The following is a 72089-nucleotide window of genomic DNA, read 5'->3' as shown; positions in this document are numbered from 1 at the left end:
AGAACCAAGAGAGAGCAATGCATATCCCAGAAACTGACACCGTGAACTTGGTTGGGTAAGTCAGCGGGTCTGTCACTGCGATGTACCTGTCAATGGATATACAGCACAGATGAAAAAGAGACGTGAAGCAGAAGGAGGTGTCGAAGCAAGTGTGGAACTTGCAGTAACTCTCCCCAAAGTACCAGCAGCTCTCCACAGACCTCACTGTACTGAAGGGCATCACGGTCACCCCCACCAAGAAGTCAGCACAGGCCAGGGATGCCACCAGAAAGTTCGTAGGTGTGTGTAACTGTTTAAAGTGGAGGATGGCTATCATGACCAGCAAGTTTCCAAACACTGCCAGCACGGCTCCCAAACCAAGGACCAGGTAGAGGATGGCTCGGGGACCCGGGGAGTAGGCACTTTTGATGCAGGATCCGTTCACATTCTCGTAGCAGAGCTCCAAAGATTCCGAAGGGGAGAAGCTGCTTGCCATTGCCTTCAGCCTTGATAGTTTTAAACTTCCTGAACTTCCATTTAGCAACCTAATTCAAAAATGGGGTGACAACGCCAAAGGTTTTGTAAAGAATAAACAAACAAACAACAACAAAAAGCCTCTAGGTAAAATGAAGATAATCTTTATATTCATTCTTTCCATGTGCTGTTTATAGCCATTTAGACTTCCCAAAGTACTCCAAAGTTGCTATTAAATAGGAACTTGATCCAGAAAGCCACTTTAAAAGTCAAATGTATTACTAAATAAATTACTAGCTATTTATTTTATTTTATATTATTTATTTTATATTATTATTTTATTTATTATTTATTATATTATTACTATAATACTATTAATATAGAATCTATTAGTCATTTGAAAAGCCATTTGTGTTTGTGTGTGTGTTATCTTACCCTTTCAAAATCTCGCCTGTGACCCCCTGGATTGAGAAAACAGTTCGGCCACCAACGGTTGAGTTTTATTAACTGCTTAGCTGTCTCCCCAGGGTCACCACCTCAGCAGCCATCAGCAACTCCACTTTGCTTTTTGTTTTTCCTTTTCAAAATGGAAAAACTAAATTACGTAGCCTTCGAATCATAATTTCAAAATCCCCATAGTATAGAGTGTGAAGGCTGGGAGAGCTCACTCACAGTTGCTTTATGCACACTTAAAGAATGTACTTCTCCTGTGACTTATGTTTTCATTTTTTCTTTTTCCTTTTTACCTTGATGGTTTGAGCATCTGGAAGTAACCTGGAAACCTATTACCAAACAGTTAATGGGATAATCAGTATGAAAGTATTTCCCAGGCAAATAGCTTGTTTGAGTTGTCTAAAATCACCAAGAATTTATTAAAATAAGCCCGAACTCCCCTAGCACCTCCTGTTTCAATCAGGAAATAGGAAATTTAGGTCTAAACCCCCCACAAAGGAGTGTTAGTAGCTGAGGTGGGCTGGAGTGTGTTTGTACATTCACTGTGTCCTGTAAGTGTATATACATGCTGCCATCCAAGGCACACATAGTTTCTGTGGGTGTTTGAATTAGTTCTTAGAGTAGGCATATCGTCTACATAGGGTTTTCAAAGTGTACCTGACAAGCAACTGCTTAGTTTCTGCTTTGTGAATAAGAGAAGACTCACATTTGAATATTAATCTCTAAGCTAGAGAACAAGCTGCTCTCATCGCCATTTCTTCCATGACATGCATCTATTGGAAATTTAGGATTATATACAGATGTATGCATTGTTGGCTTTTACTATTTTTAAGTAATGGGTTTCCATGTTCACAAGTTTTAAATGATGTATGTGCTATTTCAAGCTTTACAAATTCATTTTCTTGACTTTGAATTTCTATTTTTTTGTTTTTTATTCTGTTAAAAATTCTTCTTTCATGTATCATGTCACAATCACAGTTTCCCCTCTCTCTCCTACTCCCATTCCCAACTCCACCTCCCTTCTCCCTCAGATCCATCACCAGTCTGTCTCCCCTCAGAAAAGAGCAGGCATCCCAGGGACATCAACCAAACATGGCCTAATATGCTGCAATAGCACATACCATCCAATCAAGACGGGACGAGGTGACCCTGTAGTAGAAAAAGGGTCCCACAAGCAGGCAAAAGAGTCAGAAACAGCCCTGCTCCCACTGTTAGGAATCTCACAAGAACACCAAGCTACTCAGCCATAACATATATGCAGAGGACCTAAGTCAGACCCCTTCAGACTCCCTGAACTCTGTGAGCCTCCACAACCCAGTTGGTTGATTTTGTGGGCTATGTTCTCTTGGTATCGCTGTCCTCTCTGGTTCCTCTGATCCTTCCTCCCCCTTCTCCACAGGGCTCTCTGAGCTCTGCCTGTTTCACTGTGGGACTCTGCATCTGCTCCCATCAGTTGCTGGATGAAGTTTCTGGTCTCTTTGTTGAGGATTCTGATAGGCTCTGATCCCAAAGCACTCTACAGGCAAAACACAATGTAGTTTGAAGGTTTTGTGGCTGGGTTGGTGCCCCATCCCTCCACTTGAGGCCTTGCCTGGTTATAGAAGATGGCCTGTTGAGTCTCTATGTCCCCTGTTAGTAGTAGTCTTTGATAGGGTTACTCTAGTAGATTCTTTGGTGTTTCCGTTGCAAAAATGGATAAGATCAAAAACACAAGTGACAGCTCATGTGGCTGAGGATGTGGAGCAAGGGGAATACTCTTCCACTGCCAATGGGAATGTAAACGTGTACAGCCACTTTGGAAATCAATATGGCAGTTTCTCAGAAAATTGGAAATATATCTACCTCTGGACTCAGCTGTACCACACTTGGGCATATACCCAAAGGATACCCCATCCTATCACAAAGACACTTGGTCAGCTTTGTTCATAGCTCTTTTACTTATAATAGTCAGAAACTGAAAACAACCTAGATGTCCCTCAACTGAAGAATGGATAAAGAAAATATGTTACATTTACACGATGGAGTATTACTCACCTATTAAAACCAATGGCATCATGAAATTTGCAGGCAAATGGATGGAACTTTAAAAAACCATCCTGAGTAAGATAACCCAGTCCTAGAAAGACAAGCATGGTATGTACTCACTTATAAGTGGATGTTAGCTGTGCAGTGAAGGATAACCATGCTATAATCGACAAACCCGGAGAGGCTAAGTAACAAGGAGGCATTAAGGGGGTGTGTGGGGGGGGGGCACGAGGATTTCCTCGGGAAGGGGTAATAGAATAGATTTTGTGGGTGGACTGGGGCAGGTGGGGTTGGGAAAAGGAGGGACCAAGTGGGGGAAGGGATGGAGAAGATACTGGGAGAAACAACTAGAATTGGGGGGCATCTCAGGGGCGAGGTGATGGCCTGTTTACATTTGAGCTCTCCTTGGTTTGGGGTCCCAGAATTAACTACTCTTTTTTGCGCAGTGTCCCTGGTCAGTCTTGGGCTTCCCCAGATGGTAAATCTACACTTTCATAGATCAATGTGACCAATAAAGTTACATTGCTGACATATTCCCTGCTTCTATTCACATTCTTTGAACAACGTCCACATATGTCTTGCTTTACTCTCAAGGTAGCTAAAGGCATTTCACTCCAGGTGGTACCCTGCCCCAGAGTTTAAATGTCTGTGTAAGGAATTCTTGTTTCTCAATCCTTGGCTACTCCCTCCACCTCACTGTGTGCAAGTAATGATGCTATTGTGCAAGAAGGAGTGATTGCCTTTCCCAGTCCTCTAGCCTTGAGCTCTGGAATGGCAGCCAGCAGTGTCAACAATATCTTAATCCTTGCCTTTACCTAGAAGCAAAGACACCAGAGCAACAAGAAACACCTCTAAGATCCACATAGCTGTTTAATGATGCTATTCATCAATAAGACGGATTAGAATTTCTTAAAGAAATGTTTGTCCCAACAGAAAAGAGATGAGATCTTTTCAGGAGCAAATACCTCCCTTCTTCTAAACCATTCTTTGCTAGGATCAGAAAAGTAAAGGCCTACAATGACTCTAAGCTTGCACTCTTCCAGAATTATCCTATGTGGGGCAATGCAAACTTGCATTTAATACTCCATATGGTTAGATGGGGTTAGATGAGTTGAGGCTAAATTATGACTTTGCTCTCTGATTAATACTAACTATGTAAGTGTGTTTTTAAATAAATACAATGAAGAAAACAATGCCTGGTATTTTGAAAGGTATTATGCTGGGGAAAAATCGTATTGTGGATATAAGCAAAAAACAACATAGTTATTAAGAAGTAGTAGGCACTTTTGGTAGCTAGACATGTTATAGTACATGAATGTGCCATTTAAATAAAGTCTTAGGAGTTGTGGAAGTCTGGGGCATATCAAAAAATACCTCTTGCCGCACAGTGGTGGCATGCACCTTTAATCCCAGGACTCAGGAGGCAGAGGCAGGGGGATCTCTGTCCAGCCTGGTCTACAGGGTGAGTTTTAGGACAGCCAGAGCTGTTACACAGAGAAACCCTGTCTTGAAAAATAACAAAAAATAGACAAAGAAAACATACCTCTTAATTCTAAAGGCAAGGTCCTTCAATGTGTGCCTGCCTTCTCTCTCATTGTCTTAGTTAGGGTTGTATCATAGTAAAGAGATATCTTGACCACTGCATCTTTTATAAAGGAAAACATTTAATTGGGGCTGGTTTACAGTTCAGAAATTTAGTTCATTATCATCGTAGTGGGAAGCATGGCAGCATGCAGGCAGACATGGTGCTAGAGGGGTATCTGAGAGTTCTACATCTGGATCCACAGGCAGCAGGAAGTGACTGGCTTGAGCTTCTGAGACCACAAAGCCCATCCCCTAGTGACACATTCCTCTAACAAAGCCACACCTATTACAACAAGGCCACGCCTCCTAATAGTGCCACTCCCTATGGACCAAGTATTCAAACACATGATTCTATGGGGGCCATTCCTATTCAAACCGCCACCCTCATACTTTGGCACTTACTTTGACAACCTTTTTGGATGTCCATAATGACTTGATTTTTAAAAAAAGTAATGAAATCAAGCCTAGTTTTTGTGCACATAAAAATATGCACATACTTCTTATAACACAAAACCTATTACATTATAGTCATACTGGAGATAACCATTATGGATCATGGCTAGGATAAATTCAGTAAACAAAATTTTTGGTACCATGGTACTTTTCAATGCACACTTAATTTAGAACAAGAGATGTCTTTAGATATTGAGTTACATGGATGACCTGTATTGATTTACCTGGATGATCAGAACCTTGGAAGAATCAATATGAAAGGATGGATAGCAAGGAGATTTAAGCAAATGATATAATGAATAGACCTCTTCACAGGGGCTCCAAAAGGAAAGAACTATATTCCATGTGAACACCTATCAAATGGCACACCTAAAGAGAAAACTATTAACAAGTTGGAATGAAGGTGGTCCACTTAGAGATGCTTGCTAATCTCGCTCCTCAACCAAAATGCTGCTTGTTCAATAGCTTTATGAACTAATGGTCATAGCAGCAGAAATAGAGGCTAAGAAGGTTCGTAGCGTGGTGGACATCCCTCCTTACATTTTGTGTGTGTGTGTGTGTGTGTGTGTGTGTGTGTGTGTGTGTGTGTGTGTGTGTGTGTGTGTTTGTCAAGACAGGGTTTCTCTGTGTAGTTTTGGTGCCTGTCCTGGATAACTCACAGACATCTGCCTGACTCTGTCTCCTGGGTGCTGGGATTAAAGGCGTGTGCCACCACCGCCCAGCTCTTCCTTACTTTTCAATAGAAAAGCAGAACAGCCACACACCAGGAAACAAGTTAGAGAGAATGTTATCTATCTTAGGAAAGCCAGAATTTGTCACTGTGGTAAAAATACTTATGTGAACCTAAATCCAGTTTCTCCACTTGCCTTGTTCTGATAACCCCACCACCTCTCTTACCTATGACATATCTCATATATGTTCATCAAGGCAGATTTATGTTGAAAGAAATGAAATAGCACACTGATGTGCTGTAGGATTGTACCTATACATATAGGAACGCAGAAGCAGCTCATCTTCTCAATAGTGTGATAGACTATTAGATTCACAAGTGTTATTTAGTTGTATATTTTAGCCATAGGTTTTTGACTATTCGTAGGGGACTTTAATAGAAATAGGAGAGGAATAGATGCCATCCAGAAGGCATAGACTTGGAATTGGAAGCAGTATCTAGGAGGACTGCTTGTTCCTATAATAAATTTTGGGTTATGTAAGGGGTGATTATATGATGAGGAACTTTTATACGTAAGTTTAGAGGAGGAAAGTATTGAATGTAAGTATATGTGTTATTTGAGTGTGCAATACTCAAATAGTCTACCTTAAAGTGAGGAATAAACAAGAGAGAGGCCATCAGGCTCCATGAAATGCTGCTTGCCCTCCACCTGCATGCTCCTAATGTGCAAAGATACATGTAGATGCATGCTCAGAATCTGCAGGTGTGATACAAGCATAGACTGACGTAGAGCTCTTTACATCTACTGACACAAGTATGTCCCATGCCCACAGTCATAGAACAGACTTCAGGTTGAATGCTATTGCGTGGCTTTCCCAGTAGACTATGCAGTGGTAGAATCATTACTGATTCCTCTCGAAGTTAGGTTCTACTGCCCGGAAATATTTCCTAAGCCTTTCTACCTCAAAACAGCCTTGATGATATGGGTGAGAACTGATAAAATTCCAAGACAATATCTAACATTCTGTCCTAGGTGACCTGCTAGAGGAGTAAGTATGGATAATGAAAAAGGGACAGAAATTCCAGTAGAGACATACTGGATTATTGAATTAAAGATATCCAGCAAAGAAATGAAAAGGTTCATGTTGTACTCCAAAAGACAAAAAAGATTTATTTAGAAGCCATCCTCTTCTCTCTCTCTCTGTCTCTATCTCTCTGTCTCTCTGTCTCTGTCTCTCTGTCTCTGTCTCTATCTCTCTGCCTCTCTCCGTCTGTCTCTCTCCATCTGTCTCTGACTCTGTCTCTCTCCTTCCCTCCCTCTGCCCCTTCTCTCTCTCTCTCTCTCTCTCTCTCTCTCTCTCTCTCTCTCTCTCTCTCTCTCTCTCTTTCTCTTTCTCCCCAAAAAAAGTAGATTTAATTGATATGGTGATGCTTAGAAGAAGCACAAATAAACTGGTAAAATGATCACAAGTTTTTGCTCACAATATAGACATGGGCTTTAGGTTTAAATAGGGGAAAAACTAAAGATATCTCCACTCTAGTTTTTTAAGATGGTTCAAAAAAAAAAAGTCTTTATTGCTGGGAGACACACCAGTTCCCATAAACTAGTGTTTCTACTTAGGCATAATCCCATCATGGGGTGATTTGTCTAGGAAGCTCTGCTGTTCCTGGAATCCAAGGTGACATCAGGTTTAGGATAATAGCTAGAGTATTCTGGAAACCATTTGGGGAGATCTGGACATTTGCATTGCAATGGTTCTCAGTAAAATGTGGCGGCCATCATTTTTGCATGTCATAATTAATCACCCAGCATACTAAGAATGGGAATGGGATGATTCATAATAAATCTTAACTTTCAGGCATCTCCTAAATGTCACTAAGATTATGAAAATGCTTTTCTCAGATCACATGGAAATAGATTAATGACTTTATAGTTCTACACTACGACCTAAGAAAAACATGGCCTGAGATTTTGTACCTATTTTGGCACATGGAACAAGTTAGGTATAGTAATAACACTGAGAAAGATTCAGCTGGTGAGGGTGTCCAGGAACCACGTGGTAAAAGCAGAGACCCAACTCTATTAGAGTGCCTTCTGACTTTTACAACTGTGCCCTGTCATGATAGCCCTTGCACACAAACTAATAGATGCACATTTTTTTTTAAAGAATAAAGTGTTTAGATGCATTTCTTAGAGAAAACATAGAATTGGTGTTTGGTTTTATAATCTAGTCAGTTAATTGGGGTTGTTTTCTGTGGTGAGTTGAGGTCTTTATTAGAGAGGAGTTTGTCATTTCCTACAAATGTGTTAGGTGGTATTCTGATTTTCTGGGTTATTGGTATTTCTTTTCTTTCTCTCATATTGGTTTTTGGTGTTTATTTATTTGCTGTATTAGATGTGGCTGTTTCTTTCTTGAATGTACTCTGTTTCTTTCATGAAGTGTATACTTTCATCTCTTCTCACAGAAGAGGCTCACTTTCTTCTCCCTGGCTGTAGATTATTCCATTAAGAATTTTCTGCAGTAATATCTTGGTTATCATGAATCGCTTTGATTTGTGTTTGTTTTGAAACATCTTTTTTTAATCTATCAAATTTAAAAGACAACTTTGCAAGGACTAGCATTGGGTTTACAGCTATTTATCTTCAAAGCTTGAAATATTTCATTGCATGCTCTTTTGGCTCTTACAGTTGCTGATGAAAAGTCTGGTGTAGATCTTGTATTTCTGCCTTTGTATTTGGGTTGCTATTTTTCTTGTGTTGCCCTTAATATTATTTATTTGCTCATATATTTGATATTCTCACTATGATGTGTTACAGATATTCTCTGGTAATGCTATTAGGAGTTCTATATGAGTTTTATGTTTGCATGTCTAACTCATTCTGTATGTTTGAGTAGTTTTCTGCTATCATTTTGTTAAACAACCTGTCTATTCCATTTGATGTGATCACTGCTCCTTGTACACCATGGATTTACAGGTTTGGCCTTTTGAGTACATCCTAGACTTTTTAGAAATATCATTTATGCTCCTTAAACTTGTCCTCATGTACGCCTGTTTTCATTTTGTCTCTACATGGCCATCCATTCCTAAATTTTTTTTTTTATGTAATCTTGTCTGTTAGCAATACTGTATGGTATGGTTCTTATTTGATCAACCATCTCTTTCATCTTAAGCATTTCTGTTTGCTTCTTTTTCAGTGTTTCAATCTCCTCACTGAATTTTCCCTCCATATTTTGGACTTTCACCTCCAATTTACTGTTTTCTTCACTTTGGAGATTATTGTCTTGTCAAAGTCTTGGATAAATTTCCTCGATTTGTATGTCTGTCTACTTGAATCTTCTATATGATTGTTAACTATTTTTAAAAGGAAGGCTACATTTTTCTCAGACATTTCTCAGCTATGTCTGTAGTTTTTGGATTCTATTATAGGGGAGTTTATTGATTAGGGATCGTTCACAGGTGGGGGTCGTGTCATATTCTTTTTGTTGTTGTATTTTGCACATCTGGGGTGGGTTTGTATTTTAATTGGTGACTCTTCCTAGAGGGTTAGCTGTATGATCTTAGCTTCGGGTATGGATAAAACTTGGTGCTGATTTTTAGGTGGGGTTCTGAGGTGTTCCTGTCTTGGCTGTCTGTCAATGAGACCAATGGTTGAGCCTATCCACAAAGCACCAGATGATGTAACAACCCTGAGCATTCTGTGAACCTGCTGGGGGCAGGATATTAACTATCAAACCCACTAATGTGTGTCTACTATTCGGGGGCTGTACTTAAAACCACAGGTCTGAACTAACCTCTGGACCACAGGAGTATAGACTCCCAGACTTGCACTGACCATGCAGACCCCCAAAATAAAAACTCCAGACCCACACTTTGAGACTGCTGAAGCCAAATTCTTAGACTCTCATGGGATCCTGGGCAACTGGAGCTGAAGCTCATACCTTGCATGGACTTTAGGGTTACTGGGGCTATAGGCATGGCCATATAGAAATCAGAGGTCTAAACACAGTATTGTCTTATCCTGATGGAGCTGAAGGCCTTGGCCTTCAGTGCCTCCTCATCCCACTGAAGCCGAGGTCTGGTCACTCAGTATTCTCTGGTCCAATAGAAACAGGAGGGTTTTCCAAGAATACATTTAGCAAATAATGATTTTCAAAGTTCAGTATCAAAGGATAGAAAACAAACTATCAAGCAAATGGAAACCATAATTAAATAGGCATGAGATTCCTTATATCAGATAAAGTAGACACCAAGCTGAAGCTAATTAGAGGAGATAAAAGGGAATTCATATTATAAATAGAGTAATTAACCAAGATGGTATGAAATTTTAAACACTGATGCACTGAAAACCGGAGTCCCTAATTTCATAAAACAAATACTAAAAGGCCATGTTGATCTTGACACATATTAGAAATGGTATTTCAATACCCCACTCTCATATTTGGATAAGTCTTCCAAACTAAAAATAAACAAAGAAACTTCAGAGCTAAAATACACTATAGATCAACTAGACTTATCAAATATGGATAAATATTCCCAACAGATAGGGAATATACATTTTCTCAGCATCACATGGAACCTTCTCCATAATTGATCATATCATAGATACAAATCAAGTATCAACAAATACAAAAGAAATGGAGAAAAACTTTTGTGTCCTGTCAGATTAAAATGAAATAAAAGTAGAAAATGACAAGAGAAACTGCAAAAAGCTTTGGAGACTAAACAATACATTTTTGAACAAACAGTGGTTCATCCAAAAAAAAAATCATAGAAAAAAAATCTAAAAATTCTTAGCGACAATAAAGATGAGAAGACAATCTACAAGAACTTCTGGGACAAGGCAGTCCTAAGAGGAAAATTTATAGCAATAAGTGCCCCATTCATAAATCTGAGAAATCCTGGATAAATAATCTAATGATGAACCTAAGGCTCCTGAAAAACAATAAGCAGCCATCCACAAACCCAGTAAACAGCAAAGACTAATAAAAACTAAAAAAGAAATGAATGGAATAGAGACTAAAATAATAATATACAAAAAAACCAAAGAATTGCTTCTTTGAAAAAGTTAGTTAGATTGACCAACTTTTCGACAATCTAACAAAAAGAAAGAGAAAAAAACACAAATTAACAAAATTAGAGCTGAAAAAATGGATTATTACAACAAACTACAGTAAAATACCAAATATTGTTAAAGAACACTTTGAAAATTTATACTCCCAAAAGTTGGAAAAAGTAAAGAAGAAATGGATAAATTCTAGATGCATATCATCTAGCAAAATGAAAAGCCAGAGGTCACAGTGAATTAAACAGACCCATTACAAGCAATAAGGTTGGCGCTATAGACAAAAATCTCCCCTCAAAGAAAAGCCCAAGAGCATATGGATTCACTGCTGAATTCTATCAAACTTTCAAGGGAGAACTGGTATCAATTCTCCTTGTTTCTCAAAATAGAAAATTAAGGAACACTATCAAATCCATTATACAAAAGCATATTATTCTGTTACAAAACCCAGGTAAAAACACAGCAGCAACAGCAACAAAGAAAACTGCCGGCCAATTTTCTTGATGTACACAGACATGAAAATTTTCAAAATACTCGAAAATTAAATTTTTTTTTCAGGAACACACATAAAGATCACACATTTTGACCTAGCATACTTCACCCTGGAGAGAAAAATTTGTTTCAAAATACTTAAATCAATAAATGCAACACACTATATAAAGGAAATTAAGGACAGAAACTAAATGACCATTTCTATTGATGCCAAAAGAGCATTTGGTTAAGTTTAACATGCTAAATGTTAAAAGTCCTGGACACACTAAGAATGCGTGGAGAATATCTCACAATAATAAAACCATAGCAGCTGTGTTGGCTTTTAATGACAAACTCCATGGGTTCATGTATTTGAAATCGTGGTCTTCGGTTAGCAGAACTGTTTGAGGATTAGGAGGTGTGGTCTTGTTGGAGTAGGTGTATTCTTTTTGAAAGAGATGTGTCACTGAGTGTGTGCTTTGAGGTTTCAAAAGTCCAGTCTTCCTCTGTCTGCAACTTATTGATTGGGTGTAAGCTCTCACCTACTGCTCCAGCACTATGCCTGCCTGCCTGCCACCATGCTTCCTGTCATGATGTTCATGGACTACCCTCTGAAACTGTAAACACTCCCCCCCACCCCTGTCAAATACATCCTTTTATAAGTTGCCTTGGCCATGGTGTCTCCTCATAGCAACAGAATAATAACTAAGATAGCAATCTTATATGAAACAAAGACAATAAAAAGATGTCCTCTAAGATCTGGAAAGAGACAACAATACCTACTCTCTTTTTTATTGTTCAATATCGTACTGAAAATCTTAGCTATAGCAACCAGACAAGACCAAGACATGAAATAAATAAAAATAGGAAAGTAATATGTCAGATTATTTATATTTGCAGATGTCACAATTCTACACTTAAAAGACCCGATAGAATCTACTAAAAAACTTTCGGATTTGATGAAGACGTAAAGTTGCATAATCCAAAATCAATATAAGAAAAACCAGGAGTCTTTGCATATATACTAACAATGTACCCTCAGAGAAAGATATTAAGAAAAATATTCTATTCAGAGTGTTACAGAAAAATATACACATGTACAACAAAAACTTCAAGGCTTTGGAAAAGGGTGTCAAAGAAGGTAGTGGACAATACAGATAGCTTCCATGCTTCTGGACTGGCAGAATTAATAGTGTGAAAATGGATGTCGTAACAAAGTTAATGCATCAATTTAATGCAACACATATCAACATTTCAATATCATATTCCACAGACTCAGAGAAAAGAACAACCTAAGAACTCATATGTGTTGAAACATGGTCCATGAATGAAGTTAGGTGAGGAGAATTCTGAGAGCTTGTGAGAAAACTCCAAAAAAACAAGTTGAAAATCCTGTGACCCCTGTTCCTCCATAACATGGGTTTGTTCTTGGAATGTGCTTGCGTTTCCCTCCCAGAACTAGTAAATAGGAATGGGTTTTCTTCAGATTACTCAACATCTACTATTATTATTCAGATGATGTTTCCAAGCACGGGTTATCCTTGCATACAGCATTAATTCATATGGCCTTTGCTCATTTGACCTTACTTAACCCTTGGAACATAAATTGTCTGATGCTCTGAATAAAGTTGGCTAATATGTGAGACTTCAATCCCCCTGATTTTTAAGCTTCACTCTCCCAGGTTCATGCTGCCCACTAGGGAGGTAACAATATGTAATCACCAGAGACTGTGAATAACCAAAGTAACCATAAGGAACAAAACCATACCTGGTGGTATCACAACACCTGACCTCAAACTATACTACAGAGCTATAGAGACAAAGGCAAGAACAGACAGGTGTACTCATGGAACAGAATACAAGACCTGGAAATAAACAGACAAAGTTGTGGTCACCTAATTTTTGACAAAAGAGGCAAAAACAGGCACAGGCAGGGGTCAAGGGAGGCCTATTCAATCAACAGTACTTGCAAAATTAGATATCCAGCTATAGAAGAGTGAAATTAGATTAATAACTTTCACTTTGTATGAAGAAATCAGTATGGAATAGACCAAAGCCCTTAATTTAAAACTTGAAGTGACGAAGCTACCAGATAAAAACCTAATGGATACTTTCAAGGTACCTGAGTAGGCAACAACTTTCTGACCGAAGGAGGAACTACTAGCCTTCAGTATCAACAGATGAAAGTAAGAATTTTCTGCCCAGCAAAGGAGACTATCAGCACTGCACACAAACAGCCCATAGGATGGGAGAAAATTTCTGTTATTCCACAGAAGGGACTGTATCTGGACTAATATCCAGAACTTCCAAGAACTGCAGAAATTAAATTCCAAATAAATAAAATTGCTAGTAAACAAATAGGCTAATGAACTGAACAGACAGTTTTCAAAAGAAGAAACACAAAATGGCCAATAATCATTTAAAAAAAATGTTCACCCATCTGTGATGACAGTTAGGGTATTCTGATCAGACCAGTGAATACCCTAACTGTCATCACAGAGCTTTTCTTCCATGGCTGATGGAAGCAGATGCAGAGATCCACAGCCAAACACCAGGCAGAACTCCAGAAGTCCAGTCAAAGAGAGAGAAGAAGGATTCTGTGAGCAAGTACATCAGGATCATGATGGAGAAACTTGCAGAGTTGACCAAACCAAACAAGTGGGAACTCATGAAAGTTGGATCAATGGCTGTGGAGCCTGCATGGGACTGGACTAGGCCTTGCGCATGGCGAGAGAGTTGTGTAGCTTGATCTGCTTGGGGGACCCCTGGCGGTAGGATCAGAATCCATCTCTAGTGCATGAGCAGGCTTTTTGGAGCCCACTACCTATGATGGGACACCTTGTGCACCCTTGAGGCAGGAGGAAGTGCTTGGACTTTCCTCTACTGGATGTGCTTCCCCATGGGAGGCCTTGCCTTCTTGTGGGAGGGAGTGGGAAGTAGGTTGGGAGAGGGAGGCTGGGGGGCGGGAAGAGGGAAGAGGTGGATCTTTGATTGGTGTGTAAAATGAATGAGAAAAAATTCTTAATAGAAAAAAAAAGAAAAAAATGTTTAGTATCCCTAGTCTTAAAGGAAAGCAAATTAAAACTACTTTGAGATACCGCCTCACCCTAACAACTTTTGGATTAGGAGTGTTGTCCTAGAGGAAGTGTGCCACTGGGCACGGACTTTGAGGTTTCAAAAGCCCAAGCCAGGCCCCATGGTTCTCTTTCTTCCTGATGCCTGCTGATCCAGATGTTAATTCTCAGCTACATGTCTGAGATGGCCTGCATGCCAACCTGCTTCTTCCATGATAAACTGTAAGCCAGTCCTAACAAAATGCTTTCCCTCATCAGAGTTGCTGTGACCATGAGGTCTCTTCATAGCAAAAGGACAATGACTAAGTACCATGTGACCCAGATATTCCTTTCCATATCCTACTACTGAGACATTTGCACATCCATGTGGAATCCTGCTCTAGCAAGGAAATGCCACCAACCTAGATGCCCATCAACAAATGCCTGGATAAAGAAAACCTGGTATATATTTATATATTTTATATTTATATATATAATATATATATTATCCAGCAAGCAAGAAAAATGAGATCAGAATTGTCCAGGAAAATGGATGAACTTATAATGAATAGTACTGAAGGAGGTCACACAATCTCTGAAAAAAAGAAACATGCATGTTCTCTCTCAGATACAGGTCTTAATATATAACTTGTGCACATATGTATGTAAACATATTTAAGTGTGAGCACATTATAACATTTGGAAAGGAGACCCATAAAGGGTACTATTAGGTGAGGGGGAAAGACAGAAAGCAAGCAAAATGATACAAGCTGTGAAAAAGGACACAAAGCTAATTGTTTTTAATAAGTAATATTATTAACATTAATTATTATATTGATATATTTAATATAACATTATGATAATATCATGTTGCATATAATGTAATATTATAATTAATGTTAATTATTATAATGTTTATATTAATGGTATGATTAATATTAATAATTAATCAATTTAACTGTTTTTTGTTGTTGTTTTTAATAATTGACAATGTACATGTCAAAACCTGAGCAAAGCCTTGTGGCTTCAGAATGACCATTCTAGCCCTGCAGTGTGATTTTTTATTTGTGAATTTCTTGCAATAAAATGATTTTCCTTAAAAAAAAAAAAAAAGGAAATACAATGTTTTTTTAAAGACAATAAAACAGAATTACGTTTCTGGGCACTATTTTCTTGCTTCTGAGGGAAACTCTCTCATAACTTAGAAATAACGTACGCAACAACAATATAAACTGTATTCAAGAACAATAGCTAAAAGTAGGAACCAAGTTGGGGCACGGGCTTTGTTATGGGCATGTTTCAAGCATATTACCTCCAATGCAGTTTAAGGTTCTCTAATTTTGCTGTAATTTGCTGCCCCTTAGTGGTCAACTGAATAACTCCAGATACACCAAAAGAGAAAACTAACGCATGAAAAACCTGGGCTATTTCTTTCGAATGAGACCTCTCTGCCCAGGGATTGTACCTGTCGGGGACAGAGATGACTTTGGCTCTGGCAAGATGGACCCCAGGGCTGAGATGAGACAGGATCTCAGGGAGAGGCTGTATTGGGTCCTGGATTTCCAGAACAGTTTTTCTTCCCCCTTTCTGTGTTACTCTTGTTAAGTAACAATTCCTGATTGCTCATGAATCTGTTTGTCAGACTACAGTAATTATAACCATAGCTCTGGGTCCCATTAAAAACCATCTTTTTTAAAAAAACAATAAGACTTCTCTCCCACCCCTAACCTGCAAACAAACACTTCCATAATGTACCAGACATACATGCAGACATAATACCCACATGCATAAAATAAAAACAAATAGCATTTAAAAATATTAATGAACTATAGAATAATTTCACTGCACATCAGATGGTTCTCCCTTCAATTGCTGTGACAAAAGAATTATCTTCTCAGGCTCAACATCATGCCTAGTCCAAGCATTTCCTACCCAGTCTCCAGCTAAAGAATACCAGTCCATGTTTCCAAGATTCTCTCCTTTCCAACCTACCCCTCCATAAAAAATCACCTGAGGATTTAAAACTGTTATCTTCATCAGAATAATATTACTACTCTCCATTAAAGTGCCTGTTTCAAATCTTCTGGTGTTCTGCCTACATCTTCCTCTTGAGTCTTAAACTGGAACCTGAATAGGCTTTTCCAAACAACTTTTCCACAGGATTTTAGCCTGGTTATAAAGGAGAAGTCTAAACTAGGAGTTAGAAAAGTCAAGGTAACATTTCTCTTTCTCAGGCAGGCTTGCCAAGCACCTTCCAGTCCAGGCATCTGTGCAGGTGCTAACAAAACAGGGAACGGCCTGAGTAAGTTCATAGTCTACTTAGGGAGGGGCCAAGTAAACAATCAACTGTCCAGCAAAGACAGCAGCAGGGCACCCTGGGAGGAGGAGAGGCTGGCTTGGGGAGAGCCTGGCTGAAGACGTTCTTTGTCGAAGTGTGTCCTATCAAATGTACTCGACATTGAGCTATGACAAATGGCATTCATTTTCTAATCCGGGACCCTGCACACACCCTAAAAGTCTCTGAGCATGTCTTTGTCCCTCTTACAGGGCTAAATGTGAATTTGTCCTTGCTTGTTTGTTGGTGGGGATTTTCACTGATGCTTGATGGCTGCTCACAGTTTTCACTGGGTGTGTGACAGGGGACAGAGCTGACTCCATAATGCTAGTCACAGACTTTTTGCCAGTCAACATGAAATATGAGTCCAAGTGGAAAATTATGTGAATAATGTGAGGAGACATGAGATCCACAGACAGAAATAGATTATTTAAAAAGAAAAGGAAAAGAAAAAAAGGAAAGACAAAGAAAGGGCCATGAGGAGCCAGAGAAAGTGTTTCCCTGCATTGTTTGTGACTTACACATTTTTGGTGATTCTGGTGTTGCCACTGTAGCCAAGCAAAATGCTTTCCATGTCTTTCATGAAGCAACACTATCACCCACACATGGTGCTGATATCTTGCCCATGACTCTCATGGTCAGGAAATTTTGAGAAAAATTGGAGCCAACTGGTCGCGAGTAGGAATATCTCAGCCCAAGCTTCAATTGGTTATCTCCAAACCTTTAATTTGTGGATTACTTTATTGTCACAGGCAGTCTTTCAATTAAAATAATAACCTCAAGGGGGCTGGAAAGATGTTCCAGCCATTAAGAGTACTTGTTGTTCTCAGCGGACCCAGACTGGGTTCCCATGACCTCTACAGTGGGTCACAACGATCTGTAAGTCCAGTTTCAGAAGCTCTGATGCCTTCTTCTGGTCTCAGCAAACACGGCACACATGTGATGCACAGACATGCATGCAGAAAAGACACGTTTTAAAGTATTAATAGAATAATTTCAGTGCACATCAGATGGTTCTCCCTTGAATTGCTGTGACCAGAGAGTTATCTTCTCAGGCTCAACCTCATCCCTAGCCAAAGCATTTCCTACCCAGTCTCCAGCTAAAGAATACCAGTCCACACTGCAAGACTCATTATCAGTCCCACTACATGACTCATTACTTTCAAATAGAAGAATTTCATTTTCCCCGTGTATCTCATTTAAAGAAAAAAATGGAAGTTCAGAAGCATATAAAACAAAATATACAAAGTGAATGTTTACAAGTATGTTCTTCCACATTATCTCTCTCTATCTCTCCCTCCCTCTCCCTCCTTCCCTTCCTCTCTCTCTGTCTCTCTCCGTCTCCCTCTCCGTCTCCCTCTCCATCTCCCTCTCCCCCCCCCTCTCTCCTCTTTCTCTCTGATAATAATAGCTATTCTACTACTGCATCCATATTGGAGTGTGCCACATACTCACTCAAGTAACCTTTACAGTGAACCCGTAAAATATATTTGTTTCTATTTCCCATGTGAGGAAACAAAAGCATTGGGAGATTAAATGAATTAGCCAGATCACATATTTGTGCATCCCAGAGCTGCTGTTTGAACCAGGCTCACTGGGTCAGAGAACGTGGAGTTCATCTCAACACAGTGCTGTTATCTGCGCCAGTGGACACTTGTTATTCTGCTCTTAAACATGCGGAAATGCCCTTTAAATGCCCCACCTTCAGGTTTTTTATGTTATTCACACACATTGTGGGTTTTATTTTATCATTACTTTTATTTATTTTGGGGGTGTGTGCACCATGGTATTTCTGGGGAAGTCAGAGGACAACTTTATGGGATCGGTTCTCTCCTATGGTGTGAGTCCTGGGAATCTAATTTAAATAGTTATGCTTGGTAGAAATCCCTCCTTACCCACTGAGCCATCTCCCCACCCAGCTGAGCATTTAAAAACACTGCAGTGATGTATCATTTCAGCATGCTTTTCCCGGCAGACACTCAGAATACAATCCAAACGTAGAGTGGATGGGCTAAAGACTTAATCAACTACATCTGTAACCTTTATACATTTGCAGAGAGGTTCTTTTCATCACAAAGCTGCAGCACTGTAAGAGTACCCTGCCCCCACCCCTTATCAATACAAATTTCATTCTTTGTCATATGGCTATTTCCGGGGTCCAACAGTACTAAATTTCACCTGGGGCCCATGATCCTTGAAAGCAGTAATGATTATGAGCCCCTGACCCCCTTGTTTTGTGTTATGGAAAAGACAGTCCCCATAAGACTGAGAAAATGTCCCCTATCTGTCCCCGCGATGAGGCCAGATACAGAGGAACCTCCTCACACACAGACACGCATGCACTCCATTCCCAACTAGCTCAACTTCAGCGTCTGCTCTCCACTGACGACCAAGAACAAAATTCATCCTGACAAAACTTCAGTTGAGATTCTTTCTCCAAATCCTAACCGTCTGCCTAGTGGCCCGAGCCAGCGAGCGGTCAGCCCTCTTAGCCCTTCTGGAGAACAGGAAGGCCCCGGGGAAAGCATTATCTGATCCTGTCACTCCCATTTGGTCCTCTTCTCCACACCCAGTCTATTCTGGTCCTGTTTCTCTACAAGGAAACTCCTTTGTGTGAACCCGGGAGCCACTTGTAGATTTCGCAATCCAAGGATCTTTCCACATGCAATAGTTCCTTCCCCCACTGGGATAACTTCGGGGTTGATTTCCCTCCCTGCAATAACTTTGGGGTTGAGTACTTTACTAAGCTCAGGTTTACTATTACTTATTATATCAAAAGAACCCTTTTGTTTTGTTTTTCACTTTTTTCTGGTGTTCTTTTTGTTATTCAAATGCAATTCATGGCTACTTTTGCTTTTTTTTTTTTTCTCATATAGTCTATAAAATTCCAGCAGATGTGCCTACTCTCAGAAGCCTCCAGGATTTCACCCCTTTCTTTCCATGAGAGTATAGTCATCAGGGACATTAATTACCCTAACTGTTCTGGACCTCCTGGCGTCCTCTGTTACTGAGTGGTTCCACAAAGTCACTGTCGTGGGTCTTAGCAGCTCAGGTATAGTTTCAAGCCTGTCTCATCCGCAAGAGACTATGATTTCTCTCCTGATTTCTACTGCATTGACAAGTTAGAGCTCTCATTTGGGATCTGACTTTATAAAAAAAAAAGCGTGGTTAATACAACCCATCAAAACCTGGAGTTTGAGAAATGAGCAGGCAGCTCCAGCATTGGAAATGGAGATTCAGAGAAGAAGAAAAACCTATAAGGATTTATTTATTTATTTATTTATTTATTTATTTATTTATTTATTTACTTATTTATTTATTTACTTATTTATTTGCAGAAATGCCTTATTATCCATCAGCTTCCAGAACCTAGACCCCAGAGGTACTCCGATTTTGAAAGAATCAAGACAAGGTAGCAGCAAACACCTCACTACCCTGCCCCCCACATCCCCCTCACATCCCTCTGGATTTTGCCTCAAGCTTGGCTATTTAATAACCTCAACCTGGATGCCCCACGTGGCTGAGCATGGATTCTTAGGGCTTTGCCACTTTGTGTCCTTTTCCTCTTTTCTGGTCTAATGTCCCCTCACATCGTTCCTGCTCCCCTGGGGGCACTGAAAAAATCTTAGCATGCCAGTTTGACTTAGCCCCTTATGTTTAACAAAACTGCACTAAGACTTCTATGGGTTGCCTATTCACAGACTTTGACAATTTTTCCAGTGTAGCACTTAAATTGGTTTTATGGGGACCGAAGTGAGAAAAGAATTTGGGAAGGATGCTCACAGGATACAGGGGCCAGGCAAAGTTGGATTAAAAAAAAAAAAAAGAAGCTTAAGAATATACTCTTAGGGACTGAGCAGAGGGCTAAGCAGGTAAAGTATTTGTTGCACATATATGAAGATCTTTCCAGAACTACTATACCTACATAACAAGCTGATCACAGCAGCAGCATGCCCCTTAATCCCACCTTTGGGGACGTAGAGACATGTGGATATCCCTTCCCTGGGGTTAACCTGCCAGCCAGTGTAGCTCAGCTGGTGAGTTCTGGGTTCAGTGAGAGATAATGTCTCAAAAACTAAGATGAAGAGGACATTTAGATGTCAGCCTCTATCCGTTACACATGCCTTCATGGGTAGATGCACCACGACATATGTACCTGCTGACTCCCTCCCACACACACACCAGGTACAGCTGGAGACCAGCTTTAGTGAAAACCCACAGAGAAGCTCTGGAGAGTAAGTGGAACCACAAAACTAGTTTCACCATAAGCCCAGGGTCTGACGTCAACCAGTTCAGATAAAGGAAATAACTCACTAGAAGATGTAACAAGTCCAAGTGTGTATTCACTTTATAAAGCAGTTTCAAAACACTCAAAGTAGATCATGATAGACCAAGAAAGGAGGTAAACAGGTTCACTGGCGGCTAAAAACTTCATCACTTTTCACTTGGTAACTGAAAAAAACAAGCAGTCAGAAAATTGGTTAAATCCCCCAAATGACATCAGCCAAGGCCAAAGCAGAGCTCGTAGTGGGATCAAGAGATACTGACTCTGGATGTGGAGGTGATTCTTGGACCAACAACAATTCTCCAGAGAGTAGGGTATGATTGGTTCTTAGTTGCTTGCCACTTTTGTCCTTTCACATTTGTTGATTTTTAATGTATGTGTGGAAGAGTTTTGCTTGCTTTCCTATCTTTGTACCACATGACTGTCTTGTGTCCTCAGAGGTCAGAAGGCATCAGATCCCTTGGAACTGGAGTTACATCTGATTCTAAGCTGCTACATGAGGACTGAGATCTGAACCCAGGTCCTCTGTAAGGGCAGCAAGCACTCTTAACCACTGAGCCATCTCTCCAGACCCCTAACACACCTTTTTTTGGTTTGTTTTTGATCAACTCCTTAATTAGAAGAAAAGATCACAACAAATTGTGGTTTCAAGCAACCTTTAAGGCAAACCTTAAACAGAGAAGCAACTTTAGGCCAAATTGACTTCAACTTAACATTACCTACAGTCATTAAGGATCAGGTAGCATGGTAATTAAAGGGAATCAGGTTGTTGCATCATTAGTAGCTATTGCATGAAGTGTGTCTCTTTAATGTTTGTAAGAGAGCATCAAGCATTTGTCTTAGATGTACAGATGCTCTCTTTAATGAGAAATTGCTCACTTTGTATCGTGTCTGCACATCTGTGACGTTTCCTCACTTTTCCCCTCAAGGAGACAACACTGTGAGCACAAAGAAATCTGAACGGGGTTATAAACTTGGTTCTGCATGTAGAACGGAAGAAAGTATGAAATGGATTGTATAAGGGTACAACAAACCCGTTTTCCCTTAAAAATCTCAAAAAGATTAGCGGTTTTAAATAACTCAGAAAGGTTAATGGTTTTAAAGCATTAACAAACACATTGGGTTTTTAATGTCAATATATGACAATAACTCAAAGAATGAGGACCAAGACTTCAGAAGGAACCGCCATAAAGGTCTTAAAGCACTTGACTGGGGGGAAATGGAGAGTAAATTTTTTTGAAGTCTTAAGTTATGTTTTTAATATTTACTAGAAGAGATAACATAGTTGTTTTTTTTTACAAGTTCTTAATGAAACTCAGGAAGAAACAAAAATCAAGAAAAAATAAAGAATGAGTGGAGCAGACAGGCAATAACTGGGAAAATGTTGTGATTCAAACACACCAACGGCTTTACCTGTGCATGGTCTGTGTGTTCTAACCCAAAGGTGAGGACTTAAAGACAGAAGTCAAGAAAAAACTGTGAACTCTCTACAGACCGCTCACTTTAGATGTGAAGATGATAAAATTAAATAGACAGATAAAGACAGGCCTTGCAAATCTCAAGCAAATGAAAGCTAAAGCATCCAAAATAAATGTAAAGGGGACCCTGGATGGCCATAACAGAAAAGGGAGAGCATTGCATAATGATAAAAGATCAATTGCCCGGAGACACAGGCACCCTGTGAGGGCATACACATAGCATTTTTTCTTTGAAACATGTGAAGTAAATCCTGACTGGCATAGGAAGAAGAAGAGACTTTGACCCTTGTTTTTAGTAGTCGGTGAGAGGAGAAAGCAGGAAAATCAGCAAATCCCTTCCGTACTTGAACCACCTTGAACTCACTGATGGTTGTTAAACATTCCTTCTGATGGTAGCTTTATTCTTTTTTATTTTAAAATTTTTATTTTATTTTATTTTTGTGTGTGTGCCATTTCTAGATAATTAGCCAAATGAAAAAAAATTTGTTACTTAAACACTGTATTCTGATATTTATAGACATTTTCTTCATATTAGCCCCAAACTAGCCAGGGCGGTGGTGGCTCACACCTTTAATCCCAGCACTTGGGAGGCAGAGGCAGGTGGATCTCTGTGAATTCAAGGCCAGTCCGGTCTACAGAGTAAGATCCAGGACAGACACCAAAACTACACAGAGGAAACCCTGTCTTGAAAAACCAAAAACCAAACAAACAAACAGCTGCACCCATAATAACCCCAAACTAGAAGTAGCCACCTGGTAATAATAATACTCTGTATCTATCATATCAGAACCTTCAGCCAAAAGAGTACTAAGTATTGATTCGTACAACAGTGTGGAAGCATCTCAAGCTCACTATGCTAAGTGAAACAAGAGTCTCAAAGGGTAATATATTGTACAATTAATTTTTGTACTGGCGTCAGTGGTGAGGAGACAGAGCCACAGCTCTGCTGTCTCAGATGGAGCAATCTAAGGAGTTGCTTGAATCTCTTAGGGGTCTTGAATCAGGCCATCCTAGGATTTGTGGCTTCGATAGAGAAGAGCATTTCTCGCTAGCTAGTCTGAAGCAGAGCTGGAGATTTTTAGTGACGATATAAAGAAAGGAGCTCAGGGGAGAAGTAAACCACACCTGAGAGCACAGGAGTAGACTTCTGTAAGAACAGTCGAACAGTCCCAGACAGGAAGACCACCCCAGTGAGGATATGGGCTCCTGAGGGAGCCCACTCACTGTCTTAGTATATTAATATTTCTTTTGCTAGTTTTCAAGTTACTTCTGAAAAGGTTTCTAAGAACCTGTCCCCTCCCAACTTTTCTCTCTTTCAAGAAGTGAGATGTGTGAGGTGACTCCAGAGACACCCTGAATGGAATTATAATATGATAAACTAGAACCAGAAGCCACTAGGGTTGCACAGGAGGGTTCGTAATGTCACCTTCCTGCAAACAGTGTTTCTGGTGAGACTCTCAGAAAACAGCACCCTGACTGCTGGGAAGGGAGAAGGGCTTCACCAGTTGTTGCTAATTGCATTGGATTCTTGCTTCATTGCTGGTAAATTCACCCTGGTTCCTTCCCCTCTCGAGTCCCCATAAAGTTCCTTTTCTTTCTTTCCCGCTTTGTTAGGAACAGAAGACACCGCAGTGTCCAGGTTAGAAGAGAAGGCATATTGTATTGAAGGGTGTAGAAGGAAATGTTCAGGACAATGGAAATGTTCTGAACTACACTGAGGAGATAGATACATTATGTGCTTGTCAAAAATCCATATAATCACACACACACACACACACACACAAAGAACAAAAAGAAAAAAAATCAACCAATGTGCTTGAGTGCCTTGGGAAGGAATACAGACCCACAACCAACAAATCTTTCTGCAAAACAAATGTGCCACACTGCACTGAAGCAGGTAGGGACAAAGAGCTGACCTTGATACATTTTGAAAACATTGCTTTGACTTAATTCTCTAAGACCAAATAGAATTGTCTACAAGCACTATGTTCCAGATTTCATTTTTCTCACATGTGTATGAGCCAGCATTTCGGAAGCAACCTTTATATTACACAAATAAATATTAATTGTAGCTTATGGTGGATAGGTTCTTCCTTGTTGGAGAAAGAGGTCTACAAAATGCAGATGAACAGCTAGGGTGAAACTTGAAATACTGGCTTACAATAACGCAGATTGACATAAACTCCTGTTCACAGATACAGAGAAAGTAGATGGAATGATAGATATGTGTGTATGGATGAGTTTATAGAATACATTTGTTTTCTAGCTTTATCTATCTCCAAGAGAATACATTCCAATAACAGTAAGGTCTGATCTTGGTTTCTAAATACTATTTACAATAAAAAAGAACAGATATTTGTAATAAAAATTAATGAATGTAGAGTTGGAATGGAAATAATAGCTGAAGGGAAGCCTGAAACATCTTATACCAACAAATACAAAGTAAAGTTAAAAGACCTGTCATATGGACACATTAGCCAGCTGAAGAAAATTCTCAATGGGCAGGGGAGATACCTGACTCAGGCAATAAAGTACTTGCCATGCAAACAGGAGGACCTGAGTTCAAATCTTGAGCACCTACACAAAAAGCCAGGTGCCACAGCAGCTTTTATGTGTAATCTCAGCACTGGGGAGGATCCCTGGAGCTTGCTAGTAACCAGCCTAGCTGAGTCAAGGTACTCTAGGATCAACAAGAGATCTTGTCTCAAAAAATTAGGTACAGAGCAATCAAGAAAGATACCCAACCATGACCTATCCCTCCACACAAATACATACATGTGCATGCACATGTGCCCCTGCCCCATGAACATGTACACACTCACACAAATCCCAAATGATGGAATAACTGAGAGACAACTGAATTAAAGGACAAAGTCTAAAATAAAGATCCACAAACCCATGCTGATATAAATGGATGACTACGCAATAAATCCGGGAGAATCGACAGATCCTCCTTAGATAAGCATAGACATAAATACAAAGTCAACCCTGGAGAAACAATCACAAGAGATCTGATGAATGCTGTTCAAAACACACTGATGAATTTTCAATGGATTTATAAGATTTTAAGGAAATGTGAAATATGTGCACTGCCGCAAAACATTTCTCTTCAAAGATTGATTAACCAGTGTTGAGGTTTCAGGATATTCCCATACACTTTTGTTGTTACTCTTGTTTCCAGTAGTAGTGGGGACATTGCTTCACTATGTACCCCAGGCTGGCCTCAAACTGACAGCAATCCTTCTGTGTTAGCTTCTCAAGTACTGAGACTCTAGGTATATGCCCAGCCCATGAACTTAATGTTCTTCCCCTCTAATCATGAGGTTCCAGCCTACATTCCTTGATTATAAAGCAGGCATGGAATGCTTTTCTGATGTATTATGGAAATGGAAACCATCCTTTGCCCTTGGAGGAAACTCAGACACCACCTTAACCAAGAGACTGAAACTGTCATCACCAACAACAGGTCATGCTCATGTCCTGTTCCATACAAGGTGACATAATGTGAGGGAAGGGCCACTTTCTCTCCGGTTTGTTTTCCACACCTCTGATCCTGCCCAATCATAGAACTCATCAGAGAAAGCTAAACTGAGTCATGTTTTACAGAAGCTTGGCTTGAAAAGTGTCAAGGTCATGACCAAGAAAACTGGAAATAGTCATTGATGCGAGGAGACAAAGAAAACACTGTATGAGTACAGTGTAAATTCCTGGATTGGCTTCCAGAACAAACAGATATTAGTGGAGCTGTTTAGCTGAAGTCAGTAGCTTAATTAATACCACTGTGCACAGAGTCATTGGTTTGTTTTTTTTTTTGATAAATGTTGTATAAGTTGCTTCTCTTAAAACATCTGAATGAGCTTCATATACAAATTCTGAAGGATCTTTGGGACTCTTTTAAACTCCTTTCTATGTTTATTGATTGATTAATTGATTGATTGAATGTGTGTGTGCATCATACACACATGTGATGCTCAGAAGACCACATGTGGGAGTCCCTTCTCTTCTTCTCCCACGTGAGTACTGGAGATTGAACTCCTGTTGCCAGGCTTGATGGCAAATGCCTTTACCTATAAAGCCTTCTCCCTGCCCCTGTTCTTATTTATTTATTTATTTATTTATTTATTTATTTATTTATTTATTTATTTATTTTCAAGGTCTCACTCCATAGCTCAGTCTGGCCTCTAGGTTTCTCTGTAGGTCAAGTTGGTCTCAGATTCACAACAGTCTTCTTGCCATAGCCTCCAGAGTTCTGGGATTTCAGGCATGAGCTACCATGCTCAGCCTGCAGCTCTCCTGTGTCTAAAATTATTCTAAAATTAAAAAAAAAATGCTTTAAAATGAGGAAGTGGGAACAGCAGATGATAGTTAGAGATAACTGTGAGCCAAGTGCAGGAATAAGAAAACCCCCAGTGTGTGGTTATGCTGTTGCCAGGCGGAAGGTAGGAGTAGACAGAGAAGTTCCTTAAAGCCATGTCTTATAGTGCATGGAAAGTCAGGATCCAAAGTATGTGGTCCTTAGACGTAAGGTGACTCAACAGTGTATGGTCTGAACGGGGACGCCTTTAAGAATGAATGGGTTGCTCAGCAGGCAGGATACTGAGACCAAAATGGTGAAGTGGGACTGTCCAATGCAAAGTAGATGTGATCGTCATGTTTTGTTACCATAAGAAGCTTGGGCATAATGTTGAAAGTTTGCCATGCTAAAGAGCTTTGTACTTAATTTTGAGAGTAGTATTTTCTACAATGCATACTTGAAAGTTGTCTTAAGAGTTTCTATTTCTGTGATAAAACACTATGACTGAAAGTGGATTGGAGAGGTAAGGGTTCATTTCATCTCATAGCTTGTACTCCTTCACCCAGGGAAGTCAGGGCAAGGACTCAAGGCAGGAACTCGGAGGCGGAAACTGATGCAGAGGCTATGGAGCAATGTTGTGTACTGGCTTGTTCCTTGCAACTTACTCATAATGAGTCCTAATAGAACCCAATACCACTGGCCCAGGAATGGCACCACCACAGTGGACTCAGCCTTCCCTCCATCAATCATCAGTCACAAAAATGCTTGCCCATAGGATTGCCCACAATCCAATCTAGTGGCAGCATTTTCTCAATTGATGCTTCCTCTTGCCAAATGACTGAAGCTTGTCTAAAGTTGACATAAAAGTAGCCATCACAAAATTCTTCTCAAATAATAAGTATGAAAATATTCATAGTGAAATATATTCAGAAATGTCGGATCAAATAAAGTCATGCCAGTTTTTTTTTTTAACTGAGCCACTTTTCATGGCCTCTGATTTATGAATTATGTGCAATGCCCTCTTTTATTTTCTAAATGTCATATGTTGCTCAAGCATTTCTCTGTAGACCAACTCTCAGCTTCCTTCACCCAACCTGCAACTCTTCCCTCACCCTGCCAAGCCCTTCCATCTTGAAGCAGTCCACTTAGGAGCTCCGTGCAATGGTGGAGTGCTGATTTCCAGATCAGGCTTCCAAGAGGTGAGTGGTTGCTATGGTAATAATACATTGAAGTGGAACCGGATTTGATATTTTCACTGCTACTGCGGTGGACAGTGGGTGGACAATGACGGACAAGAAGAAGAAGGCTCATGGGAACAATGTTTGAAAAGTAATGATTTAAAAAAAAGTGGCTATGGTTTGATGTGTCCTCTAAGGTTTATGTGCCAAAAAATGGAGTCCCCCAGTTCATACAAGTCATGAAAAACCTCTGCTAGTGAAATTTAGAATCACCATTGTAACAGGCCTTAGAACATGCCTGTGGGAGATTATCGTGATTTGATAACAGAGGTGGGAAGACACATCCTCTGTGGGTGGCACCATTCCCTAAGCTTAAATCCTGGACTGGAAAGGAGAAAAATAGCTGAACAGAAGCATTCATCACTCTCTGCTACTTGACTGTTGACGTAATGTGACCAGCTGCCTCATGTTCCTGTTGCTGCTGTGACTTCTTTGTCATGGTAGACTGTAACTTTAAAGTGTGGGCCAAAATACACCCTTCCTTTTTTTTTATTTTGTTTTTGTTTTTGTTTTGTTTGTTTGTCTGTTTGTTTTTTGAGACAGGGTTTCTCTGTGTAGTCTTGGTGCCTGTCCTGGAACTCACTCTGTAGACCAGGCTGGCCTTGAACTCACAGAGATCTGCCTGGCTCTGCCTCCCTAGTGCTGGGATTAAAGTTGTGCACCACCACCGCCTGACAACCTTTCCTTTTTTTTTTAAAGTTGCTTTTGCTACAGAATTTACACAGCCACAGGAAAAGTAATTCAGACCACATGTTAATGCTGCTTAAAGAAGCCTTTGGAAGATAACTGCGATCAGAAAAGATCATGAGAGAACTAATAGCTTTGTATGAAGATTTCTGCCATGACTTGTACTTCCTTAATCTTCAAATGTCATCATATGTTGCATATTAACTATGAAAATATTCATAGTGAGATACATTCAGAAATCTGAGATCAAATAAAGCAATGCCCATTTTCTTACGGAGCCAGTTCTCGGGGTCTCTGAGGTGTGAATGTGCAGGCTAATGATGCAGCTCATGGCCGTCATCAGAAGGAAAGAAAAGCAGCATGATGTGGCTCAGTGGCCTCCAGGATCATAAGCTCGAATGAACTTCAACTCCTTATAAGTCACCTAGTCTCATGTTTTGTTATCATAACAAAAAATGGACTGATGTAAATATGAAGATTATCCCAACCCAAGTGTCTCTTTGGATACTCAGTTATAATCCCAAGTGTTTCAACATCAGAGAAAAACCTGTGCTTTTTTTCTACAGCACTTATGTGATGTAGAAAACGAGTCAGCCCCAGGAAGCTGCCAGGTACTTTCAATTATGCTTTCCCAAACTAACTCTCACTTACAAAATATTAATAACCTTTTTCTCTAGCACAGACTTCAGGAAATAGTCATGATTTTCACATTATATTATAAATCACAAGTTTTCTTAAGTCAAACTGTATGTCTCACTTACCAACATATTCTTTGACTTGCTATCTATAGTCGTCTTTTTGTATCTTCTATTTCTCTAGATTTTCCACAAAATTATACTGTAGCGTGAATCCTAATTGGTCTTATTAATAAAAACCTGGAGTCAGATATCAGGGTGAAAGCTAAAAGATCAGAGAAGTGGAGAAGCCAGTCACTAGAAAGACTTCTTACCTCAAGGAACCCTCAGCCTGAGAGCTCCTTTCTCCTCCCGCCCAGCCACATCACTTCTTGTCTCAACCCTCCTAGTGCTGGGATTAAAGGTATGTGTGCCTCCCAAGTACTGGAAGCAAAGGCATGAGATCCTACGTGCTGGTAATAAAGGTGTGTGCCACCACTGCCTGGCCTCTATGGCTAACTAGTGGCTAGCCTTGCCCTCTGATCTTCAGGCAAGTTTTATTTGTTATATCATACACAACATATCACCACATTTCCCCTTTTGGACAATAATCCTTTTAAAACTGTTTTTTTTTTTTAGTTCAGTGGTTGGTAAATAAAAGGGAATTATCATTTATTTATTTCCATACACTAGAATGCTTGCTACTCAGAGGCAGTTGAAGAGAGTGGTGAGTGGCTCCCTATCCTGCAAAGGGAGCGTGTACAGGTGATATTTGCATAGGGAAAGAAGGGTGCTGACAACCATGCAATGGCTTGCTCTGACTGCCTCTCAAACTCTTTCCAAAAAAGCAATTCCCTAATCACACCCTCTCTAAAATCCAAATTGCATTTTTTTTTTTGCCATTTTGGTAATAGATTCTGTGGTGATTTTGAATGAAAACGGCCCCCATAGGCTCTTATGTTTGAATGTTCAGTCCCCAGTTAGTGAAACTGTTTGGGAAGGATTAGGAGGTGTGGCCTTGCTGGAGGAGATGTGTCACTGGGCGTGGACTTTGAGGTTTCAAAAGCCCACACCCTTCCTGTTAGTTCTCTCTCTGCCTTGTTCTTATGGATCAGATATAGGATCTCAGCTACTTCTGCAGTGCCATGCCTGCCTATTGGCTGCCATATTCCTTGCCATGATGGTTATGAACTCACTCTGAAACTGTAAGCAAGAGCCCCCAATTAAACACTTTTTTTTATAAGTTGCCTTGGTTGTGGTGTCTCTTTAAAGAAACAGAAGTGTAACTAAGACAGACCCCTAGAAGCATAGAAGTGTTTACTTTGTGGGAGGCAAAATGATTTCTGGTTAAGGACTAGTTGATTTACTCACTGAGTAGTAAATGGGCTTCACTGGGTTTAGGACATCCGTCTGAACCTCACTAAATAGCTACTAAATAATAAAATGTAGTACCATAATTGTCAGGAACTTCTTCAGAATCCATTTAATCTCTAGGCCTCAAAGTTTAACAGAGTATTATTACACTTAATTTTTATCTTTGAATTCAAATGACTAGGAAGGAATCTAATACTAATATATTTTTTAAAATGACAGCTTGGAACAAGCCCAAGGTTTGATTTGGAACCACCAGCTTTGGTCCCAGCATAGTTGGTGACTAGCAAGGCAACCTAAAGAGTTCTCTGATCCTCGGGGCCTTCTCTAGGGCCCCATGCTCTCCCCTCCACCCAGCCCAGGGTTCTAGAAAAAAGAACTTGGAAGGGCATATAGAAAGCACACTAGATATTAGCTCCATTTTACAAATCCTCTCTTTCATTCTCCATAGCCAGTCAATCTGCAAGCCTTACTAAATATTTGTCCCATCAACCTCCCTCCTTCTCCATTATATTCACCTTAGGACAGTCCTTCAAGATCTCCAACACCGATGAAATTCTTTACCAAGCCATGTGGTTATTACAACACCCCCTAAGTGCCTTTCTTCTCTGTTGTTTTTCCTTTTTAATTTTCCTAACTTCTCCCAGCGTTTCCTTTGTGGCGTGGAATTAAGGCCTCTTTGTACCTTTCCTTAAAATCTTGTAGTAGCTCAACTCTCATCAGTTACAACATGAGATAGAGGCTTTTAAGAACCACACTTGAATTTCCACTGTCTAATCCTTTGAATCCATGCACCATGCTTTGTCCAAATAAACTAAGCATTCACACACATTGCATATGCCTTCTTTTGCCACAATGTCCTTTTCCATCACATCTTCCAGTGAAACTCTTATATAACTTTCAAGAATTCTGCTCCTGTTTCCGCTTCAAAAACCATCACTGACTCTACAGTTAGGCCACCCGTCTTGGGCTTGCCACGGTGCTCTGTACAAATCGTCAACACAGAACAGCTTGTGGTGTCAAGTGAAGGACAGACACCATACCCCACAGGAAAATGCAATACTCTACTCATTTTGATATCTGTAGTGCAAGGCTTGATAGTTGGTACAGGGCAGATTCCCTGCAGCCATTTGTTGATTGAGTGAGGCGGCAGGAAGAACTCTAGAGTCGGGCTTAGGACTCAAGCCTGTGCTGTTCCTAATGATCTGTGTGACTGGAAGTGTGTGAAGTTTCAGGTTCCTTAGTCTGTGGAATGAGAAAGCAGAACCAGATTGTCTGAAAGGGACTCTGTGGTTTTAACAGTTACAAGAATTTTTATTACAGAGGTTGCTGCCTTGTCAAAGAATGATTTTTTAAATTGTGACAATTTTGAATAAAGGAGAGGCTTCAAACGGAAACTGGAATTTCCTCAGTATTTTGAAAAACATATAATGCTAAAACATATATTGGGCTAATATTTCTAAAAGTTCACAGTGGGAACTATGGGTATAGCTCAGTGGTGGATCATCTTCCCAAAGTGCGAGGCCTTGGGTTTGATCTCCAGCACCTCAAAATAAAACGTCAAAGCACCTGGGAGGGTGACGCAGGTCTGTAGTTCTAGCTACTCAGAAGGATAAGGCAGGAGGATTTCAAGTTCACGGCCTGACTGTGCTGTAGAGTGAAATCCAGGTTAGTTTGGGCGACCTAGGAAGACCCTGTTTTAAAAACGAAAGGCTGGGGATACAGGACACAGCTAAGGCACTTGTTTCCCACGTGCAAGGCCCTTGGTTCAATCTCCAGCACCTGAAAAATTAAGCACAATTCAAAAGTTCACGAAAGCTGTAGCCGAATCACATTGATTTAAATGGGTGCATGTTCTTTGACCAATCTGCTCACTCCACTGTGTGTGGAACCTACATGGAAGAGGTAGTGCTTTGGTCTGACCTAAATCATCTACGTTTGCTTGCTTGTGTGATACCAACCAAAGTACAGTTTGCTCTGTGGTTCCAGCTCACAATATTCTGGATTTCCCTCACCACACACAGGCACAGTGAAGTTCTTCTGAGCTTTTGGTATCACATGTCTTCATGACCTTTTCCGAAAATAACGCCCTCTTGATTATAGGCAAAGGTCAAGGCAATCTATATTCTAATTAATTTGGCAAGGAATTTCTTTCATTTGAGCAGCTGATGCTTCTCATTGTTGGAACATTCTGTGCTCTTAAAGCCCGGGAAAGCTGCATCCTGTATTTCAAGGATGCGAGGACGATCATGAACTAAGAAAACACCTTTACCAAGTGGGCACGCAGAGGTGATTCTTCATTTGTTCTTTCCTGAGTTGAGCTAGGATTGCCTTGACATTTTTTTTTTTCCTGTGACATTTTAAAGTGGGGTTGTAAATAATGTCTACTGCCGAGTTGAGGCGTAGGAAACAGGACCCGCAGGAGCTGATGGGGCCTGAGTCCAGGGAGGATGGCGCCACCGTAAATAAATAAGAAGACGGCTCTCCTCAATCCCTTCCTCTTCCCTTGCACGTAGACATCCACCATCAGTGTGTCAGGCTTCAGAGCACGGCTCCCCAGCAATTTTGCTCGACCCTTCAAGCTTTAGCTGTTATTGGCCAATGGGAGAGAAGCGAGCCCCGCCCCCTCCTTTCCCGGGCTGCGCCCAGAGCATGCGCAGTGGGCTTGCTTGCGCCACCGCCCATCAGCTGAGACTGGCAGCGTAGGGCTGTGGGCCCCCGGGGTGACAGCGGCTGGCCCGGGAGGAGAAGGAAGCCGATGAGGTGAGGGTAAGAGGCGGCTGCAGAGCAGGAGGGTCCGGGAGGTGGGGGCACCCCAGAAGCGCAGTCCGCGGTGGCTGGTTTTGGGTGCACGGAGTCGGGCTCCCCAGGGACGCAGGGCCGGCGCCTCTCGGGCTCCCACGCCCCGCCGGACACTCGGGGACACGCGACCCGCGTGCACTCCGGGGCGCAAGGCAGGGGACACCGGCAGCCTGTCAGCTTTGGGGGCCGGACCCCATCGCCAGCTCCCGACCGGGCGACTGCCTTATTCCGCATTCTCGGTCCACTTCCCTTCCAGAACAGAAAAGCAAAGGCGCTGGGCCCTGATCGTCTGGCCACAGGTTCTTTTCCGCCGCCCCTTGAGTTTGCTGGGCTGTTGGCCTTGACTTAAACACAAGCTAACTTTCTTTGACCTGCCTTGTGTGCATGCCTTTAATTGATTTACCCCCAAGACCCTTAACAAAAGTATGCCAGGAATTCACACCTGTGTTTTCTAGGTTAAATTCAGGCTAAAAAAAAAAAAAAAAGAAAAAAGAAAAAGAAAAAGAAAAAAGAAAAAAAAAAGGCGTAGGTAGGGGTCGGGGGAGAGGAAGATAGCCTTCTAGTCAAATGCTAATTTTCCCTTCTAATTTTTTATTATGCTTGGATTTTATATACATACCTCACTTTTTATCGCTTCAGATCTTGTATTCTGGCAATAATTATCATTTACAAGTGGTCTATAATGGGGGCGGGGAGGAGAAAGGAAGTAACCATGAAACACGGTTGGGTTTGGTCCTGTTGGAGGTGGGCATTTCTTTTACGTGTACTCTGAGCTGCACTGGGCAGAGACTGTTAAATTGTGTCTCGTGATGTGATGTGAAAGCCTTTGGCTTTGCCGCTTCCGAAGTTGGCCCCAGGCTTGTGACTACTAGTTAAGAATTAAAGAGTCGCTTCCCAGTGTCTGGGGAAGTTAATGTGACACTGTATTAACTCAGCAGCGTTATTTTCCTTCAGCTAGTTTACTTCTTATATTGCTCCCGATTAACAGTCCTTTCTAATTTTGATTATGATCCCAAGTTCATCCAAGTGCTGCTGGTTGAAATTTATTAATAATGAGGTCCAGCTACATGTAGTTCAAGGGTGAAGTTCTTGCTTAGTATGCACAAGGCCCTGGTTCAGTCTTCAGCACTACAAAATATTATTGCTATGTATACTATTACTATTAGATTAAAACACCTACAGTTAATTTTTAATAATCCACCTACAGTTCACTGTGGTTCAGTGTAACTTGAAATATTAATGTGTAAAACCACAAGGGGTGGAGGAATCCTTGGTGAACTAAGCTAAAACTAAATAGTGCAGCATAATATTTTAATTGATGAAGGAGCTGGGCTGAAATGCACTTCGGTAGTTTGTGGAATGAACACCCTGATGGAAGATTGAGCACCCTCATGTCCGTTGATTATCTCCTATGATTGATTCCTCTCTTGTTTGTCTTGGGGATTGAAAATACAGTGTTCGTCTTTGGATCTTTTAAGTACTATACATGGTTTGAAGCAGAAGTTACATTGACAGAGAGCAATAGTAGTGACTTCTCATTTCAGATCTGGCATCTTTAGCATGTGATAACAGCTTGCTGAAAAAAGGAGCTAGTAGTCACGTGAGGACCTAGGGGAAAGCCTTCTAGAGACAGGAAAATGGCACCCGGAAAAGCCTGGAATTTAGTGTTTTAGAAATGTTAATATTTACTCTCAGGCTGGGTATGTGTTCTTAGGAAATTGGTACACTTGTTCGTTCACACTACAAACATTGATTCCTGACCCATTTTGTAGCCAAGTACTAGAGAATAGAACCAGGTTCCACTCCACCTCTCACACCACAAACACACACAAATAAAAACCCTGGGGGACAGATGAGAAGAAAGTCCAGTGTGTTTCACTGGTGTTCATGATTAAGAAAGTGAAACTGACCATCTGTTTTGAGCAGGCTAAATTTTAAACTTGTATGTGCTTAGTGGAAGTCTTAAGGATTCAACAGTATGTCCAGTCGTAACTGCAGGGCGGTGTTTTACATTCAACCATCGGCCTCAAACATTTCTCTGAACTTCTCTTTGGTTCTTTAGCCACAGTCTTGAGACAGCTCTCATTTTGGGTGTTGCCCTTTGAACTCCCTTCTCCTCTTTCACCTTACAGTGTTTATATGTCTTCATAAAAAGATAATTACTAAGATGTTGAGTTGAACACTGTCCAATAGAACTTTCTGCGGTGATAGAAATGGATATGTGAGCTGTCCAAGCTTCTGGCTACTGGCCACATATAATTTCTGAGCACTTGAAAGGTGGCTTGGGTGGCTTCCATTTAACTTAATTCATTTTAATAGTCCACGTCAATAGTAGCTACTCTGCAGGCAGTGCAGGTGCACGCGATGATTTATATATAATTATTTTGAGCAAAGGCACCAGGAATTTGAAGTGGGTTTAGTGCCTTGCAGCTCAAGATAGGTACTGGGGATGGTTACAGAGCACAAACATTTTATAAACATAGCATTAATTAGCTCACTTGTAAAAGTCGTAAACTTTTTTATCGATAACTATGTACTTGTATGTGTATTTCTTTTTTTGCAGCAAAGATAACCACTGTCCCACTTACATTGTATCATATCAGATGATCCCACTCTTGTTGTCTTTGAAATGCCATCATTCGTTAGCCGAACAGTACAGACAGGGAGCGTGCTGCTCAGTGTTATTACTTCCACCATTGACATTTCTGAGTCTTTGAAAATGTCATCATTCATTAGCTGAACAGTACAGACAGGGAGGGTGCTGCTCAGTGTTATTACCTCCATCCATTGACAGTTCTGCGTTGAAGGAGTCAGGATAGCAAGACCTGTGGGCCAGCAGGAAGGTGGCGAGTTTTGGCTGTGTAGTTGCATTGCTCCACCTGTCCTAAGTTGTTCTACAGAAAGCAATAGGATTTAGTCTAGTGTTTGAGAAAAATGGGAGCTCCCAGATTTACATCCAGAGTTTAGGTCCTTTGCTTATCATATACAAGTTATTCGTTCTGTGATGCCCCAGTTTCTTTGTGAAACACTACAGTGGTAATTATACCTACCACATGGGCTTTTGAGAATCATTAATTTATTATAATAATTATAATAAAATAATAATTAATTTTAAAATAATCATTAAAGCTACCATGTGCAGGAAATATTCAACTATTTCTCAGATCGCTGCTCCTTCATCACTCAAGACTGCACTGAGGTGGTCACCTCTATACCCTTCCTCTGACAAATTCTGAACAGGTGAAGAGGATAGCTCTTTGAATGAATGAAGCCCATGTGTCACCAACAGGGACATTCTCCAGTTAGCTTGCTTGAGTCCAAGGATGAGAGCAACAGGCAACAGGCTGTGATTGTGACTGACTCAGTGACTTACTTTTTGGGAAAAAAGAAAAAAGAAAACACTGAGGTTTGGACTGTTATATGTACATGGATTTTGAGAGCTAAGAGAAAGCCAAAATCCTTTGCACACATTAGCAGGACTCTGATCATAGTCCCTTTGTGGGAGGGAGATTAGGCTTCAGGGGAGTGTGTGGCTGTGTACCTCTGATGAGGGCCCTGCAGGTGCAGGACAGCATCAGATCTGTCCTTTGTGTACAGTGGAAAAGCACTTGGCCCCTGGACGTGCCTTATCTTACTTCGATCCTGGCAGGAGACCCAGCTGCTTAAGTGTCTTCACCCAAGGTAGAGATTTCTGGTTGCTGGTTATACTGGCAGCTGAACAGGCAGTTGGTGAATTCTAGTAATTTTAAAGACATATAGACACGAGAGAGAGTGTGTGTTAAGGGTGTGGCTTGTAGATATGAATGTGAGACTAATTTGTGCCCATGGCTAAAGGAGGAATCATTCACAGGGTGTTGGTGTTGGCTGTAAACCATAGGTGCTTTTGGAAGTCTGACTGATAGAGAAAGATGCCACTGAGCCAAGAGAAAATGGTCTTTATCCATTTCTTACGGTATTATTTGTCAATTAAAAGGATTGAGGTATTGGTAGATGCTACAGGGCACTGGTCCTGGAAAACACAAGGAAGAAAAACAAATCACTCACAAATAACATATATTGTATGATTCCACATACAAAGTGGATTAATGATTTTTATGGCTGAGAAGGTTGGGGACAGACAGGAGATGAAAAGTGATGGGTAGGGACTTGCTTCTCAGAGTAACGTGTGTTTTAAAAGTTACATGGTGATTACCACACAGCTCTATTAACATATTAAAACCACTGGATTATATGATTTCAGTGACTGGATTGTATGGAATATGAATTATATCTTAATAAAGATGTTATTTTTTTAAAGGATGGGGTTAACAAGCTGTCTCAGCAGGTAGGGATACTTGTTGCCAAGCCTGATGACATGGCTTTGATCCCCAGGACTCACATGGTGAGAGGGGAGAACCAACTCTTGAAAGTTGTCCTTTGATCTCCACACACTCATAGTAGCACACTCGCATGCATGCATGCATGCATGCGCGCACACACACGTACACGTACACACACACACACACACACACACGTTCAAAACTTTAAATATATGAAATGGAGGATCTAATTGATTCACAGAATGCTTAAAATGGTGTTGGAGTCATTGACTTCCAAGCCTAAGCTGACCTTGAACTCAGGATCCTTACAATTTGGGGACTCCAGTGCTGGGGTGACAGGTGTCAAAGATCACGCCTACCTTTTCAGATCTAGTCTCACTCAGCCTGGTTCCCAGCTCTACCTTTTCAGATCTGGTCTCACTCAGCCTGGTTCCCAGCTCTACCTTTTCAGATCTAGTCTCACTCAGCCTGGTTCCCAGCTCTTTACGTGGCTATAGTCCCCAATTCAGTACTTCCGGGGAGGGAATTTACTCCTGCTACCTTGTTGCTGTGGGTCAGCTGTTTGTTAAGGTTGGAATTTGCTTTTAATGACATTGTTTTTGAGTCTATATTTAGGACCTGGTTCACGTGGAACAGGGAAGGAGAGTAGAGAATATACCGAAGCTCGCAAGACTATCTGATGACCAGGCACATTCCACAGTGCACAGACCCAGTTGGTTTAACCAGTTGTATCAGCTCAGCTGTTAGATTTCCTCCCAGCACTGTCCCTTTGGGCCTTCCCTACCATCATGCTCCTTGTATGCAGATTCAACCCACCGTGCATCAAAAATATCACTTAGTTATATCAGTATAGAACATAATATATACAGGTTTCTTTTTTGAAATGTATTCCCTAAACAGTACATCGTAACAACTATGTACAAAGCCAAAGATACTTGAGCATAACCAGATTTTAGTTGGAAATTCCAGTGGTTTGATACTGGATTATGGTCAAACAAAACCTAGAAACCAGGACTTGTTCTTCTGAGATGATTAATCCCAATGTTAGCAAACATGAGTAACTTTGGAACCTGAACCCTGGGCTTAAATGTCACCTTCATCAATGGGGGGTTTCGCTACTTTGGACCAGTTACTTGTTATAAGCCACAGTGTGCTAAAAAGAACAGTGAAGGAGGACTCTAAAGGGGAGGTTGTGGAGTGACGCTGGACAGCAGGTGTGAACTGTTTTTATTTCACAGATATGTAGTTACTGTTAGGTCATTCCTCTCTCTCCCTCTCTGGGTTGCCTCCCACTGATATCAGCCATGAATCATTTGGTCCAGGGCTGGCCATGAGCTCCCCTTTCCTTTGACAAATATCATTGATCTTTCTCCACTTGGTCTTCATGTCTAAGCCTTTGTTCTCCTTATTAATCATACCTAAGTATACACCTTATATGTTGAGGCCTTATAAATGCTTTCTAGAAAATAGCAGTAGTCATTTTCCTTTCTCGACCCTCTGATCTCCCAGGTGGGTAATTTGGGAAATGTACACCAATAATTTCAAAATGTAATCGTACAACTTTTGTATTTTTTAGGTGACTCCTAGAAATCCACGTAGCCTACTTGCATCTGATGAAATCAGTCAGTCAGCCAACCAGCCATGTCTTACACTCCAGGGATTGGTGGGGACCCCGCCCAGCTGGCACAGCGCATCTCTTCTAACATCCAAAAGATCACACAATGCTGTGAGTTCAGTTTCAAATCCACTCCACTCTTGTTTTCAATTCTTAATTGAACTTGGTGGTAAGCGTGATAAAACTTTAGCGATTAAGGGAGGAGGGAGGAAGGAACCTTCTTCTAAGGACACGTTTGAAGAGGCTAGAACTCTTTAGAGTAAGTATGGAGATAATTTAATAAGAAGAACAGAGTGCCTGCACAGGCCCAGGTTGCACTCTGTCATTAATAAAGATTTGCAAGTTGATGTTTGTGTTTACTCTGAGACCACCTGGTTTTTGAAGTTGAGATCTGCTGGCTTAGCCTCATAGGTTAAAATCTAATGAGTACCAGCGAGGGGTCAAAAGATTTATATTCATTAAAAATAAAATCCGAACAGGTAGGCTTAGGCTAATTTTGTGCCTGCAGATATGTGGTATAAAATGAAAAGAGGCAGGAAGGACATAAGCACAGCTATTGTAGTTCCTTTGTGTGTTGCTCTAACAAAATGCACAAGATGGACAGGTTATAAAGGACTACATTATTTAGTCACAGTTTTGGAGGACGGAGAACAACACAGCACCAGCATCTTCTGACTTCTGGTGAGGACTTGTCCACCCATGATGTCACCTGGCAGGAAGGGAAGCAGGGGAGTGAGGTGAGGTAGGCACACTCCCTGTGTGACCATCACTATCATGAGGACCAGTCTAGCGTAGAGAGAAATATATTAATATATTAATCACCTCTCAGTGGCACCTCCCAACACTATGACTTTGGGGATCAGGTCTCAACATGACATTCAAACTGTGGCAAGAGGGGATATTTTAATCTGTGTAGGGAGATATTATGAGAGATGGTGTGGATTCCCCTGCAAACTTCCTTTGCTACAGAGACAGCAAATCAACAGACCCACTTTACCCACCAGCACACGTATATGTGTGTGCATACGCATATTCATAGGCATGCTTTCAACTTAATTCCTGAATCACAGCTAATCACACACTGTAGACTATTCTAGGCATCTTTCTCTCAGTGCTTTGGGACATTGCCAGAACTGTTTTTTTTTTTTTTTGAGAGAGTCTCACTATATATATGTATATGTATACACACACACACACACACACACACACACACACACACACACATACACATATATATCTGGCTCAGAACTTGCTATACTACAGACCAGGCTGACCTCGAACTCACAGAGCTTCACCTGTCTTTGCCTCTGGAGTGGTGGGATTAAAGGTGTGTGCCTTTATGACACCAGGGCTCCTTGACTGCATTAAGACACTTTTATTCTTCAGCCTTACCAACATGCCAACATACTACTAAAATACGGGATGTTTTCAAACGATCTCACCATTTTTTTTAAAGTTAATCATTAACCTCTCGATATTGTTCTACACAAGTGATTTAGATGAGGTGCCAATGCACTTTGGAGGTCAAGGGAATAAAGTTACAATATAGACGGCCCAGAAGGTACTGATGTCTACTCTGAGTTAAAGTAATTTGTGTTTTCTTTGGCGACTATCAGGGGAGCCAGGAAGGAGTAGCGTTGCACATCGTACTGCTCATGACAGGCAGTGAAGAGTGCTTCATCAAGGCTCTTCCAGCTTCCTGCTCCTCTGGTTTCAGATTGATCCATGGCTTCCTTGCTGCTTATTGCACAGAACACTGATGGGCCTCAGGTGAATGTAATCATCCGTGTGACGTTTAAGCAAGCTGATCGTTCAGTTTACACATATGGAAAATCCAGACCCTTTTCAAGAAAGGATGCCAAAATAGAATAGGTCCTCTGGGCTCATTGCATGGTGCCAAGAGGCTGAGGAGTGACTGTACCACTGGGAGATTAGAGAAGTGTTAATCACTGGATAGTACAGGAAGGACCTGGACTGCTGGAGCCTGTGGAAGCTTGGGCTGGAAGAGGAAAGGGCTGGTTTAAATCAGACCATGCTTGCTAAGAAAGAGATCAGTTGCTCCAGCCGGATGAGACGTGATGATCCGAGCCGGGGTTGACTACTGCTACCCAGTGTGGATGACAGCTAAATGTACAACCTAGTTATAATCCATAGCACTCTCGGATCATGCAGAAGGCTTCCCGCAACTGTTCACAACCCTTAAGACAGGACCAAGCTGAGCCTCATGGTCCAGGCCTATAATTCTAGATACTCAGGAGTCTGAAGCAAGAAGATTACAATTTCAAGGTTTGCCTGGGCTACAGAGGAAGTTCAAAGCCTGTGCAACTGAGTGGGACCCCATCTCAAAAAGTAAAAAGAGGGCTAGGGATTTAGTTCAGGGATAGGGCCCTTTGCTAGCATGTGCATGGCCCTAGATTCAAGTCAATAATTAAAATAATTTTTAAATTAAGACTGAGATCATTATGTCAAGAAAAGGTCCAATGACTATCTTCAGATATTCAAAGTACTGTCTGCCAAGCATGAAACTGAAGCCATATGTATTGTATTCAGGTTGCTACACAAGTTCCCAGCCATTGGGAATTAGAGTCCAAGTGGAGAAGGAGGAAGAGCTTTTGCATAGTCTAAATTACTAAAGGATGGCTTTGTCCCTCAAGAGTGAGTGTTGGTACCGAGAGACTAGAAATGGTGGTCAGATAATTCCCGAGTCATTTATTCAGAAATTTAAATATGGAAATGATGTTTCAGACTAAGTGACTTTTTGTTGTGATATGCCGTTCGGCACATTCAACAGTAGATCTTTGAGTGTCTATTACACATTAGACGCTGTTTCAGAGAATGTGACTGTCGCTGTAGACAAATCTATAAGGTCCTGCCTTCGTAGTGTACAGTGGAATTGGAGGTAACATATGGCATCAAAGTTAAGCAACACCATCTCCTATGAGGCAATTAGAGTGAGCGTGATGAGGAAGCAGGCAGCTGGGTGCTTCGTTGCTTAGATGCACCCTGGGTGTAGGAGGAAGGCCTGGCGGAGAGAGCTACAGGAGCAGGTCCCATGAATCAACACCCCACAGCAGTCAAGAGCTGAACTGCTCAGAACACAGGGAGAAAGAACAAACCTCCATGTCCACAGCACAGGACTTGAGGCTAGAGTTGCCGGAGGGGAAATCAGAGGTGGCTGGGTGAGTTCCCGAGTGCTTTGTCTGCTCCGTAGATAGTTTAGATTTTTCGCTGTACAAGGCACTAGAAATCACTGAGAGCTTAAGAGGAGAAGAGACACAATCAGATCTGCACTTTGAAAGGGTCGCTGGGGTTGCTATTGAGAGTCTATTGAGAGAGATTTTTTGTCACGTGTCAGGGTTTTATCAATGACGATGGAGAGACATGAAGAGTGTGTGTCCACACAGAGCCACAAGGACTTGCAGGTTTGTGTGGGCGGGCCTGGGAGGCAAGGAGAGGAGTCATACTTTTTGCACAGAACACACAAGTGATGGTGACACGTGTGAACGAGATGAGAAAGGCTACCACCCGGGACTAGTTGTGGAGGATTTTGTTTCCTTCTAGTGATTTCTTTTTTTATTTTTACTACAGTCCTAGGAACGTATGCTAGCACTGGATCGCTTCACCCTTGGTCCAGTAAATTTTGAAATGTCCTTTGGACATCCGAGTGGAGATGTCAGATGGTTGAGATATATGAATTTGGAAACTGAGAACCATATCACAGTTTGTAATGTGTAATATGGGATCACAGTACAAGTTGTATTTAAAACCTTAGATCTGAATTAAATCAAAAAGGATTCAGAGAAAATGACTAGGGTGTTAGGAACTGTGGAAGTCAGGAAGAAAGTAGCATAAAGAATTTGAGTGACCAGAGAACTAAGAACAAAATAAAGATTTTTTTTTAAGGATGCTGAGGCCTCATCTATGTCTAATGCTGCTGAGATACCGAGTGGGGAGGAGCAGAGAATTATGTCTGGCAAGTGGCACTGAAGAATATTCTCATGTCTGTGTTCCTAATGTAGGGTAAAAAAGAACTGCTTTGGCCATTTAAAAAGATATCCCAGAATTCTGCTCACCCATACTTATGCCTTGGATGTGGTTACCTATATGCCAGGAATGTATTTCATCTGGGGATTGTCGTGTTTAAGAAAGAAAGGATAAATCACTATTGTGTAGATAACTACCAGACACTGCCTTGGAAATGGATGATGGTCACAGCAGGGGTTGCATTTCTCCACTAGAAAAGGAAAATTCTAGAACTTTACAGTGTAATTGTATAAGAAAAGTCTTTCAAGGCCAGAGGGGACTGGGAATATAGCACTAGAACAGGAATTCTCAAACCTGCAGGTCACGATCCTTTGGGGGGGCCTAAGACCATCGGAAAACACAGATATTTACATTACGATTCATAACAGCAGGAAAATCACAGTTATGAAGTGGCAATGAAAATAATTGTATGGTGTGGCAGGGGGTCATCACCACCACGTGAAGCCACAGCATTAGGAAGGATGAGAATCACAGCTCTAGAAAGTGGTCTGCCTTCATCTACTCTGCAAGGTGAAGCCAGATGTGGTACCGATGGAAGTGTAGTCTGTTTCTGAGTACATTTGTCTTTAAGTGAAATACGAAATAAAGGCATCAGGTAAGGAAAGGGGAGGAAGAGACGGGTTTAGATGGATTGAACAACTGAGATAGTGAACGTAAGGTCCAGCAGGAAGTAGAGAAGGAGGGATTGGTTGGTTGATCGCAAACTTGAGACTTTGGCATGTCTTTAGTGGCCAGCACTGCTGTGCATGTTTCCAGTGTCTGAATGAAAGCAAGTTCAGAGTGAAACTACGTGACTGGTCCAGATCTAGCCCACCGTTCTGGTAAGAGCTGTGCAGAAACATGTGGAAGTGAAAGGCAGAAGCGTGAAATTTCAGTTCTCTTTTCCCCAGTCTCACAACGCTATTAATACAGATAGGCGCGATGGAATAAGGGTTCTCTTCGCCATGGTAGGTTCTTCTTTGACGCTAACATTTGCATCATTGAACCTGTGTCCTTCCGGATTACCTGCTTTTGTAAATGAGTCTAGAGAAGGTATTGTGAGTAAGGTAGCTAGACAGTGGGCATCTGCTCAAACAGAACCCAAGGCTTCCTGGGCCTGCAGTGGGAAAAGTTTATGTTTCTGCTAGTTTTGATCAGATAAATAAAGACTTATACAAACAGTGAATCATGTAGCTTTTTTTATGCCAAAAAGAAAACAGTCATTTTTATTATTATTAGAGGAACCCACAGATAACAGCAAGAATATAATTTTGTTTTCTTTTAACAGTATCCTGGCAGTTCTGTTTTGCAAAGCATAGGATATGAGGTTTTTGGTTTTTTTTTTTTTTTGAGGTAGTAGGTATTGAATTGAAGGCCTCATACATGTGAAGCAAGTGTTCTACTACTGAGCTGTGTCTCCAGAATCCTTAGCCCCCAGACAGTATTTTAAACTTATTTTTTTGCTGTTCAATCACTTCTTTTTGAAGGGGATCTATACTGCGATAAATCTGCTTCCATAGCAAACACTTATACTATGGCAGTGATATAGTTAACAGTAAACAAAATATTTAGACATTATAAGTGTCTGCACATATACGTTAACAGGCATATGCTACATAGTGTAGATGGTTACTTACTTTGAAACAATCTGACCTTTCAATGACAAGTTGAATAGATGGAACAAGCTAGAACTTTATGGACTTCTATGTGAACTCCAACATGGAAGATTAGAATGATGTAGCGGATATTTTTATCCCTTGGTGTAGGCTGTTGATCTTTAACAGAGTTGGTAAGACGTTTGTACTGGCAGCCCTCCCTCCAGTGCCTGTATGCCATAGACAGAGCTTTCTGTCCCAGGCTTCTTATGGCATCTAGCCCTTCTTAGTTCAGGGTTTCTGAGAGCTGTTCCCAGCAGGCTAGAGTTGCTATGCAAATGAGTCTCCTAGGTCCAGAAGCTCGGCATGCATCACAGAAATGATAGAGTTAGTTTCTCAAAGCTTGAGTTTCACGTTCAAGAGTAGCATTTTTGTTAGAATATCTGGCATTGGGATATCCACTCATGACCTTCTCTTGTCCTCGGTATTTTCCTTGAGACAACTCCTACCTGTGATGTAGGAAGTCAACAAGCCTTTGTGGGCTGACCAGAGAATGATATTTGTACATAGACCATTCATGGTTCCTCAAAGACCTCATTTAAAAAATGTCTTTAGAACACAAAAAGAGAACTTGTATTTTTGAAGAGTAGAAGAAATATATTGAAATCTTCAGCATAGCATTTTTTTCTTTAAGAAGTTGGCATACATTTATTATTAAATAGTATATATGACTGACGGCTATGCAGTCCAGTCACTCTCCACTACCATGTCCTGTAGACCAGGGAGTCCATTCTGAGCCCCCAGAGTCCTTTCCATGCTTACACTTCCTCCATGTCCATCAAAGATAAGCAGGACCCTGAGATTTAAGCATCACGGATTAATTTAAGGTTCATCAGATAGAGTTAATTGGTGTGTTTTATTTTGGGTTGGGCTTCACTCTCTTTTGAGTCCGTGGGATTCATGTATGTGGCTATGGGTCATTTGTTTTAATTTGTAGTATTCCTTCTTCAAGCTTTTATACCACAGTTTCCCTTCTCTACTACCACAAACATTTGAAGTCTTTATGTGTTGTTATTGTTGCTTTGGTTTTGCCCTTTGCTGTCATAAGTGATGCTGCTTCTGTTACTGGCTGGGTTGGTTGCTCTTAGGATTTGTGCATGATCGGTGTTAGTAGAGACAACAAAAGCTTCCTAAAGTGCTTGCTTCCTCCAGCTGGTGTGTCAGAGTTCATAGTTCCAATTATTGCTAACATGAACAGCCTAAAAGTTCATCCATTTCAGCAACATTCTTATCTCGTTGTAGCTTAATTTGCTTTTCTCGAAATTCAAATCGGGATGTTTGAGAATGTAGCTGTTAGGACATAGAGCATTCTGTAATCCAGCAAGCCGTGTGTGTGTGTGTGTGTGTGTGTGTGTGTGTGTGTGTGTGTGTGTGTGTAGGTACCTTTCCTGAGACCAGAGATAAAGAGTGGGGGCTAGCTCTTTCGCCTTGTAGCATGTGGTTTTCTTGGGTTTTATATGTGGATTATGGTCTCTTTCAACTTTGTGAAGCATCACAACCAGAGTCTTGGGGACTTCTGGAAACTCTTCTTACATGTGCAAGGTGGTGCTTTTCTGCTGAGAGGCCATTTGTCATGAGATGTACAGAGCATATTTACAAGATCCCATGATGGGAGCAGCCATTCATAAGAGCGACTGGAGCAGTCATTCTCAACCTTCCTAATGCTGTGACCCTTTAATACAGTTTCTCATGGTGTGGTGACCCCAACCATAACATTATGTCATTGATACTTCATAACTGTAATTTTACTACTGTTATGAATTGTAATGTAAGTATCTGATATGTAGGATATCTGATATGAGACACCAAAGGGGTCACAACCCACAGGTTGAGATCTGCTGGGCTGGAGTATCATCAGGATTATATTGTATTTTATGATATTTGAAGGTAGGAGCTATGGGCATAAATGTTTCTAGAGTGAGTCCTGCCAGAATTAATTAAATTAAGAATTGAAGGAAGTTGATAAATAGAATCAAGAATAGCTAACTATGAAACAGTATTTGAGGAAAAAATTTTCAGACATAGTTGTTATAGTTAAGTCTGTGCCATTAAGGGATAGTTCCAAACCCAGGGTCACTCCGACGGCCCTACAATATTCTTTTTTTTTTTTTTTTTTTTTTTTTTTGGTTTTTCGAGACAGAGTTTCTCTGTGTAGCTTTGTACCTTTCCTGGATCTCGCTCTGTAGACCAGGCTGGCTTCAAACTCACAAAGATCCGCCTGCCCCTGCTTCCCGAGTGCTGGGGCCCTACAACACTCTGAGGGTCAAAACAAAAGTGTAATGGATATGAGAAAAAGAACTGTAAAGAAGTGTGGCTGGCAAGAACAGAAGGGAGATGAGAGGTCGAAGAGAGAGTAACCAGGATGTATTATAGACATGTGTGAAATTGTCAGTAAAATTTATCAATAAAAAATAGAATTCTGACATTTGAGTAAGGATTTTTTTTTTTCAAGGAGAATTGTAGGTGGTTAAAAAACTTTCAGAAAACAAACTAATCAAATCCATTGGTAGCAAAATCTTCCCGTCGTGGGGTCTGGAGAGATTGCTCAGCAGTTAAGAATACTTGCTTCTCTTGCAGAGGACTGGGGTTCAGTCCCCAGCAGACACATGGTGACTCACAAACATCTGTAACTCCCGTTTCAGGGGATGTCACACCTTCTTCTGCCCCCCCCCAGCACTGCGGGCACATGATGTACGTACGTACATGGAGGCATAGCACTCATGTGCATAAAATAGAAAGTGAACAACTCTAAAGAAAATGACAAAAGCCTTTCCGGCAGAATTTGAGTACAGAAGTTTCTGCTAAAGCTTGCATGATAATATCACATGTGCTTTCTCCTAGAGGTTGGTTTTCTGAAGCTCTCTGGGAGGCTCAGGTAAAAATTGAGCCTTTGCTATAAACGTTAAAAGATAACAGAAACATGTTTTGTGTTAAGTCATTTGTTTCATTTTTTTTAGCCATATGTCTCCTATAGACTCAACTATTTCATCAGACATAATCTTGATTAGAATTTTAAAAGAACCACAGTGTCTCCACAGTAACTATTCTTACTGCACACATACTGTTCTTGTTTATGACGAAGAACCACTGCTTAGTACTTGACGCCATAAGGTTCTTAGGACTTTGAAATGAAGTAGGATGTCTCTTTTATATGAGGATGGATTCTTAAGTGGGAGTGGATCTGGGAGGATTTGGGGAGGAGTTAGGAATGAGTCTAGTCCACATCCATTGTCTGAAATTCTTTAAGAATTAATAAAAGTATTTTTCAAAGTCTAGGTCATTTTGTTGGTCTGGGTGGAAATATGTTCTGGTCTAGTGAAGAGACGCTCTTTCTTTTTTTACCCTTAACACATGACTGCACAAAAGGGAAGCCAGTATCTTGACTGTTCTTTTTGGAGCCGGATCAGACTTTCCTGTCAAAAGGATTCCAGTCTTAAGAAGTGAGCAGATTTTCTGGAATCATGTGCATTTGGAAATAGGAAGTGATTTTTCTCCAGGGGGTCTTTTGGTGGAACGAGAAGGCGGTGTTAGTGGAGGAAATGGAGGTGAAAACTCACCTCTTCCCTCCTCCTCTGCAGTCCAGTCTACCTGTTTTTCCTGCCACAGCACCTGGAAATGTGTGATTGAGAGTACTTACCCCCTTGCACATCAATAGCTTTGGTGTTGTCATGATTTTTTTCCTGGCTGAATTGTTGATACAGGACAGATAGGTAGGAGAATATGTCTTATCCACTGGAATCTTAAAGAGAAAGACACCTTTTTTTCTCTCTAGTGACTTGATCTACAGGTAGAGTGGGGCTGCTGTTTGTGAAGCATGAATATACTCGTATTTGTTTCATGCACTCAACTCTTAATCGGTGGCTTTAAGGTGCTTCCTGGAAGTTTCTCACTTCCCTGTGTGTGAATCATCTCAATCATCTCTGGGCTGATGCCCTGAGCATGAACTCTCTTCCCTTTGGTATCCATCCTGCACTCTGATTTGTGAGATTTCCATGGGTGGAGCCAGTCTAAGTGCATAGCCCACTGGTTCTTTACGTCATCTTGTCCATTTCTCTTCATTTCTACTGTCACCACCCAGGTCCACATTGTTCTTACTACTTCAAATGACAGCACCCTCCAAATTGTTCTCTCTGCTTCCTTTCTTGCCTACCTGGTCTTCTCACTTATAACAAGGCAGACTTTTAAAACTATAGATCAGCTCATGTTCCTCCCTCCCCCATGTGACCCCTGTTTAAAACTCATCTTTCTTGGCTCTGTAATCAAGTGTGAACCCCAATATTGCTCACATTTTAATCTGTCCCCTGCGCCCACTCATCATCCACCTCAGGTTCCTACTGCACCTTCTTGGAGTGACCCTTTGTCACCTCAGAGCCTTTGTGCTTGCTGTCTTTCAGATGGCTCCTTTAGGGACATTCAGGTGGCCTCGGTGCATCCTTGGTGATGCTTTGTTTGATCTGTTCTCCAATCATTTCCTCATCCGCTTGCTTTGGTTTTATAATGTCTCTTATCAGAAAAATCAAAGTCTAATTACTATTTATTTTCTCTGTGCTCCCCATTAAAATGTTAGTCTTTCAGACAAAGGTTTTAATGTCTCAGCCAGCAAAGTACGTACATGACATTTTTTAAGAAAATGAGGTGATAATATACAAAGGGTATCTTTTTCATTATTTATTTTTTCTCCTGCATCCGCTAGCTTCATGCGTTTCATTATTGGGTGTTGCATCTCTCTTTTAACAATCCTTTATCCATGGAATTTTTATCTTAAGATCACATGTACGTGTATGAGTTGGGGATCTGTATGTATGCTGTCTATAGGAATGCATCCTTGGAGATCTGCATAGATAAAGCACAGTGTTGCCCATATGATGCTACATTTACTTAAACAGTGACAGTTATTATTAGCTTTATTCACCATGACTATAATCTGTGTCCAGGGATTGATGGCATTACAGTGTTACTTCCCTCCTATGAAATTACAGTTTGTGGTTAGTTGTGCAATGGCCTCATGTGCATTTGGTTGGCTGGAAGCTGACTTGTTGTTCTTTAGGTTTGACTAGTATTTGTTTCCTGGATTTAGTTTGACAATTTTTATCCTTGTTTCTTTGGTTTCTTTATAAAACTGTTTGCTTGTTTGCTCTTACCAGTGTCTGAGCAGGATTTTTCATTATAAAGAATAATTGCCTTTTATATGTTTACCAAACAGGGTTTTGCTTAAAGTAGTTGATACTGCTAGTTACTTTGGAAGAACCCACATAGGACATGAATAGTGTTCTGCTTTGATGTATTTATCCTTCTTAGACTTCCTCCTATGGTATAGTTATCGTGATCATTGAAGACACCATGGCTGCAGTAATGAATTAGTGATGTGACTTACGACCATTTACTTCTATAGATGGATTTGTCTTCATCCCCTATGAAGTCAAAGAGAATGCCCAAAGACATAACCAAGATCTGCTGGTAGCCATGGATCGTTGTTCTCCTTGGGAATGTGGAAGGCTTTATCTTTAATATAGCATGTACAGCCACATCTGCTGTCTTAATCTAGTATATTATTTATTTTTTAGTTTTTTAGTGTGTGTGTGTGTGTGTGTGTGTGTGTGTGTGTGTGTGTGTGTGTGTGTGTGTTCATGTTTAAGTATAGAAGTACAGGCATATGTCCCATAGTGTGGTGGTCAGAGGACAACCGCAGGGACTCACCTGGGACAGGGTGTTTTTGCTGCATTGCAGCTGCCAGGCAAGCTGGCCAGTGAGCTTCTGGGGACTGTCCTGTCCCAGCCTTCCATCTTGCCATGGGAGCAGTGGGCATATAGACAAGTATGACTGTGCATGCTCTACATGTATTCTAGGGATTTGAATTCAGGGTGTCATGCCTGCATGGCAAATACTTTACCCACGGCGCCATCTCCCCAACCTTAACCTAGAGACTTAAGGCACTTGAAATTGCATGTTCTGTGCCTCGTGTTAAGTATCATTGTGTTTTTAAAATGTTGTTATCAGACTTTGCCATCAAGTCTATCAGATGAGAAAACTTAGTTTTGGAATGCTTAAGTCACTTGCTCAGAGTTCATACAGTGATGGGAGATTTGTGTTGGATCTCAGGACACTTCTGATTCATATAACACTATGTGTTTAGATCATGTCATATTGTATCAGAGTGTAATGTGTGTGTCTGTATAATCTGTCCCTATATATGAAACATCTGTTGTGTGCTAGACAGTCTGCATGCTAGAGGTCGGTCAGCGAGTAAAACCGACGTTGGCATCTGTAGAGTGAATATTTAGTGGGAAAAGAAATAAGGTAAAGACATGAGTTAAAAGGAAAAATTAAGTGGTTTGAACAATAGCAATAACAAAAACATACTGTATGCTGGAGGGGGGCTGTATCTATGAGGCGAGTACCTGGGAACCAGGTAGGCTTGCCGAGGAGTTAAAAGTTGAGCTGATACTTGAACTCATCATTGAAGCAATTTGCAGAATGCATCTTGCAGTATCTGAGGATGTTCTGAATGGGGAAAGACACAGAGAGGGCTGTTCAGATGGCAGCTCACTTGAGGTATTGAGGTGAAGAGGAGCCAGTGCCAGGTTAGGTCAGCTTCACGGGCCATTGTAAATGCTTTTACTATGGCAAAACAAGGGTTTGGGCAGAGGCTTCACAGTCATAGTGCCGAGGCAGAGGGGGCATGCTTTTAGATGTGTCAAAGTGGTTAGGCTAGAGGATGTGGGCAAGGGAGCAGATACAGTAGATAGACTGTAGCGTGTGTGTGTTTTATCAAAGGACCAGTAAAAAGGAAGGTGAGAAGAGGCGGGGCTGATAGATAGCAGGCTTATGGAATGAATGCCAGAGGGAAGGAGCTGGATGCATAGGAGGTGATGATTATAAGTGATGCGCCTGGCATGACACTGGACTTGTGGAGGAGGCACACAGCATGTGACATACCCCAGGAGCATGCAGTCACGGCCCAAGGGTAGAATCATTTGGTGAGCAGTGGAAGGGATCAGCCACTTGTGTATTGAAATCCTCAGGAATTAAGACAGGAGTCTGGGTGAGCGAGATAAGAGTTAGCCGAGAGCTACAGATATCAAACGAGGCAAGTGTGGCCAAGGAAGCAGAATGCCTAAGACTATCCCGGGCAGAGGAGATGGGCTTGGGCACTTTCTGCACATCAGTTCCTCTGGTGCTCACTCAGACTTGAGTTCCGAATTTGCCTTCTCTTTCTTTCCCAAGTGCCTCTAGTTTTAACCTCGTTAGTTAGTCTAATTATTTGACTAGGTCTTCTGGCTCGTTTGGGGTCTTCCTTCCCACATTTTAGGATCATCTTTTGTGCAGTTTCAGTGCCTCTTCGTCATCCTATGGGATGACTTTGATTTTCCGGCCAGGAGGTTGATGTGTGGAAAAGAAAATGACTGTTTTCCCTGCTCAGGGACCCCTCTTCCCCAGTCTGTGCTCCCCTCAGGGAAGGGGGGGGGGTCTCAATTACTTTCTTCTTTGCCTCCTAGTATTGTCTTGGCTTTGGAGGGTTGTTCCTAAGTCTTGATCACTCCTTAACATTAGTGTCCCAAGATACACAGCCACCTCTTCCCAAGCTGTTCCTCTCCTTTTGGAGAACAGTTAGCCTTTCATTTAAGTTCAAACCGCCTCTACCCACCTGCCTTGGCAGGCTGCCAAGTTCTTTACTGCCCAGCACCAGCCAGTGGGTGGGGATCTCTCTTCTCTCTTCCTCTTTCAAGTTGGAACTTAATCATGTTGCATATATACCTTGAACACGTGGCCTAAAGATAATTGTGTACAATATTTTCATAGTGATTTTGTGGGAAATTTTTTTATAGTTTGCAATTTTCTTCTTGTGTCATTGTGTACGTGCTCAAAATGAGATTTGGATTTTGGACTGGGGATGCTCCATTCATAGTGAGGGTCTGTGAGTGACAGCCGTTCGTCCTCCTTAACTTCACTCAGCATTTGTTGTGGTTCCCTGTCCATCCATGGGGTTCCCTGTCCATCCATGGGGTTCGCTGTCCATCCATGGGGTTCGCTGTCCATCCATGGGGTTCCCTGTCCATCCATGGGGTTCCCTGTCCATCCATGGGGTTCCCTGTCCATCCATGGGGTTCCCTGTCCATCTATGTGGTTCCCTGTCCATCCATGGGGTTCCCTGTCCATCTATGTGGTTCACTGTCCATCCATGTGGTTCCCTGTCTATCCATGTGGTTAGCTGCCCGGCACCTGCTTATTTCTGTTCCTTTGGCCTATGCTTATCCAATCTTAAGTTTATTTTCATTCCTCTGAAAATATAATTTGTAGGGATTTCCTACCCCTACCCCCACATCTGTTCTGTGCATCTGGATAGTGGAGGGAAGGAAGGAAGGATTCAGAATCAAGCTTCTGCTGAGTTCCTAAAGGAAGCCGACATCTGTCCTTAGTAACTTAGAAACAGCTGCGTGGTATCTTGCCAGTGAGCTCAGCTCAGACACTGGGACAGAGGTAAGGGTTCGGAAACCCATTGCCGTATGTGCTTGAGGTGACCTAGTGACTCAGCTTGTCCTCTGCTGCTGCTTTCCGACAGAATAGCTGGGCTGTCTCCCGTGGGTGAGAGGAGGAAGCAATCCGATATCAAGAATGCTGGATCACTGCAAGGTGCAGGACATCCCCACAGCCCAGACCTTCTCTGTTGGCTTCTTACCCAGTTCTACTGTGCAGAGCCAGGACCTCACCAAGCAACTCAGCAATTTACCCAAGAGCAGAGCGGCTCAGCAGTGCATGTGTTAACACAGGAATGCAGAATGTCCTTGCCAAGAGGTCCAGCCTGTCATGTCTGCTCATCTGGAAATCCAGTTTAAAAAAAAAAAAAGACTTGCTTTTGAGCTTTGTTATTAAGAACCAGATCCACAGAATTACCCTCTACTAATCCAGTGTAGCAGTAAACTGGACTTTGCTGACTTACATGTGGGGAGCTGATGAGAAACCTAGACATGTTCTAGACCTGAGATTGCCTTACAGAGGAAGGGTGGAATGTCTGCAGGGATGCTGAGCTGGGCAGCAGACCGGACACTAGGGACTGGGCCTCTGGAGGCAAAGGTTTCTCTTTCCTCTCCACCAGGAAATGGCCTCCGTGGTTTGCTCAGTGCTTGGACCCTCCCAGACAATTAACTCCACTGTGCTGAGTCACAAGACGGGACAGGACAAGAGATAAAACACTTTGAAAAGAGGCCACTAGGTTTTTAGCAGCCATTGTGTGTGTGTGTGTGTGTGTGTGTGTGTGTGTGTGTGTGTGTGTGTGTGTGTATTTTGGAAACTTTTCCACATGTGATCTGCTTTTTTGGGGATTAGAGCACAGTTTTCTCGATATTAAATAAGCCAAGTTCATTTGACTTTTCCCATAAATCCATTTTGTGTTTTACACATTTTCAACCAAGTGAGCATTCCCTGCACACTTCATGCTCCACAATGAACCTGAATTTCAGCTTTCAAACTTGCTAGTAAATGCCTTGCATTCTTATAGTGATCTAGGTCATTTCCAATTGTTCCCATACATTTCCTTCTAATACTCCAAACCACCCTTTAATACAGGTAGAAACTGATGAAGGAAGATTTGACTGTTTTAACATTTAAGGCTTTTTCTAGTTCTGTTTTGATTTTGTATGTCACTTGTAACAGCTGCTGGGTACATGCCATTGTCAGGTACCAGCTGACTCGTCCCTCCTAATTAAAATGCGTTCCTGCTGATGTCTTTATCATTACCTCTAATTCCAGCAGTATATTGTAGATTATTGTCGTTAAGGTGACTATTACTATGATGAAACACCATAACCAGAAGCAACTGGGGAAGAAAGGGTATATTTGACTTACATATCCTGAATCACAGTCCATTGAAAAAAGCCAAGGTAGGAACTCAAACCAGGTGGGAACCTGGAGGCAGAAGCTGATGCAGAGGCCATGGAGGGATGCTGCTCACTGGCTTGCTCCTCATGGTTTGCTCAGACTGCTTTTTTATAGAACCCAGGACCGCCAGCCCAGGGATGGCACCACCCACAATTGGCTGGGGCCTCTCACATTAAACACTGCTTTTAAAAATGTGCTCTGTTAGCTGGGCGGTGGTGGCGCACGCCTTTAATCCCAGTACTCGGGAGGCAGAGGCAGGTGGATCTCTGTAAGTTCGAGGCCAGCCTGGACTACCAAGTGAGTTCCAGGAAAAGGCGCAAAGCTACACAGAGAAAGCCTGTTTCGAAAAACCAAAAAAAAAAAAAATGTGCTCTGTGCTTGCCTTTAGCCTGATCTCAAGGAGGCATTTTCACAATTGAGAGTCTCTCTTTCCAAATGATTCTAGCTTTTGTCAAGTTGACATTAAAACTAACCAAGACATGAATGCTACTGAATTCTCCTCAAAGCATGAGTCACGACAGTTAATAAGGATATTCTTAGTGTTCACTTCTGACTCATAAGAGAAAATGACCAACCGCTTGCTTCTGTTAGTGTCCATGTGCTGGCTCTCATTGTCTCCAGGACAAGCTGCTTCTCCATGTTGTTTTTAGTTAATGACAACTGGGAATTGGGTGGTTTCTGTGCAGGAGAGTGCCGAGCAGCTGTGGTTGGAGTGATGAGGTAAATGCCCAGAGTCAGCAGCAGGAAGTGGAATCACATTTCCAAGTCAGGCTGACTCAGGTGCCCTTGCCCGTGGCCTTTCCTGGTAGGTGCAGACTTGTCCGTCCTCTGTGGAGTAAAAGACTGAATCGGAGCATCAGGGTCACACAGGGTTTCACCAACCGTTTTGTTTCTGACATGTCACAATTCTGTCATTCTGGATTCAGTGCTAGAAGACGGTGGTGGTACATTCTGCCCTTGGCTGTTTGGAGGTTATTTGCAGGTGCTCTGTGTGGTCCCCAACAGCCTGTCATACTCCCCTGTCAGACATTTGTAAGAACTCTGCATCCCCCCGGCTGCACCTCTACAGAGCCCTCACCCAGTGAACCTGCAATTGGAAAATAGACACATTTTGTTATGAAGTATTTTTGTTATATCCTCTGGAGGGCAGCACATCCACACGTATTGAACAAGAAGCAACAACAGGAGCCGCTTGTTTTTGATGAAACAATAAAGCCCTTTTGGGTGGAGGTGTTGGAGATACTGTCAGGTTATTGAAAAATGTAGTGTATTCCGTAAAGCCCCCTCCCTGGAAGTAAGCAATAGTACGAACAGTGCAAAATGGCAGACAATAGCAAAAATGATTTATTTATTTCATTCTCATAGAAGTCTTGATTTACATTTTCCTCTTATGTAGTAAATTAGGAATTTCTAGAATTCCTTTTGTAATTTGAAAAGTATTCCTTAATATTTATTCATCATGTTCATCTTTAGTTGAGTCTATTCCAATTGAAATGGAATATCACTGTCCTGTAAACTCCAAAACACCTCAAGACCATAAACTGAAATGGAACCATCAAGAGATGGGGAGGAGCATCGGTTTTTTTCCAGATCACTAGCCTGCTTGCTATCAGCCTAGCAGTGTCTTGCCTTTTCCCTGAAGGCATATTTTTCCCTCAGGTATCTTTGTGTTGCATGATCAGAGTTGTGACAAAGGAATCCCACTAGCCAGTTATCCCCATCACTCTCCAAGAGAAAAAGGTCTGTGGAAGCCATGGGTCACAAAATAACACCATGGTAATAAGTCTTCTACAAAGAAGTTCATCGGCAATGCAGAATAACTGTAATCCAGCTTCTAAATTAACAGTGTAACACTTCAAGCCTGTGCCTCCCAAGCACTAGTAACACATACTTTCTGAAAATTATAGGGGGTCAGCTTGATGCCCAAACATCCTCTGTGGAAAGTTTGCAACATTGTTAAGTCTTTATGCCCAATAGACTTAGTAACATAATTAGTTCTTAGTGCATTCAGGGTTGAGTGGAGCTTGTGAATACAGAATTTAGTTAATGTTTAATAAATCAGAGTGGGGATGTCAGCTTTTCTATTAAAGCATCAAATAGTAAATATTTTAGACTTTTGCAGGCAATGCGCAATTTCCTACAAATTCTTCATTTTGTTGTTTTGTGTTTACTCTTTATATTTAATAGCTATCTTAGCTTGGAAAAGTGTACAAAACCAGATCCTGAGCCCATCAGGGCATTTGATGACCTTGGTACCGGAAGGTAGTGATAGTGGTGTGAAAAATGATGATGCTAGCATTTTGTTAGTTCATAGCCCCACAGGAGACAAAAGCAGGCCAGAGTGGGCCTTGCCATCCCCTGGTGGTGCATGGAACTCACTTGGGGTGCTGGGTCCATGCAGTCTCCGCGCGGCTTCTTTCCATTGCTTGTACAAGTTAGGGACACTTGACTTTTGACTCCTTGGTGTTGACCAAACACTCAGGCCAGGAAATGACCCCTTTCAGTATTTCTATCACACTGAAAAAAATACTAATTCAAAAGCCAGGAAATGACTATTTTAATCCCAGCTCCTTTACCAAAAGCAGTTTCTTGTACATCAGTTATTCTCTATGGCTATCAATGTCTTTGTAAAATGAGATTGAGTCGATATCCCCCCCCCTCCTGTTCCTGTGCCCAGTGCAGTCCCTAGAGGACTGAGTGACAGCGTTGCTGAGAGTGTGGACCAGAGTCTAAGTGTAACCTGTATACAACGGTGGAGAGAATGCATAGGGGAGGAGGAGATAGTTAAAACAGGGCTCTAGGCCAGTTAAGGCAGCCAGCTGGCCCCGTGAACACTTTGGGGGAACACACGGAAAGCACTGTTGTCCTTTTATACATCCTTAATCCTAATGCAGCTATTTATGGCAGACAAAATTGTAAGTAAAGATGGCTTTGAACAATAGACTTCTACCTATGAGACCATTCCAGATGATCCATAGACAAAGGTGGCCAAGAAGGACTGAAGCTATATCTTGGTGGCTAGGTTAGAGTTGGGTCTCTGCCATGGTAAAGCTACAAGTTGATCATGTAAATGTGTGATCAAAGACACCTGCAAGATCAGTGTTGGCAACACTGACCAGGACTAACAGCTTACAGCCAGTCAATGTCATCAGCTAACAAAGCACAAGTCAGATATAGGCAGAGGAGGAGGGAGGCTTCAACATCCCTTAACTTGGTCATGGACAGGGAGGGCATGGCCATCAATCTGGTTGGGCCAGGGGCCATGCATAGAGTGTCCGTGCCCTCCATTGTCTTGGCTGTTGATAGCCTAGAGAAGTAACCAAGCTTAACAGTTGTCCAGTTGCTGCCATAGCCATGTAAAGACTAGACAAGGAAGTTCAAAGGCCTTTTCCTCTCTTGGAAACTCTTCCCTGTCTTGGAACTTTTTCTCACTTTTCCTTAATTCCTGAATTCTCCTTTATAAAACGTGTTTTCACTTGGCATACTCCCAGGAGTGGCCATGTCTTTAATCTTCACTGGAATAAGACGAGGAACAATGTTTGGTGATCATGAGTGTCTGGAAACCTAGGTCCTTGGGTTATGATAGCTTCTGTCACACACAGAATCCCTGAATTATTAATGGTTTTACAATTATAGACCAACCAGCTGTCTTGTAGATTATCCCATAGTCTAAATTGGTCCAATTTCATCCTCATAGTTAATCTTGGGTTAAACATTTTGGCGATATATATATACATATATATATACACACACACATATATATGTATATGTATATATATATATGTATATGTATATATGCTTGTGACTCTCTCACCACATCCTGCATATGGTTCCTAATGCCATTTCATCCCATGTTGGTACTGACTTTGAGCTTTTGTTTTAAACAATACATTTATCAGTGGAAAGGTTATCTCTTAAATATCATCTCTCAGGGATGGCTGAGATTGCTTGTGGTTTTAGCATTCTTTATTTACCCTCACCTGTGTGAATTGTTACACAGATAACTGAAAATCACATTTCTAATTGTGTTATACACTTCTTGTTTCAAGCTGTAATGCTCACTTTATGTTATAGTAAAATATGTCATTGTCATAATTATTGTCCCATAACTTTTATGCTGGTAGATTCAAGTAAAACTTACATGTACTCCTCTCGGGTCAGTCTTTGTAGCACAGGAAAGAGATTACCATTTTGGGTCATGAGCACAGTTTCACACGTCAATGTCCTCATTCAGTTTTCTCTTGGAAAATCAGTCTGTTGCTGTTACTGATTAGACAGAATAAACCATTTACTTTTTCTCTTTTTCAGTTATTATTATCTACCATTATGCCTTTGTTTTTCTTTCTTTTTATCATTTAATTACCTTATTGCTTCTAATGTAATATTTTCTGTGGCTGTACCTTTTCTTACAATTACTCATTGATTTCCTATTATGACAGCCGTGGAAATACAAAGGACTCTGAATCAACTCGGAACCCCTCAAGATTCACCAGAATTGAGGCAACAGCTGTAAGTTCTGTTTCTTGGGGGGGGGGGCTGTTTTGTTTTGTTTTGTTTTTCTTATGAGACAGGGTTTCTCTGTGCAACTACCCTGGCTGTCCTGGAACTCACTCTGTAGACCAGGCTGACCTTGAACTCACAGAGATCCGCCTGCCTCTCCCTCCAGAGCGCTGGGATTAAAGGTGTGTGCCGCCACTGCCCAGTTTGGTTTTGTTGTTGTTTGTTTGTTTTTTAAGACAAAAAAAAAAAGAGAATTTGCTTTTGTGGTGGCTTTTTATTGGAGAAAATGATGGAAAATTAATAAGATAGGAGGATTGCTGAGAATTTAAAACAAGCCTGGGCTACAGAGTAAGTTCCAGACCAGCCTGGGCTACACAGTGAGACTCTGTCTCAAAACTTACACACACACACACACACACACACACACACACACACACACACACACACACACACACAGGCACACACAGAAGTTACATATGTTTCAGTAAAAATTCCAGTAGGAATAATAATAGTACTTTGTGTGTTTTATAGATTTTATAGTATTCTTATCTTTCCTCATCTAAACTTTGTAAAATATGATGTTCACATATAGAACCATTTCTAGTAAGGAAAATCTCTCTTTCAGAGCCTTGGTGATATGCCCAATATCTGCCAGAACCTCTTAAGTCCTCAGAACTTTAATAGCTACAGATTACAGTTCACACACACACACACACACACACACACTCATATACACACACAGGGTCACAGACACATACACGTATACAAACACACAGACACACACACATACACACACGTACACACGTACACATACACACAGCATTGTATGTATCTCCATACAACAATTAGCTGGAACAAAAGTACAAAGACGATATAAAAAGATATATAGTAGAAACTCATGTTTTTTAAAAAGTACCATTTGAAGTATTTGTAGTTGTCTGTAGTTTATGTTTTATTTTCTACAATAGAATGGATGTTGGGGGTGACTCATAGCTAGTACACCATCACTCATTGAAATGCAATGCAATGGAAATACATATTTCCATTTACATACATAGTCACATTATTGTTGTGAAGTTAACAGCGGAAATTCTGAATCCATAGACATGATCATGCAGGTTGCCTTTTGAGAGCTTTGACTCTCCTGTTCCAGAGACTTAGAGAAGCAGGTCTAAGCATGGGCATTTGGTGTTCTAGAGCTGTGAGCTGGCTATTAGTCTTCCTCACTAGCTCTAGACAGGCATCTGCATCTGAGCATCTTTTTATTGTGAGCCTCACTGGCAGTCCATGTGTAACGGAAGAGATGTACAAGGGAGGCCCTGGTGTCGTTCCTAAGCATCCCTTTAATGCAAGATGGTATTGCTGGATATCAAGTTTTTTCATTACAATTCGTACTTTTTTCTTTATAACTTATCTAGGAAAATGCAGGTCTAGGTGTAATTTACCCGTTTGTTGTATTCAGGTCTGTTAATAAGGAAGCCCTGTTAGATCTTCTCCATCAAGTTTAACTACTAGTAAATTTATACTGTCACCGAATCTCCTCCATCTTTGTGTTTGTGGAACATAAGTGTTCATATAAAGAAATAAGACATACAAGATGTACCTCACACCTGGGAACTGGCCAAAAACAAATAGTCCTTCTTCCTCAGATGCCCTCCCAGGGGAGACACAGAGCCGAGCTGTGCACATTGTCACATTCTCAGATGTAAAGGACCAGATAGCCAGCACTGTCCTGACTACATGCCCTTCTCACTGGAGTCATATTCATTGATAGCTAATGATTTTCACTTATCGGTAATAACAATTCATATTTATTTTTCTAAGCGTGGTTATTCTGGGTGAATGAAGACCTTTCTATGTCATAGTTCTTAATATTTATTTAAAAAAAATAGAACCTAAAGATTTGGTTTGGCAGAAGAAATTGACAGCCCGTTCAGAAAACTATGAGTACTTTTATAGTTTATAGTTTGAAACTATGAATACCCAGACAAAACACCAGTTCCACTACAGCCTTTTATTAGGGTTGACACAGAGTGGCAGAGTTCTTCTTTGGCTATGATGTGGTTTTGCCTTCTGTTTCTCCTTTCGTTTTTTCTTTTCACTTTAGGCAGCAGAAGCAGCAGTATACTAACCAACTTGCGAAAGAAACAGATAAGTACATTAAGGAGTTTGGATCGCTGCCTACCACCCCCAGTGAGCAGGTACCGGGCTTTCAGATGCGTGTTTTGATGTCCTGAATGTGAAAGAAATTAAATGCATGGTCGGATCTTTGAACTGTGATGCTACAAAGGAAGTTAGGCGACCAAAATAAAAAAAAATTGTATTTGAGATTAGTTACAAGAACACAAAACTGTATTTAGTTGTTCAGGTAGTGTCATGTGGTTCCATAAAGCAGAAATTATTTCCATGTAGTTGCCCTGACCCATAATTAAGAGCATACTGAGATAATGCCTCCTGTGTAATTGCTTCCTGGCTTTGCAGGGATGTTGCCCCCCCCCTCAACCCCCCACACCCAGCATACATACACACACTCAAGATGTGCCTGGGGGCACAGTTAACTCCTTGCTTACTTACTGCAAGTTATTATATATATATATATATATATATATATATATATATATATATATATGTTTTATTTACCTAAAAGGGGGATTACCTAAAATTAAGGCCTTGATCCACTTATCAGCCACTACAAAAAAGTCTAAGGTGAGAAATCCTGTAGGGCAGGCCTTTCGCCTCAAGACAAAAGTGCAAGCGTTTGAGCCCATTAGAAAGGTGCCCGAGAGTCCATCAGATAGTCTCTGTAACTGGAGACGGAGGGACAATTTTAGGATCAAATAAAGAGCCCAAGAGTGGTGAAGCGACTGTTGCAGATCCCAGTGAGCTTCTCCTTGACCCAGCAGGCTGTCTCTCTCCCTCCCCTCTAGCGCCAAAGAAAGATACAGAAGGACCGATTAGTGGCGGAATTCACGACATCGCTGACAAACTTTCAGAAGGCCCAGCGGCAAGCCGCTGAGAGAGAGAAAGAGTTTGTTGCCCGAGTGAGAGCCAGCTCCAGGGTATCGGTGAGTGTTATGAGCGATGTGGTCAAGGCATGGCATTTGCGTCATCCTGATGTGCAAAGTTGTAGAGGTCTGGGTCACTCTTAAGTCGGTGACTATTTTAAGGATGTCTCCTCAGGTTTTAAGAAGAATAATGTCGTATATTGTTGGAGTTACTCCTTGTGGAGCAATAGCAGAGTACACACTACATAAAAATAGAAAAACCTGTTTGTCAAAGGTTAGAGGTCAAGTCCGGGTGGTCTTTTCATGGCAAGTTGGTTTGAGGCTTGGTGCTCGGGTGTGTGCCAGGCTACGATGATGAACTCAGTGCATGTGCCAAGGGAGTCTGAGAATGAATAGAAGCCTGGAAACGTTTGAGTTAATCTAGTTTTAAATTCTCACAGGATCCACCATTAGTTGGGGTTGCACTCTTTAATGTAGAGTTTCACAATGACATTAAGTATAAGCTAAATTCTATTTATTATTTGGTCCTTGTAAACATCGAATTCTCTCCTTGTCAGTTTAAGATACTATTTTGTCATTACTTAAGCAGAACTTATCGTTCCCTGCTCCAATTGCACATACCCATATGTATGCACACACTCACATGTGCACATACATGAACACATACCCACCCAAAATACCTTCCCTCCTCCCATAGCACACGTACACACCCATATGTATGCACACACATGAACACATACCCACCCAAAATACAGTTAAGCCATCTTAAAGGGAACCATAAGTGTTGTTTACTTTTCCTCATTCTTGCTTTCTTTCTGTCTTCTAACTAAATTATTCAGGGTGGTTTTCCTGAAGACAGCTCAAAAGAAAAGAATCTTGTATCCTGGGAAAGGTAAGAAATTAAAAAAAATAAATAAATCAAAAGATAATTTTTCAAGTATTATATATTATAGTTCATGAAGCAGAAAGAGAGCTTTTATTGTATTATAAAAATAAACAGCTTAATATTTATAAATAAATAGTAAGTTTGGGAAATATTAAATATTTATAAAATATTTATTATGTAATTTGTAACTAGATCACCCAAATAAACTTATTTACATAATTTTAAGAATAAAATACTCTTATGTGAAGTTACCAAGTATACTTTGTAATACTTAAGTGAGTCTAAACTATATATGATGAAACCATGAGTGTAATGAAACTGAGGTAAAATTTGGGTAAAATATCTTTTTATACTTAGAAGTTTTAATTCATTTATTGAGGTTTCTTTGGAGACAAGATCTCACTGTGTTGTCCAGGCTAGCCTGGGATTCACTGTGTAGCCAGGATCGGCCTTCAATTCTAGATCTTTCTGTCTCAGCTTGTCTAGCTTACAGGATTACAGGCATGTACCACCATGCCTGACTTTTTAAACTTTTTCATGTGAACAATATTCTGGTCTTGAGGATAAAAATGTCCCATTTAGTGGATAATAAGTCCTCTTTCTGTATTTGTTTTTATAGCCAAACACAGCCTCAAGTCCAGGTCCAAGATGAAGAAATTACAGAGGATGACCTCCGCCTTATTCATGAGAGAGAGTCTTCAATCCGGCAGCTGGAAGTAAGCCTCACAGCCACACCTCACTGCTGCTCTGTTCTTTGAGCATGTCCACAGACCTGAACAATGCCGGGGAAGAAAACTCTAAGAATATCTGTCAGTTTGGTGAACTTTCTAGTATAGAATTTGGAATAACTCCTGTATAAGAAATGGTGCTATTGGTGCCAGAGTGAGAAGCCATATTCCTGCCACGTTGTTAAATCATTCACAGTTCTCCTTAGTGTTGAGAAAATACCATTCTAGAAATAAACGTCTGTCGGGGGAATCTGGGGAACTAACACCCTTCAGCATACCCACCATGCCTCCATGAGTAAGACTTTTACAGTACCATTAAAAAAAACTATGTTTCCTTTTAGGGTGTCTACTGTAACACAGAGATGAAGGATGTCTTAAGTTGTTGTTCTTGTAGAAGCCACCTGGCCCCTAAGAAGTGGGCTAATAATGGCTACCAGTGGCTACAGTTTATTGGAGGTCTTCCATGTGCCAAGGCACTGTGATAACTGTTAATTTTCACATTCCGTCCCCATAAAAGAGAAACTAAGGCTACGATAGGTGTGCAAACTTCCTTATACAAATAAAAAGTGTCTTTAATTGGGAAAAATAAATAGGTATATATTGAAGAAAAGTAAAGCTATAATTTCTCTATCCAACAAATTTATAATTCGTTTACCCACCAATGACATTTATAATTTCACTCTAGTCTGTTAGATATTCAAATTGATTAATGTAGGGCTTTATATAATATATATTTAATGTTTTAGTCATTGAAATTGTCAAATTGATGGGTGAATTTCTTATTGAAATATAAGAATACTCATATTCTTCTAAGCAAATGTTGCCTGTGACAAGAAAACTTACCAGGTTGGCCTTAGCACCCCATGGCCTTCTGTGTTATAGGTCCTCAATTTCATCCTGCCTCACTTGGTACAGTGAGTGTCACAGATTTACTCTGGACAACTAGTGGCATCCTGAGGCTCTTTTGTTAGGATTGCTTATAGTGGTGTATTTTTCTAATGTTCCCAAAATTAATATATCACTTCTGAATGCATGCTTATATATGTATGAGTGGGGGTAAATTTGTTCCTTTCCTTTTCTTTTGGATTTCCTCATTTGTGGGGATGGGGACCGAATTTCTAATGATGCATAATAATGTGCACTTTTTGTCTTAGGCTGATATTATGGACATTAATGAAATATTTAAAGACTTGGGGATGATGATTCATGAACAAGGAGATGTGATTGGTAAGTCCTGCCGCTGTGGACTGTGAGGTGGGAGCAAGTTACCTGCAGTTCCCCTGCAGAAAAATCTACTTCCTTATTGTCTCTGGGCTCTCTAAAATCAAAGGTGTAGTCTCTACCCTTTGCTGCAATCCTGAGGATAGAGTTTAACCAGGGCCTCCTGCTGCTGGGACCATAAGGCCCCATGTGGTATCCCAGCCTACTCCAGGGCTGCAGTTTCATTCTTATCCAAATCTAGCGCTGTCACACTGAGAACTGGGGGAACTCATGATATTGGTAATTGTGTATGCTGTCCTGTTTTATGGGAAATAGCTATTTGCCTGGTCATTTGTCCTATCAACTACCAAATAGTTTTTGATAGATTCATGTAGCTCATTTAGATGCTAGGAGACTGAGACCCCTGGCATTAAAGCTTTTGGTTTGGGATGTAACGATGAAAAATTTAAAAATAAGTATGGGAGCTGGAGGGAGAGTTCATTGGTAAGAGCTCGTGTGCAAGCATGGGGATCTGAGATCAAAGTCCACAGGAAAGAAAACTGGGTATGGCGATACATGTTCCTAACCCTAGAACTCTGAGGTGCAAAGACAGGATCTCTGAGGTTTGCTCCCTGCAAACTTCAGGTTCAGTGAGAGGCCCTCTCTCAAAGGAGTAAGCTGGAGACTGATAGAGCAGAACACCTGATTTCCTTCTTGGCCTCTGTACACACAGATGCTTGTACCCAAATACACACACACACACACACACACACACACACACACACACACACACACACACAGAGAGAGAGAGAGAGAGAGAGAGAGAGAGAGAGAGAGAGAGAGAGAGAGAGAGAGAGAGAGAGAGAATGGTAGAGATGGCTCATTTAGTAAAATAGCTTGGTACACAAGCCGCGAGGACCTTATTTCAGACCCCTAGCACCTACATAAAAAGATTGAGCATAATGTGGGCTCATGCTACCCTTGTCCTAACCCTAGAACTAAACAGGCAGAAACAAGAACATCCCTGGAGCTCACTGGCCAGTTAAGTCTTGCTGAATTAATGAGCTCCAGATTCAGTGAGAGGCTCAGTCTCAAAAAGTAGTGAGAAAGACATCTGAGGAAGACACCTGAAGTCAACCTCTGGCCTCCACACCCATGTGCACAAGTATGTGCACATGGGACATGTGCATATATACACAGAGTGGTCGATTTGCAGAGAGATCAGGGTATTAGTTAGAAGGGTCCACAGCTGACTAATGCAGTCACCAGCTGTGACACTAAGAGAAATATTAAAAACATCACCAAGTCAGGGCTCACGGTATTCAAGAACTGAAGAAGCTGTGAGATCTTTGAATGTCTGCTACCAAGGAGGGCTAGAAGTAGGTGGCACAATGGCCTTTAAAACTGAGAGTCTCGGCCGGGCGGTGGTGGCGCACGCCTTTAATCCCAGCACTCGGGAGGCAGAGCCAGGCGGATCTCTGTGAGTTCGAGGCCAGCCTGGGCTACCAAGTGAGCTCCAGGAAAGGCGCAAAGCTACACAAAGAAACCCTGTCTCGAAAAACCAAAAAAAAAAAAAAAACTGAGAGTCTCCAGTCCTGCAGGTGGTTAGAACAGAGTGGAAAGGAGGGTGCCACCCTGAAGGCCTATGGGTCCTGGGTGGGGTCTACACTCGACTGCAGTTAGGTCAATGAAAACAGAATGAATTAAAGTTATCAGATTCGTACTGTGAAGTTGGCCACTGTACCAGAGCCTTGGGTTTATGTGAATGATTTGAGGTGGGGTGCATTTGCAGAAACAAACACAAAGCTGGGGAACACTGGGAACTAGCAGGACAGTTCGATGAAATAAACATACAAAGGCCTGAACTCCAGTATTTGGGCCCTTCCTTGGTCCTGAGGAGAGTGTCCTTTGAGAAGCTGAGGTAGCTTTTTTCCTTTGTGATGACGAAAGTCTTTGGGCCAGGGGAGAAGAGGGCTGATCGGTTTTGCACATTGGTGTTGAGACAGTGTAAGCCCTGGGGCTAGAAATTGACAGCAGCTTGTGCTGTCTCTGATCTGGGATTTGCAAAACCAAATTTTGTTGTGTCCAGTAGAACTAGAGAAGATGGTTAAGGTCCTTTGTTTATGCGTTTGCGTATTGGTTGGATTTACATCTTTTCCTTAAATGTCTGCCGAATTAAACTTGATGATTTATTGTTATCACGCCAGTTCGTGTTTAACGATTCTGTTCTGTGTGTGTGCGTTTTTATTTTAAAGACAGCATAGAAGCCAACGTGGAAAGCGCAGAGGTGCATGTCCAGCAGGCCAACCAGCAGCTCGCAAGAGCAGCAGATCACCAGGTAACATTCACTGTAATACATTTTCTTACAACTTGGAGTTTTGACTTGAAGGGGCTGCCTATGCTGACTGTAGAATTCTGATCGGTTTGGGCATGCGTATTCTCACATTGACCCGCAGAGACAGGAAACCATGAGGCTTGCAAGAGATTACTCCTCCATGCTTTTCCCTTGTGGGGGTCCCTGCAAGCATCACGGATGGCAACGGAATAGTCTGGGTAAGGTACAAATGAAACTTGGGTCAGCACACCTTAGCCAGTGCTGCATGAAAAACTTAGTCTGATGCTAAGCAATTTATTTTTCACATACGTAAACACAGTGAAACTTTGGGGAGAAGTATCCAGGTGAGAATTACTGCAGCAAAGCTCTAGGCATGGCTACATCAAAGTGCATCTCTTCAGCAAAGCATCTGTGACCTTCACATAAGAATGAGTTCTAAGGCCGGGAGGCAGTGGTGCACGCCTTTAATCCCAGCACTCGGGAGGCAGAGCCAGGTGGATCTCTGTGAGTTCGAGGCCAGCCTGGTCTACAGAGCGAGCTCCAGGACAGGCACCAAAACTGCACAAAGAAACCCTGTCTCAAAAAAACAAACAACAACAACAACAAAAAGATTGAGTTCTATTGACTAAGAAGCAGTGCTCTGGAGTCTGGGCCTAGGGAGGAAGGGTTTGTAATACGCATAAAGATGGGTTCTATTGACTGACAGACAACGCCCAGAATTCTGGTGGTTACCATGAGGGCTGGCTTTACAGAATAGCCGAGATTACCAGGTATTAACATATCCATTCACATCCTTCTTGATGGAAAACAGTGTCAGTTTTTTCCATTAAAGAGAAAAACAAAATCCATGAATTTTACAGTCCTGGTTTTTCTAGTATTCTCTGTAAGCTGTGCTCTCTACCTCCCATGATGGTCTCCGCTCTGATGTGACAGTGAGAGCCACACATGGAGAGACCTCTTAGGTCACCTTCCCCCTCATTTCCCATTCTTCCTTGTTACTTTTTATTTTTGATTTTTTTCAAGATAGTCTCTCTATGTAGCCCTGGCTGTCCTGGAACTCACCGTGTAGACCAGGCTGACCTCAAACTCAGAGATCGACCTACCTCTGCATCCCAAATGCTGGGGTAAAAGGCAAGTACCACCACCGCCCGACCCACCACATTTCCTTTCCTTGTCAGTGATCTCTAGACCAAGGTGACAAAGGTCCTTGTCCTGGAAAGGTCTCTTCAAAGTCCCTGGGAACTGTGTTAGCTGGGAGTGTCGTTAAATCATCACACACCATGTCAACATGCTGCAGAGACTTTCAATAAATATAAATTTATTTCTCAAGGGAATCTCATTAATATTGGGAGTCCGTATATGTCTGTGAAGTACAAATCATGCTTCAGATACTACACAGATATTAAGGCTTGTGAACTATTAACAGTTGTACAGTATGTAGACCTTTGTTCAGTAAGAATGAGGCCGGACTCTTCTGAACCTCTGAACACCATCACAGGACATCATTTGAGTCCCCTCTTAACACATCAATTTTTTTGTTGTTCTTCATAAGTACCCCTTTCTTGGACCTTGTAACTACAATATTGTGACTTCTTAGATATTTTCAACTGCTTTTTACTTTCCTCTCTAACCTGAAAACCTGAGTGAGCGCCATGTTTTCCACCAGGCAGACCACTGTGTGGTTGGCACCATGTAACACTGCTGCTTTGGGAGGCTGTCCTTTACCCCCATGCCTGGATATTATCAGTCTATCACTTCAACCAGTACCTCTGATTTCTTCCTCACTTCTTTTGTGTTCTTGGGGTTTGAAAGAGAACAGGGGACCTAACCCAGGGCCTCGCATACCAAGCAAATGCTTTCGCAGTGCATGCCTGACATGGTTTCCTCTTTCTTTCTTTTTCTTTCTTTCTTTCTTTCTTTCTTTCTTTCTTTCTTTCTTTCTTTCTTTCTTTCTTTCTTTCTTTCTTTCTTTCTTTCTCTCTCTCTCTCTTTCTTTCTCTCTTTCTCTCTTTCTTTCTTTCATTTATATATGTATTTATTTATTTGTTTATGTGTCTGTCTATCTGCTTATTTACTTTTCATTTATTTGGGGGTAAATTTTATTTATTTATCTTATGTGTATTTTACTGCTCTAAAGATGGTTAAAACTGGGAAAATGGAGCCTAAAAGTGAGGTGGACTAAAGTCTCATGCAATAGCCAACTTGATTCAGAGCATCAAATAGTTCAAACTTGAGGGTTAAGAAGAGTCGCCCGAGCAAAGTGTCCAATCACAAGGACAGGCTGCATGTGGCAAAAAAAAAAAAACATGTTTTTCCATAGAGGCCTATGAACAAATAACAATAGCCTGTTGTAATGAATAATCTAAAGTAAACTCATTCCTGTATGCGACACCTGGGAGGAACATGAAAACACACTCCAAGAAAAATTCCATGTGTTTTGAAGAAACTAAGGTCATACAACTCTTGTTTTCTTGGCATTTTCTCACAAGCACTCAGAATCCCCCTCGCATGATTCCATTCCTGGACAGTGTCCTGACAACGAGTGTTGGTATTTTGCCTGCATATATCTGTGCACCACATGCGTGAGTTATAGATAGTTGTGCACTGTCGTGTGGGCTCTAGGAATTGACCCTGTGTCCTCTGGAAGAGCAGACAGTGCTCTCAACCATCAAGCCATCTCTCCAGGCCCAGTTTCTTCTTTCTTAAGTTTAGCCAGGAAAACTACCAGCAATTAAAAAAAAATGCTCCTTGAATTATAATATTCACTCAAGGAAAATAGTTCTTTTTAAAAAAATAGGTGTTGTCGAGGTTTTTAAGAAGAAAATTTGCAGCCCCAAATCCAAGGGTTCCAACTGTCACTAGAGTGAACTGAGTTTCTCTCAGCCATTATGAATCACCTCACTGACTCTTGTTCTTGCTTCTGCAGCGCAAGTCCAGGAAGACCCTCTGCATCATCATTTTTATCCTCGTTGTCGGAATTGTGATCATCTGTCTCATCGTATTGGGACTGAAAGGCTGAGTCGTGAAGGAGCGGACCACTGCATGACGTTGTCTAGGTTATGTAGGCAGATTCTCGTGATCACTTTCTATTATTATTGTTACCTTAAGGCTGTGGTGTAATGGATGGTCCCATACTTTGTCATTCTTATTGGGAAGGAGCTTCTTTTGGATGCGATCTGGTGTTTTCTAATATGAAGGTTTTTCTAAATACCGTTGCTGGTATGACTTCCATCTTTTTAGTTCAGTGACTGTCAGGTTTTGCTCACAATGTATATGACTTTCGTTTATAATTTATTTATATTGTTTGACTGAGTTTGAGGAATTACGTGATTGGTATGTGTACTCTTACACCTCTGTCACTGTGTAACATGAGCCCAGATTGTGCTATCTTATTTTTTAAAAATTCAAGTTTAAATCTGACTTGTCCAGGAAATATTCTCCATAACAAAACCTTAACATACATGTTTGTGGGACATTTTATCCCCTGTGGTCCCCAGCCATGCAGATCGTTATTGATCTTTCATTATTGGATTACTTTTATCTTCTCTGAATAAAGTCAGTGAACCATTTCCCAATGTGTGTGTATATATGCCTTTGCTGTAGCTTGCACTGTAAAGATCGTAGTATAGATTGTTTTTACATATGGTCTGTTTAATCCGAGGTGTACTAAGGAAAGCATAGTTACTGTGACGTTTGCTGTAACTTGGAGGAAGTATCTGAAAAATCCATACCAATATCCATTCTGTTTAGATGCTAAAGATTCCAATTTCTTCACTGCACTGAACAAGCTTCATACTGTCTGGCTTTGTGTTCCACAGAAAACTGATTAGACGTGTATCTTTGGGTCATCATCCCAAAGTAACTTTCCCACAGTTACAGATTTGGGGCTTAATTTTGACACTTATATTTAGAGTTTATTTAGAGTGCCATTTTTAAATCATCCTTCATTAGAATAAGAATCAGATGTCTGCCAATAAACTCACTTGCCTTTTTAAATCAGTGTTTTAATGCACTAATCCGAATGCTGTAAAGGGGGCTGTCTTAGTTTAACGTTGGTGTTTTATATTGTTCTTATGTAGTAGTTTGCTAGTGGAGGCATTGTTTATTGTGGCAGGCTCTGAAACGTTGAAATGGGAACAAGTGGAATAGTAACTAAATAATTGTATCCTTGCAAGCAGAATAAAGATGATTTCAGAGATGTCTGCTAATGCTGATTCCTGGGACTCTTTCTCTGGAACCTGGGCTTCCCTTACATTTGCTGCTACAGGAGGAGGCAAAGGCCCTGTGGCAGGACATCCTTCATATTTCCGGGCCACCGGTTAACGTTTTAAATTTTAGAGTATCAAATGGGTTATTTACTAATACGTAGAAGTTGCTTGACATCTCAGCAGAACTTTTCTTTTTCTTTTTTTCTGTAAAAGTGATAATAGAAAATGTTTTTGTGAGAGATTGGAACGATGAGGTTTTCTGGTGCCTGAGTCAGACCACTCTCAAGGTTAGAATGGGCAATCCCTGGAGAATTCACGCAAATGCCGCCAGGTCAGTGCCAGCCCCCCAGGCCTGGTCCCGCAAGCTCTTCTCTTCCAGATGACCCCAGCAAGTGCGCTGTCAACCAC

The 72089-nt window shown here is 41.2% G+C and overlaps 2 protein-coding genes across 3 annotated transcripts in view; one reads left to right on the top strand and one right to left on the bottom strand.

Moving 5' to 3' along the window:
* The window catches only part of Taar9 (trace amine associated receptor 9), a 1047-nt gene extending 572 nt beyond the window's left edge, over positions 1-475 (bottom strand). Inside the window, exon 1 of the mRNA XM_006986690.4 lies at positions 1-475. This exon is cut by the window's left edge and continues 572 nt beyond it. Coding sequence (XP_006986752.1) covers positions 1-475 — 475 coding nt within the window.
* A 32701-nt stretch (positions 476-33176) lies between these two features.
* Stx7 (syntaxin 7) lies at positions 33177-71681 on the top strand. 2 transcript variants are annotated; one of them, XM_006986691.4, is made up of 10 exons: positions 33177-33292; positions 39227-39376; positions 59259-59328; positions 61427-61520; positions 62247-62384; positions 63164-63216; positions 63830-63926; positions 65093-65165; positions 67394-67476; positions 70400-71681. In XM_006986691.4, the coding sequence occupies exons 2-10, from the start codon at positions 39292-39294 to the stop codon at positions 70490-70492; spliced, it is 786 nt and encodes a 261-aa protein (XP_006986753.1). In that variant the 5' UTR covers positions 33177-33292; positions 39227-39291; the 3' UTR covers positions 70493-71681. The 2 variants fall into 2 exon arrangements, with proteins under 2 accessions (XP_006986753.1, XP_006986754.1); XM_006986692.4 differs by having other exon boundaries at positions 33189-33298.
* The last annotated feature ends 408 nt before the right edge of the window (positions 71682-72089 follow it).

Source organism: Peromyscus maniculatus, chromosome 16 (genome assembly GCF_049852395.1).
Source record: "Peromyscus maniculatus bairdii isolate BWxNUB_F1_BW_parent chromosome 16, HU_Pman_BW_mat_3.1, whole genome shotgun sequence".
Taxonomy (NCBI): Eukaryota; Metazoa; Chordata; class Mammalia; order Rodentia; family Cricetidae; genus Peromyscus; species Peromyscus maniculatus.
This window is presented reverse-complemented; position numbering and strand designations above follow the sequence as displayed.

Coding starts and splice junctions, on each gene's coding strand:
- Stx7 (XM_006986691.4), top strand. CDS start 39,292: ATGTCTTACACTCCAGGGATTGGTGGGGACCCCGCCCAGCTGGCACAG. Junction 63,217..63,829: donor AATCTTGTATCCTGGGAAAG/GTAAGAAATTAA, acceptor TTGTTTTTATAG/CCAAACACAGCCTCAAGTCC. Junction 67,477..70,399: donor CAAGAGCAGCAGATCACCAG/GTAACATTCACT, acceptor TTGCTTCTGCAG/CGCAAGTCCAGGAAGACCCT.